General features: G+C 50.7%; 12 protein-coding genes across 12 annotated transcripts in view; 6 read left to right on the top strand and 6 right to left on the bottom strand.

Annotated features, from left to right (window-relative positions):
* The window catches only part of ASPBRDRAFT_121125 (chromatin-remodeling ATPase CHD1), a gene marked incomplete at both ends in the record, with an annotated part of 4,609 nt that extends 553 nt beyond the window's left edge, over positions 1 to 4,056 (bottom strand). The window contains one exon of the mRNA XM_067617401.1: positions 1 to 4,056. This exon is cut by the window's left edge and continues 365 nt beyond it. Coding sequence (XP_067481178.1) covers positions 1 to 4,056 — 4,056 coding nt within the window.
* Positions 4,057 to 8,889: 4,833 nt separating this feature from the next.
* Positions 8,890 to 11,480, bottom strand: ASPBRDRAFT_194827 (snoRNA-splicing protein PRP40; the record flags this gene model as incomplete). The annotated part of the gene is made up of 4 exons (XM_067620795.1): positions 8,890 to 9,930; positions 9,983 to 11,039; positions 11,101 to 11,255; positions 11,340 to 11,480. 4 exons carry the CDS (start codon positions 11,478 to 11,480, stop codon positions 8,890 to 8,892), a joined length of 2,394 nt encoding a protein of 797 aa, XP_067481177.1.
* Positions 11,481 to 11,678: 198 nt separating this feature from the next.
* ASPBRDRAFT_74163 (TRAPP trafficking subunit Trs65 domain-containing protein) lies at positions 11,679 to 13,925 on the top strand. The gene is made up of 4 exons (XM_067629244.1): positions 11,679 to 11,972; positions 12,035 to 12,304; positions 12,355 to 13,480; positions 13,536 to 13,925. Exons 1-4 carry the CDS (start codon positions 11,798 to 11,800, stop codon positions 13,717 to 13,719), a joined length of 1,755 nt encoding a protein of 584 aa, XP_067481176.1. The 5' UTR covers positions 11,679 to 11,797; the 3' UTR covers positions 13,720 to 13,925.
* A 559-nt stretch (positions 13,926 to 14,484) lies between these two features.
* Positions 14,485 to 15,653, top strand: ASPBRDRAFT_121405 (Mpv17/PMP22 family protein; the record flags this gene model as incomplete). The annotated part of the gene is made up of 6 exons (XM_067617427.1): positions 14,485 to 14,550; positions 14,697 to 14,787; positions 14,852 to 14,877; positions 14,949 to 15,291; positions 15,353 to 15,519; positions 15,576 to 15,653. The coding sequence occupies 6 exons, from the start codon at positions 14,485 to 14,487 to the stop codon at positions 15,651 to 15,653; spliced, it is 771 nt and encodes a 256-aa protein (XP_067481175.1).
* An 830-nt stretch (positions 15,654 to 16,483) lies between these two features.
* On the top strand, positions 16,484 to 17,915 carry pgkA (phosphoglycerate kinase pgkA; the record flags this gene model as incomplete). The annotated part of the gene is made up of 3 exons (XM_067617443.1): positions 16,484 to 16,549; positions 16,649 to 17,069; positions 17,149 to 17,915. 3 exons carry the CDS (start codon positions 16,484 to 16,486, stop codon positions 17,913 to 17,915), a joined length of 1,254 nt encoding a protein of 417 aa, XP_067481174.1.
* A 718-nt stretch (positions 17,916 to 18,633) lies between these two features.
* On the bottom strand, positions 18,634 to 19,152 carry ASPBRDRAFT_194824 (proteasome regulatory particle lid subunit SEM1; the record flags this gene model as incomplete). Its single annotated transcript, XM_067620794.1, has 3 exons — positions 18,634 to 18,667; positions 18,780 to 18,894; positions 19,038 to 19,152. The coding sequence occupies 3 exons, from the start codon at positions 19,150 to 19,152 to the stop codon at positions 18,634 to 18,636; spliced, it is 264 nt and encodes an 87-aa protein (XP_067481173.1).
* Positions 19,153 to 20,121: 969 nt separating this feature from the next.
* Positions 20,122 to 22,820, top strand: ASPBRDRAFT_64554 (TTC39/IML2 family protein). The gene is made up of 5 exons (XM_067628482.1): positions 20,122 to 20,171; positions 20,249 to 20,433; positions 20,531 to 20,597; positions 20,659 to 21,656; positions 21,712 to 22,820. Exons 3-5 carry the CDS (start codon positions 20,588 to 20,590, stop codon positions 22,549 to 22,551), a joined length of 1,848 nt encoding a protein of 615 aa, XP_067481172.1. The 5' UTR covers positions 20,122 to 20,171; positions 20,249 to 20,433; positions 20,531 to 20,587; the 3' UTR covers positions 22,552 to 22,820.
* Positions 22,821 to 23,191: 371 nt separating this feature from the next.
* On the top strand, positions 23,192 to 25,708 carry ASPBRDRAFT_174874 (MFS transporter). Its single transcript, XM_067619788.1, has 4 exons — positions 23,192 to 23,855; positions 23,929 to 23,950; positions 24,016 to 24,107; positions 24,160 to 25,708. Exons 1-4 carry the CDS (start codon positions 23,510 to 23,512, stop codon positions 25,344 to 25,346), a joined length of 1,647 nt encoding a protein of 548 aa, XP_067481171.1. The 5' UTR covers positions 23,192 to 23,509; the 3' UTR covers positions 25,347 to 25,708.
* Positions 25,709 to 26,100: 392 nt separating this feature from the next.
* nrps1 (nonribosomal peptide synthase Pes1) lies at positions 26,101 to 45,716 on the bottom strand. Its single transcript, XM_067624628.1, has 8 exons — positions 45,134 to 45,716; positions 44,563 to 44,979; positions 44,165 to 44,467; positions 31,773 to 44,112; positions 31,337 to 31,716; positions 30,619 to 31,279; positions 28,952 to 30,567; positions 26,101 to 28,903 (listed from the first exon to the last, which is right to left on the bottom strand). The coding sequence occupies exons 1-8, from the start codon at positions 45,635 to 45,637 to the stop codon at positions 26,294 to 26,296; spliced, it is 18,831 nt and encodes a 6,276-aa protein (XP_067481170.1). The 5' UTR covers positions 45,638 to 45,716; the 3' UTR covers positions 26,101 to 26,293.
* Positions 45,717 to 51,401: 5,685 nt separating this feature from the next.
* Positions 51,402 to 57,135, top strand: abcB (putative ABC multidrug transporter). The gene is made up of 15 exons (XM_067624627.1): positions 51,402 to 51,798; positions 51,967 to 52,504; positions 52,564 to 52,790; positions 52,848 to 53,127; positions 53,192 to 53,425; positions 53,476 to 54,266; positions 54,321 to 54,483; positions 54,540 to 54,896; positions 54,951 to 55,074; positions 55,132 to 55,203; positions 55,252 to 55,367; positions 55,434 to 56,052; positions 56,116 to 56,196; positions 56,252 to 56,626; positions 56,690 to 57,135. Exons 1-15 carry the CDS (start codon positions 51,583 to 51,585, stop codon positions 56,928 to 56,930), a joined length of 4,434 nt encoding a protein of 1,477 aa, XP_067481169.1. The 5' UTR covers positions 51,402 to 51,582; the 3' UTR covers positions 56,931 to 57,135.
* An 814-nt stretch (positions 57,136 to 57,949) lies between these two features.
* ASPBRDRAFT_174868 (nucleoporin Nup120/160) lies at positions 57,950 to 62,452 on the bottom strand. The gene is made up of 3 exons (XM_067619787.1): positions 61,710 to 62,452; positions 59,487 to 61,628; positions 57,950 to 59,434 (listed from the first exon to the last, which is right to left on the bottom strand). Exons 1-3 carry the CDS (start codon positions 62,347 to 62,349, stop codon positions 58,188 to 58,190), a joined length of 4,029 nt encoding a protein of 1,342 aa, XP_067481168.1. The 5' UTR covers positions 62,350 to 62,452; the 3' UTR covers positions 57,950 to 58,187.
* Positions 62,453 to 64,661: 2,209 nt separating this feature from the next.
* Positions 64,662 to 65,610, bottom strand: ASPBRDRAFT_64545 (uncharacterized protein; the record flags this gene model as incomplete). Its single annotated transcript, XM_067628480.1, has 4 exons — positions 64,662 to 64,840; positions 64,893 to 65,448; positions 65,496 to 65,513; positions 65,566 to 65,610. The coding sequence occupies 4 exons, from the start codon at positions 65,608 to 65,610 to the stop codon at positions 64,662 to 64,664; spliced, it is 798 nt and encodes a 265-aa protein (XP_067481167.1).
* Between the last annotated feature and the right edge of the window lie 1,102 nt (positions 65,611 to 66,712).

The raw sequence follows: 66,712 nt of genomic DNA, 5'->3' as shown, positions 1-66,712 counted from the left end.
CCGATGCCTCGAACGTTCTGTTTCCCGGTGGCCTCTGCGAGAAAGGGACGGTGCTGGCGAAGCTGAGACGCTGTTGCTGGCATGCGTACGGGAACCTTTCCGGTTGTTCCGGTGATGGTTCTCGACGGCTCTCTTCGCGCTGACACTAGAGCCATTGGTGGCTTTGTCACGAAGGACCGATAACAAATAGTCTGCGCGACGAACAAGGTGAACGGCTCCTGGGGATTTCGTTGTCTTGTCCTCAGCATTCATGCGCTCGTTTTTCCTCTCGACACGGTGCTCTTCAAGGAAGAACTTATCGCCAAGGCCAAGGTCGGTGTCGTCTCGGATTTGCGTCCAGGCGCCATATCCATGACGTGCAATACCGATACACAGCATCCCGTCTTCGCGCGCACCCCATGGACACGTATAGTCCGCGGCTTTGGTGGCTTCCGGTATCCGGAAGTTCTTGAAGTCAGGCACCGCGGCCGTTGCCTCCTTCAAGATGCGCATTTCCGTCGGGCGTTCCACAATAGTGTATGCATTGAGACGCTTGACTCCATGGAGGTCGAACAAGACCGCCTTCTTCTCTTTCTTCGTCGGCACCTTACCGGCGTGCTCAAGCGCCTCGAGTTTCTCTATGTCTTCCCGCACCAAAGTGGCAGCCTTGTCGGTTATTTCACGGAGCGCAGCCTTGACTGTCTCTCTATCACGGTCAAGAAGACGTGCCTCACGGACGACATCCTCCTCACGTTCTCCCATATCGCCAAAACGAAGGTAGGCACGCAGAAGGTGGCGGTATTCTTTCTCCACAAGCGGTCGTTTCGGATCCGACTGAGCGTTTGAATCGGAATCATCGCCACCCTCCATGCTAACCTGTGCTCTCGCTAATCTCTTGGCTTTGCGTTCTTCGCGGGTATCCCGTTCGTCACCCGGTGCATTGCGCTTGCGAGGTCGGTTTTGCTCGATTACTTCGGCAAGATACCGTTCGTCGGCTTTCTTCTTTTCCTCTGCCTTGATCTCCTCCAGCTGTTCTTTGGGAATAATGTCATCCCAACTGAGGTCGTCAACCTTGATGTCAACGTATTCGAAGGCTCGAAGGAACTCTTCGCCACCGTCGGCTTGAATCTCCTCAGCCTGTTCGGTCTGATGAAGTTCCGCATTTGCGAGGACTGAGTCGATGTCAAGCTGTTCAAGCTTCTCCTGGTTACCAGTCTGCTCGAACATTCTCTGGCCACGACGCTTGAGAATACGCGAAATATCCTCTGTTGAATTCGGTTCGCTGACCGAGATCCCACTACGAGCCATCTTGTTCTGAATCTCTGACGCCTCCTTGTCAGTAACACCGCGTTGGATTGTAATGAACTCGAGTAGAAGCTTGTTTCGGGCTCTTTCGATCACTTCTTCCTCCACAGTATCCTTTGACACCAGACGATACACACTAACCGGTCTCGTTTGTCCAATACGGTGCGCTCTGGCCATAGCTTGAAGATCGGCCTGGGGATTCCAGTCCGAATCAAACAAGACTACAGTATCTGCTGTCATAAGGTTGATACCAAGACCACCGGCTCGGGTAGACAGAATGAAAGCAAAGTCATTGCTTCCGGGAGCGTTGTAATGTTCAATGGCCAAACGACGTGCTGCCGCAGGGATGGTACCATCTAGTCGCTGGTATGTGTAGCCACGGAACTCCATATAATCACCAAGGATGTCAAGCATTTTGACCATTTGACTAAAGATCAACACACGGTGACCGTCGCGTTTCAGCTTGGCAAGAAGCTGATCCAAGAGCATCATTTTACCACTGCTGGTGATCATTGCCCTGAGAACATCCTCCCGGCGGGTACTACCTTCCAGAATCCTAGCTTCGGCATTGGGGAACATGAATGGATGATTACTTGCTTTCTTCAGCTCCATCATGATGTTCAAAAGTGATTGTTTCTGACCTCTGGCTCCATCATTGAGAGCAGCGTAATTCTTGGTGAGGATGTTCTTGTAGTACTCCAGTTGGACGTCGGAAAGCTCGACACGAATGATCTTCTCGGTCTTGGGAGGGAGGTCAGACTCCACCTTCGACTTAGTTCGCCGCAGCATGAAGGGTTGAATAGCTTTCGTGAGCTCCGCAAGCTTGTGAGAGGCCGCTTCCGCGTTGAGGTCCATGTCGGCGTCAATATCAACCAGGCCCGGGTTCAGGAAATCCAAAAGGGCAGAGAGCTCCGCGAGGTTGTTTTGAATGGGGGTTCCTGTAATGAGAAGTCTAGCCGGAGACCTGAATTCCAGCAGCTTCAAATACAGCTGAGACTCGCGATTCTTCAACCGATGTGCCTCATCCACGGCCATAAACTGCCACTTGAACTGGCTCAGGAAGGTCGAGTCCAGTAGAACATACTCATAGGTGGTAAGGAGTACATTGAACTTGGGCCGCCGAGGGTTCCCGTCTACCATGAGTTCATGTTCGCGCAGAACCGTGCGCGCAGCCTCGTTGCCATTGTAGACAACATAGTTGAGGTCAGGGGTCCAGTAGTCGAAAGTCTCGGCCCAGGATGGCATCGTCGACAGTGGGACGACGACCACAAAAGGCCCTTGCTGGCGGCGCACATGGCGTAGCCAGTTGATGAACGCAACAGTCTGGACGGTCTTACCCAGCCCCATCTCGTCGGCCAGCACGACGTTGCGATTCTTCACCCAGTTGAAGGCCATGAAATTGACACCTTTCACTTGAAACTCCTTGAGCTGGCCATTCTGCAGGAAGCTCGGGGTGCTTTTGATTGTCTCGAAAGATTTTCGCGTGGCTGGGTTGGTTTCGGACTTGTCTGACACCGGGGGGCGAGAGGAACGATCTAGAAAGCGGTCTATCTCGCGCTGAGCAATATTACTAACGAGCTCTTCACTCTCCCATGTACAAGAGTCGTAGAACAGGCGCTTCCATTTGACGAAGTACTCTGTCCCTTCGTCGCCTTCGCGCATTCCGATAACTCGCTCGACTTGTTTGTAATCCTCAATAGCGTCTACATCCCTCTCGCGATCGAGGTTCCATTTTTCCCGATCCTCGGGGGCAACATCCTCGTCATTCTTGAGGCGGACGTCTTCGGACAGGGTTTTGCGTATATAATTGTCAAGGCGGCGGGTACTACGACAGTTGGCAAGACTCTCGGCCGTTTCCCATGTGGCATGGTAGTGAGATTTGCCTTGCCATTTGATGTAAAACTCAAAGTCGTGGCGGCCGAGGTCGAGGCTACTTGGGTCCACGCCATCCTTGACACGATGATTGAGCACAATATCGACGGCTGGGCGATCATCCTCCACGGTGTTCACCCAATAGTTCTGCGTCATTTCATCTGGGTCATCCTCGAACATGGAATCATCATCATCTTCATTGTAATTCGAGACCCGAGAGGCATTCCTCGTTGAGAAACGAACCTCGGGGTGCGAAGGTGCATCGTTTGATGAGGCTTGAAGGAGCCGCCGTCGCCTCGCCTTACTTGTGCGAGCGCGGGGGCCTCCGTACTCATCGCTGTCCGTGTCTTCGGAGAACGACGATTGGGTTGCAGAGCGGGAAGGACGTTTCGAGGAGGGTTGTGAGGCTGCGGCGCGTCGACGCTTAGCACGGGGTGCTACAGCGTCCGAGTCTGAGTCCGAGTCTGATTCGACGATTTGACGCGTCGTACGGGCTCTTGCGCTTCGGCGAAGGCCATATAGATCGGGGTTCTGTCGGATATAGTCTGATTCATTGACCGACGACGATTTCCGTTTCGTGCCACGCCTGGTTTCTGATGATGAAGAGTTTTCAGAGCCAGATGCACTGCTCTGATCCTCGTCATTTTCCATCCCAAAAGCATCCTCATCTCCCTCCGCGTCTGGGGAGCCGGCATTATAGGACTCGTCTGCGGCGTCTTCCTCGGGGGAGGATGATGATTCGCGTGCGGCATGGTTTGCAAAGGAGTCGGACAGGTGGCTTCCACTCTCACTGACTGCAAGCTCATCTCTGCTGCTTGCGGCATCGGAGGCAGGTGATGCGGGGTACCCATTCATCAAGGCCATTGTGGCCGATGGCTCGGAGGTAGATGGGATCACCATGCTAGTAGCTATTGATGATGAGAGACATCAGCATTGAAGCCCGGTACGAGCCCGGAGAGGGATGGAAGGCACGGCATAGTGTAAAACAGATTTACGCGACTCAGTTTTCACTAGAATCGAACAAAATAGGTAGGTGAACAAGGTAGGAGATGGAGGTATGATGGATGGGCATGTTTTTGATGGCGGGCTGGATGAAACGCGACGGAGAGTGGTAGGGGAGAGATGGGGGAATAGGGGCAAATCCAAAGGCAAATTCAGATACAGGAGAAGAAAGCCAGCCAGACCTTGACCAGGAGGAACCCGAGAACCCCTCAACACACCAGATGTAGGGGATATCTGGAGTTCTTCGGTGGGTCGAGACCGTGGAGAAGTACCCCGGCCGACAGTGCCAGGACACGTCTAGGAAAAAGCTAGGAAAGACAAATTTAATACTTACATTCCATAGCTTGGTGACCCCTAATCAGGGAAAAACGAAGAAATAAATGGTGACAAAGTTGAAGGGAAAAGGTGGGGGGAGAGGGGAGGATGGAATGGTGGAGGCAGCAAAGGAACGATGGGAGGCCGCTGAGAATATGATGAGGGAGTAGGAAGAGTGTTGTACGTTCGGCTGGAGGTGGACGATTCGCCGTGAAGGGATTGGCTTCCCGCCTGATCCCTCAGGCTGCAATCACCCGCCATGCTCTGTGCGGTTTAGCGCACCGCAAGCGAGCCTTCAAGCGGCCTAGCGCGTTTTGACTGTCACGTGTGCCTCGGACATGGATTTATTCGTCTTCCGAGCAGAATCAGTCAATTTGAGCGGCCAGCCAATCAGCACAGCCAGAAATAATGCAGCCCGGAAATATTTGCGGCCTGAGGCATCTACAGTTGCCCACAATGCCCGGCATAGTTTTCTCTCCAGAGAGCCCCTCCTCATCGGGGTTCTCCAGCAACGTTTCTACCTCGCTCTCTCCTCGGTGCTGCCTGTGCAGAGATCTGGCGCGTTCGCATTCTGCCAGTCCAACCGCCGCCGTGTGATCGGCTTCATCCAGCACAGATCACCCCTCAAGCAATCTTACTGCTTCTTTTCAGCAGCTGCTCTTTGTCCCCCACTACATCGGTTTCGCGCATTCGACTTGATCTGAACATCAGCCATCATGTCTGAAAAGCTTACCCGGTATGGCTCGAGTCCGCCTTATTTGTCTCTTTCAATCACACCAGCTAACGGATTTTGGTATTTAGTGTTGCTATTGTCAACAGTGACAAAGTGAGTTTCCTATACCCCGCGGCATATGCTGCCAACAACCATTTGTCGACGCTCCAACATATACTGAGACATCTTGCTTGGCTGGTAATAGTGCAAACCCAAGGTACGCAAATATTCCTATATACTGCTTTATTCGCGTCCTCCAGACCTATCATCTAACGCTCCACTGTTTCTCTTCTAGAAATGTCGCCAAGAATGTAAGAAGTCTTGCCCCGTCGTCCGTACGGGTAAGCTGTGTATCGAGGTCACTCCCGAGTCCAAGATTGCCTTCATCTCCGAGCGTCTCTGTATCGGTTGCGGTATCTGTCCCAAGAAATGCCCCTTCGGTGCCATTCACATCATCAACCTGCCGACCAACTTGGAGACCCAAGTCACCCACCGTTACTCCGCCAACAGCTTCAAGCTTCACCGTCTTCCCATGCCCCGTCCCGGACAGGTGCTTGGTCTCGTCGGTACCAACGGTATTGGAAAGAGTACTGCGTTGAAGATTCTCAGTGGCAAGCTCAAGCCCAACCTTGGACGTTTTGACAACCCCCCCGACTGGGAAGAAATTCTCAAGTACTTCCGTGGTTCTGAACTGCAGAGTACGTATATATCCTATCGCGGAGTTGGGATATACAGACTTCTAACTGTATACAGACTACTTCACCAAGGTTCTGGAGGACGATCTCAAGGCTGTTGTGAAGCCTCAATATGTCGATCAGATTCCCAGAGCTGTCAAGGGCCCTGTCAAGAACGTTGGAGCCCTCATCAAGGCCCGCACTCAGTTGGACAACCTGGATCACATTCTCGACACTCTTGGTATGGCACATGTGCAAATATGATTTGTGGTAACACTGCTAATGACGTATGCAGAGTTGAGACAGGTCCAAGACCGTGACATCGATCATCTTTCCGGTGGAGAGCTCCAGCGTTTCGCCATTGGTCTGGTTTGCGTTCAGAAGGCTGACGTGTAAGAACATCATCGAGAATTATCTGGATGCGCGCAACAGCTAACAAGGTTTACAGCTACATGTTTGACGAGCCTTCCTCCTATCTCGATGTTAAGCAGCGTCTCGCCGCCGCTCGCTCCATCAGAGAGCTTCTCCGCCCTGACGATTATGTCATTGTTGTCGAGCACGATTTGTCTGTTCTTGATTACCTGTCTGACTTCGTCTGTGTGCTTTACGGTAGACCCGCCCTTTACGGTGTGGTTACTCTGCCTGCTTCCGTCCGTGAAGGTATCAACATCTTCTTGGATGGTCACATCCCTACCGAGAACTTGCGATTCCGTGAGGAATCTCTTACTTTCCGTCTTGCCGAGTCCGGTGATGACTTCCTGGTTGACAAGGCCCGTGCATTCTCCTACCCCAGCATGGAGAAGACTCTCGGCAACTTCCATTTGAAGATTGATGCTGGAAGTTTCACCGACTCTGAGATTATCGTCATGATGGGTGAGAACGGAACCGGAAAGACCACCTTCTGTAAGATGCTTGCTGGTGCTGAGAAGCCCGACGGTAACAGGAGCGTTCCTCGCCTGAACATCTCCATGAAGCCTCAGAAGATCACCCCCAAGTTCCAGGGTACCGTCCGTCAGCTGTTCTTCAAGCGTATCAAGGCCGCGTTCCTGTCGCCTCAGTTCCAGACTGATGTCTACAAGCCCCTCAAGATTGATGACTTCATTGACCAGGAAGTCCAGAACCTGTCTGGTGGTGAATTGCAGCGTGTTGCTATTGTTCTGGCTCTGGGAATTCCCGCCGATATCTACCTCATTGACGAGCCTAGTGCTTACCTGGACTCCGAGCAGCGTATCGTGGCCTCCAGGGTCATCAAGCGTTTCATCATGCACACCAAGAAGACCGCTTTCATCGTCGAGCACGATTTCATTATGGCCACTTACCTCGCCGATCGTGTCATTGTGTTCGACGGTCAGCCCTCCGTTGATGCTCACGCCAATACTCCCGAGTCTCTGGTCACTGGTTGCAACACCTTCTTGAAGAACCTGGATGTCACTTTCCGTCGTGACCCCAACAGTTACCGCCCTCGTATCAACAAGTACCAGTCCCAGATGGACCAGGAGCAGAAGTTGAGCGGCAACTACGTAAGTCTACAATCTTCGCACCCTAACACCGTTACGGTTCAGCCGTGGTGGTATCATCTGTTCTATCTGAATCATACTAACTTGCATTCTTCCACAGTTCTTCTTGGAAGGAGAGAATTGAAAAGGTTGTTCCGGGCAAGTATGACCGCGTGCCTCACCAACGTGACGGCCGCGACTCGGACCAGCGGCGTCGCTATCGTCGTTGGGGCTACCTTCGGGTAGTGGCGTTTTTCGGCGTTACAAAGGCCTCTGCAGCTCAGAGAAGGCGGCGCCGCTGCCGTGGCGTGCGCCTTCCCGATGATGTGGATGGTGCATTGGAGGAGGATGACGAAGAGGGAGCGGACGACTTGTTCGGCTAGGTAGGAGCAGTGGTTTTACCTGTTCCAGTTAATCCTCTCTGGCCCCCCTTGTCGTCGCTCATGGTCGTCCCTCCCCAGCGCCATCCACGCCTGCATAGTTCAATATAGTCCTCTTCACGATGGTTCGGAGTGAAGACACATGAGATTAGTCTCTTAGATTATGTTTGGGTATACGGATTTCCTGGATGGCGCAGTCATGTCGGAGTTACAATGTTTGTCAAAAAGAGTTCGAGGTTATTCACGACATGGATGGATCACCGACTAAAGGGTATCGGTGAGGGGAAAGATTAGCTGGTTATGGTCAAGCTAGGTGACCACTGTCCAAAAGATTCCTTTTTTTGAACATATTGCATTACGCGAGTCATTCACTTCGTATATAGTTATCACTTGCTTTTCTCTATCCAGACATGGAATCTGTATAACGTCCCATAAGTAGAGGGACGGAGTAGATTACCTCCGAAAATGTCCGTCATCACTTTCTCCCGCCCGACGATACTGAACGCGACCATCGTATCCTTTGCAGAGAATCCATTTATGTCATAGATATCGAAAGTCTAGTTACCACCCTGAAAACTTATCAGGTACTGAAATACGTAATGAAACTGACAGATAATCCAGCATTATCATCTGACATCCGGGCACTAGTGTTAACCCACCGTCGGCAACTAAGGGGTTAATATCTTTCAACATTAACCCCCCAAAAAGGTAATGGAGGAAGCTTATCAAGTAATAATCTAAAAGTCTATACGAGGCATCTATGTGATTTTGGAACAGCTACTGTATCATACTACTAGCGAGTGGGTGGTGGTGCTAGGAAGTGATACTACTAGACGGGCTATATATATTCTGGCAGTAGTATTCTGGCAGGACGCCATGATGAATTTAGCTGTTACTAAGTTCTAGTATTCCAAGACAGACTGTAGCAGAGAAAAATTATCTTTAGGTATCGTATTTGTATTTTCACATGTCAAGAAATGCATATATCAATCGTGTGGCCGCTAGACATACAAAGTCGATATAGTACTGGGGTAGCAAGGCTGAGAGACGCGTCCACCAGACCCTACCCTACCAGCGTAGAGTCAGTCTGCGTCCATTGGCAATTTAGTACCTATGGAACGTCTATCGGTACGGGTAGTAGTGTGTGAATCTACTTAATCTTCTTCAATCTCCCCTTCTTCACTGCCGGAGTGGACGGCCTTTTCTTCCTTCTTTCCATCATCGGTCGCCGCTGGAGTCCGCTCGCGACGGTCTCGGTCTCGCTTGGCACCCCGGCTGCGTTCGCGCTCCCGACTATCACGTCGGTACCGCTTCGCAGAGCGACTGGCAACACTTTCCGTGTCACTGTCGCGCCTGCGCCTACGATCATTGCTGGTGGTGCTTCGAGTATCGGCACCATAATCCAGTTCATCCCGACCTCCGCGGGGATCACCGCGTGTGCGATAGAGGCGTTCGCGCTCTTCCTCGCGCTCGCGACGCTCACGTTCGTAGTGGGTAAGAGGGCGTGCGCTGCGATCCCGATCCCAGTCGCGATCGCGGTCCCTCTCCCGCTCGCGCTCACGGTAACGGTCCCTGTCACGATCGCGTTCTTCCCGTCTCTCGCGGACGGGCGATAGGCCGCTGGCCTTCCGGTAGGAGCGTTCACGGTCTGCTTGGGCTTTACGGCGATCTGCCTCGTAGGCATCTGGTTCTGGGGTTCGGCTAAGACGGCTAGATGTTCCCCTTCTTTCACCTCTATAGGATTGCCCGCTGCGATGATCACGATCACGGTCGTGGTGATCACGGCGACTCCCACGATCTCTGTCGCGGGTCTCGCGGTCTCGCTCCGCGTCCTCCTCTTTCTCCTTCAGACGGCGGATGACCTTGTCAAAGGCGGCCTGACGGAGCTCATCGGTCTCCAGAGACTTGTACTCGTCGAATCTTTCGATTCGTGGCCGCACCTGTTCCCAAGTATCAGTTGCGCGAACAGGGGGATCGAGGCGTTTGATCCGGGAACGCAATGAATCTATAGCACGGCGCTGATGGCGGTCTGCAGCATGCTTCTCTTCCTCGCTTCGTCGGACGGCCTTCTCCTGGATACGCTGGAAAATCAGTTGGAGTATCTCTGGATCAATGTTGGCCGTGCGGCGATCACCAGATACAGCAGCGTTGAACTCCTCCAGGGTGGTCTTTGGTGTAACCTCGAAATGATTGTCCTGAGTACAGGTTAGTGATAGTAAAAGAGGCATGGGGCTTGATCACACTCACATCGAGTACATCCAAGACGTCATTACGCGGGCCACGCAACGACCGTTCTTCTTCTTCAACCATATCCCAAAACAAATCCAGGGGAGAGGACCCGGAGTTACCCAGGATACCGACGTACCGAGGATCTTCGTGGATCAAGGGGTAGATGTTCATCCACTTGCTTCCAGCTTTGATTTTACCCTGAGATCTCAGCTCCTTTAGAAGCTCGATAAACTGCTCACGGGCATGTCGCTCTTTCCTCGCCTTTGCGGCCTTTTGTTGCTGACGCGCATCATTGAAGGCCCGCTCAAGGGACTTGATGTGATTCTCGAATGCAGTCAAGATATCGGACTTGCTCAGGGTCCTAAACTTATCGTCGCTTTGGACTTTGTCATTCGACTGGATAATCGCCTGTGCTTCAGACCAGCGTGTGTATGGTTCCAAGTTCAGGGACTTCAAGATAGTCACCAGCTCATCCATAGCGGCTTTACGCTTGACTGCTTCCTCCTCGATGTGCCCCTTCTTGAGCTCAACAATGTACTCCTCGAAGAGCTGGCGCCTCTCATTCTCATCATCCGTAGACCTAAAGATGGTTTCGCCCTCGATGATCGGTCGGATGGTCTTCCAGCGACTGTAATGTTTAATCTCAGGATGGCGCTTCAGCATGGTATTAAAATCTGCTCTGAGCTTAGCGAATCTTTCTTTCGCCCGATCCTTTTCCTGCATGCGAACCTCGACCGCATATTTTTCAAAAGCTGCCTTGCGGTCTCTGGGGTCTTTGAGGGCACGATACTGAGGATCCTTGATGGTTTCACGCATGGTCTGTTCCCAGCTCCAATCGGGTTGTACGTTGTGGCGCTTCAACATTTTCATGAACGCGTTCTCTGCCTCTTCGAGAGAGCCGTATTCCGGTTCGGCTTGCTGTGTGCCTAGGATAGGAGCCGCGGCGATACCATTGGTATCCATCGAACCATATCCTCCACGTCGGTCGCCATAGCCTCGGTCATAGTCGTCGCGATCACGCTGTTGTGGGTAAGAAGAGAACGAGCTAACACCACCTGCAACGAAAGTCGGAGCCCTATGCATATATACGTCAGTCTCAAGAATGCACTGAGAGGCAGGTTTGGCTATGATCTTACGCCACTGGAGGAGCCTGAGGCGCTGGAGCCTGTGCCAGAGCAGTTTTGTAAACATCTGGCATCTCCCAAGTGCTTTGCTTGGTTTCGGTGTTGTACCAGTATTTCCGACCACCCTCAGCAGTATATTCCTTCCACGGCTGGTTTGCCAAGGCACGCTATACGAGGATTAACACAAGAATCAGCATCTAGTACAATAGTAAATGGCAATGCCATAAAGAGAAAGGCATGAGGATACATACCTCAACAGGCGTCATCAGCTCGACGGGCTTCGTCCACTGCGTCGCCTTCGTCTGTACATTGTAATAGTAAACTCGACCATCAGAGTTTCGCGCCTCCTGCCAAAGGGAGGGCGCGCCAGCCGGACCGTTCATGGGATTCATATCGGAGTTGCAGAAGCTGCCGGGGACAGATACTGCTATTGCGACGATGAGAGAAGGTCGGAAAAAGCAGCGTTCGAAGAAGCTCGCCGGGGTTCCTGCGCTAAGGGTGTTTGCCGTGTTTGCAGCGCCCCGGGGTCATGGTACTATCGAACACCTCCACCCGGCGCGCTTGGGTCCCTGGCTGCTCTTAAATTAAATGCGCATCGAGGGGTTTCCGTCTGTTGCTTTCTTCTGATTACCCAGGTGTCGGTTGCCTGTGCGCGTGCTATCTTTTTACTCCGCTACGAGAAGAAGAGCATGCGGCTGTTGCTCTCGCCATGCCGAGTCTCGACATCCCCGGGGAATTCCTCAGACATGCTGTTCTAGACACAGTTGTCCCGCATGCTTCAGATGCCGACCTTGAGGCAGCTCTGACGTCTGCTTTAGAAAAAGGCGCAGAGGATCTCACTTCTGTGTTGTCGCTAATACCGCAGCGTTCTCTTCTGTTTTTTGGTACGCTACGACCTGCTGGCCTGATCGAGCTCTATCTCTTACTCATATGTAGCGTGATACAGATGAGTTCTGCACCGTTCGCGTTGTCCTACGACTATCCAATTGCTCCCCACCTAGCCTGAAACAGTATCTTCCGCACCTCGAGGTTCGACTCGATGCCTTTGCAATTGATCCCGCCGAGACAGTTGCGGAGAACCCGACCCCGACTCGGGACCTTATATTTTCAGGGGTCATAGATTCACAGGAGCCATTGGTAGTGGTGAATGAGTTTGAGGGAGACACAGGTGGGGGCAACCACGTATATGTGATCTGGAGTATCAAGGCATTCTTGAGTAAGGATTCTGTTCATTTTCAGGCATTTTGTGGTGCTGATAAACTTCAGAGCGCCCTCGCATACGCATTCAGCACCCTTCCCTCCTCTTCATCGCCTCCGCTAGTCTCAACCCATCTGAAACCCGACAGCAAGAGTCACGGGGAGACGACTACCTCCCGCCTCTAATACCCGCGTCCACAAATGTTCTACAGCCGCTGTCGAGTGATAAATCCTTGGATCAAAAGGATCCATTCCTCCCCGCATCTAGGCTTCTGCGAGTTGTACCAGCGAAATACAGTGAAGACCCCATATACAACGTCCAGCAGCATTCTGGCCACCCCATACGCATAGTCCCTGCTGCCAGTGCAAGGATACGTTATTCTCGGCTGAATGCCTATAGTGGACGGCCTACTACTGTTGCAAGCCTCGATTTTGAGGTGACACCATTTCTCAATTGCGATGTCACCTTTGACAAGGCAGAGCTTAGCATGTCCGATGGGACGATAGAAACTCTCTCAGATGCGCCGGGGCTGCTACCGCCCATCCGTTGCCAGCCACGAGATGACATCACCCTTGTATATAAGTTAACGCCCGACTATGCACCCGACCCAAATCCATCAACGACTGTCATGGTCAGTGTTCTGGATATCTCGCTTGAAGCAATTATCCACCTGTCGGACAATTGCAACCCGCGGATCTTGATGCAATGGAGGACCAACGTTGATTTCTCCATGGTCCTCAATCCAACTTTTGGTGGACCTAGCCAGGCTTTACAACGAACCAACCGCCCTGCGAGTCTTCCAATGACACCCAACCAAAGCAATGCCGCAGCGGGGGCCGCCACACCCAATCGAAGCTCCCTGAGAGAGCGGGCATACTCAACAGCAGGCCTTGGTGTATCCGTTTCATTTAGTGGCCCTCCACATGTCGAAGTAGGAAAGCCTTTTGCTTGGAGTATCTTCATCGTGAACCGATCGTCCGGTTCCCGCAAATTCTCAATAGTTGCAATCCCACGCCGGAAGAAGCTGGACCCACGGGGGCATACCGTGCGACCCTCTTCTTCATCTGCGACGAGCCGTAAAGATGCTCAGGTCGCGGAAGCTGTAACGGATGATAACATTGTTCATGCACTCCAAAAAAGTGTAGTTGGCCAGGAAGCAGAACTCATCTCTCTGAGTACTGACGTTCGGGCTGGGTGAGTAGCCCCTTCGCTTTTTCCTTTCTCTTTGCCCTAGCTGATCGTATATTAGTCCCCTTTTGCCTGGCACATGTTTTTCAACGGAACTAAAACTGCTTCCCTTGGCGGTTGGGGCACTTCGTCTGGAAGCTGTCCGTCTGGTGGATGTAAATACGAACGAGATGATTGATATTAAGGATCTCCCGGACATCCATTCCTTTGATAGGAAAGGTAAACCGAGTGAGGTGATCGGTTGAGAGAAGATGTGGGTTATTATTATGATAGACAGCTTGAATGCTGGCTAGCTACGATGCATGTTCATGGTCTTGGCTATCTTCACGATTATAGGAGTGATAGCATGATTAGCGGGTGATGACAAGGAAATAAACCTTTGACAAGACTTATTATCAGACGCATGTGTATTTTATCAATAAAGTATTTGAACTCTATGTACTGAGCTTCGGGTTTCCCCAGACAGTGCTACTAGTAGTATAGTAGATAGTATGAGATCTACCGGGACTCGGGAGAGTAAGGTGGAAATAGACGCAAAAGCGGCAATGCAGACCCTCCGCCTTAAAAGCGGCGAGCGGGCGGAGATGGGCGGGTGATCACGCGAGCGGATTGGTTCAAGGGGCGGGGAGAAGTTCGAGTCCCCCCCCAGCAAGATGACATGACCTCGATCTTGCATCTTCGCTGCCTCAGAGTACCGTTCCTCTTGTTCTATTTAACGGGGGCTTGAATCGCTGGTCGACCTAAACCCAAATCTAACCTGCTTCTCTTCCTGTTGTACACAGTACGCCGTCTCATCGACACCTAACGAGACCACCTTCACTGACGACGGGTCCCAGGAGTCGTCGGGGGCTTATTCGCCTGCCTCGCCCTTGTTTCGCCTGTGCGCGCTTTCCGACAGTCCTTTGCGTCATAGTACTCGCCCCGAGCCCGCCAACCCGGGATTTCCAAGCCGTCGCCTTCGATCCCTTTCCATCTTTGCCAATCACTATCGTCTATCATCGTCCTTCGTCATGTTCTCCACTGGTCGTCGAAGAATACTCGATGGACTCAATCGGAGGTACATCTACGGCCGTCTGGTATGTGAAACTTTTGGTCTCAATTCCATCTTATCTTACCCAAGGGGGTTTCTACATTTTTCGTAAACCGATTTGAAAAAGTGTAATTTGGTTTCTATGAGGGAACACATCACTGACTTCACTTCCCCTATCTCCCTCTTTTCTAGCCATTGCTTCACGCCATAATCTTTCTCATCGAAATGGCGGCTGCAATGCGACTTGCCGCTAAGTTCAACTCTTACTATGCGGAGAAACCAGGTAAGGCTCTCACGCACCCTTGCTAAGCGCCCCCAGGAGTTGACTGACTTTGCCTCATCTTCAGTCTTAACCACCATGGTTACCAATGCGGTAAGAGTTTTTCTCGAGTGAAATCATCCGTCAGTGACATATGATCGACTGATGTTGAACGACATGGGTAGATCCTTGGTGGGATCGCAGATACGGTCGCACAGTTGATCACGGCTTTCAAGGCCCATGGAGGACGCAGGCCCTCTGGTAGTAATGATCTCATCTCGATTGAGATCCACGACCTCGACAAGGAGAAGCCGCCTGCTCTTGGAGAGCTGGGACATGCTAGACATATGCCGCCACCCTTCGACTTCGAGCGCCTGACTCGCTTCATGTCATACGGTTTCTTCATGGCCCCAGTCCAGTTCCATTGGTTCGGTTTCTTGTCTAGGGCGTTCCCCCTTACCAAGAAGAACCCGTCGATTCCCGCGCTGAAGAGAGTATGCGTGGATCAGCTGATGTTCGCTCCTTTTGGTATGTCATACCTTCGGAAGCATGGAGGAAGCTGTTTCTGTTTGCTAAACGGTATCACCAGGTCTGGCGTGTTTCTTCTCCTTCATGACGGTCGCAGAGGGAGGAGGCAGGAGGGCATTGACTCGCAAGTTCCAGGACGTTTACCTGCCCACCCTTAAGGCCAACTTTGTCCTTTGGCCCGCTGTTCAGATCCTGAACTTCCGTGCCGTACCTATCCAGTTCCAGATTGTGAGTTCTATTGCGAAAGGTCTCGTGTGTACTATTTCACTGATATATCATTCCAGCCCTTTGTGTCCTCCGTCGGTATCGCCTGGACCGCGTATCTGTCGTTGACCAATTCTGCGGAGGACGAGCAAATGTAGAAGCGGGCCCATACTTTAGGCTTCCCACAAGGTTCTCAGTCGTTTCTTCTCTGATTTGTCTGCTATTATTCCTTCCCCTGCGTCGTTTTATGCTTACTGGGCGCTGTAAATGATCTTCGGGGGTTCTGTTATTCTTCCTCTCATGGGTGGTGTATAGGTCATCTTCGTCCAGCACTGTGGTTACACCGGAGTCAATTGCACTGATCGATAAACCAAGTCGACAAAAGGAATACACCATTGTTGTTTATTTTCGGGATTGAACCAACCGAGCACGAGTGATGAATGTCTCCTGTAGGCGGGGGGTTTTCCCCACGAGCGAACCGGCTTCCATAGACGAGAAATATCGGAACGATTGCTTGATAGATCCACCCCCGGACGCAGCAGGAACCTCCCGAGTCCCATGAGTCCCATCGCAGCCATGATCCGAGGCTAAAGGGCTCCGAACAGGGCTTAACAGGCATAATGTTCACCCCTGAGGCCCCGGACCCTTCCGTCATCGATTGACGGTCGCTGACATCAGTCCCGCATCAGCCCGAGGCGCCCACGATTTCGACTTCTCTCACCGGCTGCCCCACCAGCAGCAGCTCATACCACTTTTTACCCCGCCGCCGAACCGAACAGAGTCGTAGCTTCTAGTGACTGAGTGACCAGACTCGCTCACCGCGGACCTATTAAGTAGGCATTTTTCCCAATCCCCTTGTCCCCCCCGTGGTGCTACTAATACTACGCCTTCCCCCCTCCAATTCTCCCCCTCCTCTCCTTTTTGTCACCCCACTACTCTCTCTCCCATCCTCTGACCCCGTCCGACTGTCGTAGAACCGTCGTTCACCATGTCTCTCACCAACAAGCTCGCTATCACCGATGTCGACCTCAAGGACAAGCGTGTCCTGATCCGGGTATGTTTGTTGTTGCCCCGGAAACCCCAACCAATTCATCCATCACCATCGTGAAGTTTAGGATGAGCATCAATGCTAACTAGTCTACTCAATGGACAGGTCGACTTCAACGTCCCCCTCAATGACAAGAAGGAGATCACCAACAACCAGCGTATCGTCGGTGCTCTGCCTACCATCAAGTACGCCATCGAGAATGGTGCCAAGGCCGTTGTCCTCATGTCCCACCTGGGCCGCCCTGACGGCAAGAAGAACGACAAGTACAGCCTGAAGCCCGTTGTTGCCGAGCTCGAGAAGCTGCTTGGCCGCAGCGTTGTCTTCACCGAGGACTGTGTCGGCCCGGAGGCTGAGGAGGCCGTCAACAAGGCCACTGGTGGCCAGATTGTTCTCCTTGAGAACCTGCGTTTCCACGCTGAGGAGGAGGGCAGCTCCAAGGATGCCGAGGGCAAGAAGGTCAAGGCCGACAAGGAGAAGGTCGCTGAGTTCCGCAAGGGCCTGACTGCTCTTGGTGACGTCTACATCAGTAAGCCCTCCTTATTCTGGATTCTCCATCTTGGAAGGCCAGTGTTTTATGAGCTCTGTACTGACATTCCACATCACAGACGATGCTTTCGGCACTGCCCACCGTGCTCACTCTTCCATGGTCGGTGTTGACCTTCCTCAGAAGGCTTCCGGTTTCCTTGTGAAGAAGGAGCTTGAGTACTTCGCCAAGGCTCTCGAGAGCCCTCAGCGCCCCTTCCTTGCCATCCTGGGTGGTGCCAAGGTCTCTGACAAGATCCAGCTCATTGACAACCTGCTGCCTAAGGTCAACAGCCTGATTATCACTGGTGCCATGGCATTCACTTTCAAGAAGACCCTGGAGAACGTCAAGATCGGAAACAGTCTCTTCGATGAGGCTGGCAGCAAGATCGTTGGTGAGGTCGTCGAGAAGGCCAAGAAGCACAACGTCAAGATCGTTCTGCCCGTCGACTACGTTACTGCCGACAAGTTCGCTGCCGATGCCAAGACCGGCACTGCTACCGACGAGGAGGGTATTCCCGACGGCTACATGGGTCTGGATGTTGGCGAGAAGAGTGTTGAGCTCTACAAGCAGACCATTGCTGAGGCCAAGACCATCCTCTGGAACGGTCCCCCCGGTGTCTTCGAGTTGGAGCCCTTCGCCAACGGCACCAAGAAGACCCTCGATGCCGTCGTCTCCGCTGCTCAGTCCGGCTCTATTGTCATCATTGGAGGTGGTGACACCGCCACCGTCGCCGCCAAGTACGGTGTCGAGGACAAGCTCAGCCACGTCTCCACCGGTGGTGGTGCCTCTCTGGAGCTGCTGGAGGGCAAGGAGCTGCCCGGTGTTGCTGCCCTGTCGAGTAAGTAAATTTGAACAGACTATTATCACACTGAAAATATGCGGAAATGCTGCCTGAAAAATATCCGTCCATGTTTCTTGGGAGGAGGATGAGGCTGTGGTTGAGCTTCCATGCTCTGGACTAGTGGACAGGCGGCTTGTGTGGTACCTGTCAGCCTTCCCGGCGCCCCTTCAAGACAGGGGACAACTTTACGAATGTAATGTACAAAGAATGATAATTAATCTTAACAAATACGCGTTTGTTTACATCTTCAAGAGAGGTTCTGATGATGCAATCTCATGACTAGTGACGGGTCCGAAGCTGTGAGTCGGGTTTCATCACTTGTGAGTTGAGATGGGGGGTAAGCACAAGCTGATGGTCGGTGGGCTTGAGATTCTTCCAGTAATGGGTGTGTAAATAATCGTAGAAAGTACAGAGTACATAACGTGCCATACGGCACATACACCGCTTCCAGCAATTTGCTAGCCTGCTACCAGATCTCCCCACCGTAGAGACGAATCCTCCACGACTGCACATCTGGGCTAACCACTGGTCCGGCACCGCCAAAGCAGGCGAACTCTTTACTCAAACCAAAGCTATCTAGCTCCGACATTGTTCATCGTTCCACTACCGAGCCGCGTGAGGAGTGAAAGCTGCACGTGTAATTCAGTTGATTTATGCTTCGTGGAATTTGCGTGTGTGTTCATTTCAATTAAACCGACAACCCGTCAATCAACATAATCTATATTAGTTAGACGCTCCGACCTTCTTCAGTTCCTCTCTGTAGTTTTTTAAGCAAACATGTTAGTCCATCTGAGCTTTACAGTCGGTGTAGATCAATCGGGACATAATTATGCCCATAAGTCTGATTTGTTGGTTCGGGAAAAACGTACTTCAATTGCTTCGAGAAGTCCTCGGCCGCATCGTCATCATCCCAGCTCTCCTCCCACAAATGAGCGCTTGTGCCGTTGGCAGCGGATCCTTGTTCGGTTTCTTCCTGGGGCCAGTCTGCAAGTAAAAGCTCCGAGGTCAGCGCAGTCCGTCATCCTTGATAATTATTTCGTGCCGGCTATCTGGAACGGAGCGGAGCTCCCTCCCTCTTCTGCATGATAGGGAAGACCAGCGGTCTGTGTGGTTCGTTTATGGCTAACCTTCGACGGGAAAGTCCTCAAACTCGTCGTCTTCTTCCAGCACGGGGGGCTTCTGTTGTTGTGGCTGTTGGGTAGGCTCGGCCTTGGTGTCCTGGGTCGCGGTGGGATTCGACATGATGGGTGGGAGTGGGAGGAGGGGAGGGGAGCGGACAGGTGGCTTTAGGGAGGATGAAAGGAGGGGTCGTACGAAGGTGACGAAGAGGGAGGGGAAAGAAGAAGAGGTGAGGGATGAGAAATGACAGATCAGAAGACGTGAAAGTGGCGGTGGTGGGTGATGTTGGTTGTTGGCAAGGTAATGGAATGTGAGAGAGAGAGAGAGTCGCGGCGGCGGCGGAGACGCCTAGGCGATGGCGTCGGTTCAGCTTTGGCTGGGCGGCACTACAATCAGACTCACTAGTTAACTACTGGTCCGCAGTCAGTCAAATCGACCTGACGTCGTCAAGCTTTATTGATCTCGGGCTGCTTCTTCCCCCCTTCCAGTCTTGCCGGACATACCGGAGATGACCACAGCTCCATTCCCTCCAACTTTTCCACCCTCCCATTCGTGAGACATTTAAACAGTTCCATCTCCTCCCGATGCGCTAATTCAACGGTTCGTGATCTCTGACTGCCTTGTTCGTGAGCAACCCCCGGCACTTCCCAGCCAGTTGCTCCGCCTCGCCGCCGCAAGTGGACCGTGGGTTCGACGCTATTATTGTGTCTGGTACCCCGTTGCTTATAATCCCCAGGCCATCCAGCCTAGCCCTTGGGTCGGAGTCGCCTCTTTTTTTCTTACCTTGACTATTGTTATTTATTCTCTCTGCCCCCCACCTCTCTCTCTCTCTCTCTCTCTCTCTCTTTTTCTTGGGTTATGTTCCCGGAGTCTCGCTACGTTCTTGGTGCGTATCGAATGGGAGATTCGATAATCTTCCCATTCCGTCTACGTCTCGCTTTGGGCTTCGGAGCCCTTCGGTTCTTGGTTAATTGATCGCCATACGTCTCGTGCACAACTTCCTATTTAGTTTCATTCTCCTCTTCCAAGCCTGAATAACCGGGCTTTCCTTCTCTTCAATATGTTTCGCGTAGGCTCGTGGCTCTATGGCAAGAAGCCGGCCTCCACCCAGTCCCTGGACTCTTTGTCCGAACTGCGAGATCGTGAGTGAGCACAGAGGCCTTCTCAGCGCCGTCTATTTTGCGAAAGACGCTGACAATCAATTCTTTGGGACTCAAAGTTGAGGATGCTATGAGGGGTATGTCCAATTTTCCATGCGTCATCGAACCCCCGCTCTTCCGGGATCAGTGCTAAAGGCGCTATGCTGACTGACGGGTTGGGCAACCAGCTGCCACTCTAATCCTCAACGACGATGTGGACGGCGCCGAAGATGGTCTTTCCGAAGGAACCTCGTCGTTTCATAATGTGCGTATGCCTTTGGTTTGGACAAGTACCTGCCGATCTTCGAAGTCACTAGCTCTGTAGTGCCTCTGCTGATCTACAACTCGTGCCTGGTATATAGCTTGGCAGAGGTGTCGTTGCGTTCATTCGGGCCACACTGGGATTCGAACAGGAGATCATGCGTCAGGGTGTGTAACCAGTGTGACCAGTGTCCTGTTAGAGGTCTACCCGATCACTAATGTTCTATAGCCTCGGAGCGACTCAATGCCGCGGAGACGAGTGCCGCCAACGACCAGCATCGCGCGCAACATAACTCTCATGCGCCCAATACGTACCACTCACAAATATATGCTCCCGGAACGGAATTTGCGCTTTGCCAGGCCATGGCGCAGCTCATGAGCGCCGTCGTCGGCGTCCTGAACGAAAGCCTTACGGAAAGTATCAAAGGTTTCTATAGGCTCAGAAAGGCCTACATCACCCTAGACGCTATCCTCAAGATGGAGCAAAAGTTCATCATGCAGGCGCGGAACTCCGGAAACAGTACCTCTACGGAGAGTCTGACGCGGGGCTCTGGGCAGGGAGCGGGAACCAAGTCTGTTCCTGCATCTCCAATTGAACCAAGCGACCTGAAAAAAGAGCTCTCGGACCTCTCAATCTCCGCGGACTCCGAAGCATCAGGCCCTTCTGATATGCTGAGCCATGATCCTGATTCGGACATTTTCAAGAACCAGATCGACGTGTTCGTCCACTCTGGTGCCAACTTCTGCTTCGGAATTCTTCTGCTCCTGATCTCGATGGTCCCGCCCGCGTTCAGTAAGCTTCTGGGAATCATTGGCTTCCACGGGGACAAGGAGCGCGGATTAAGGATGCTTTGGCAAGCCAGTAAATTCCACAACCTGATTGGCGCCCTCGCTGCTTTCTCCATTCTCGGCTATTCGAACGGCTTTGTTCGGTACTGCGACATCATGCCCGATCCCGTCCCTGGCGATGACGTGCAGGGCTACCCCCAGGAACGGTTAGAGGCCTTGCTGGCCCTGATGCGGAAACGGTTCCCGAAGAGTCAGTTGTGGTTGCTGGAGGAGTCACGGATGAACGGAGCAAACAAGAAATTGGATGTTGCTTTGGAGCTGCTCTGCGGGGAAGACCGCAGTCCGCTCAAGCAGGTCGAGGCGCTACGGGTTTTCGAACGGAGTCTGAACGCTATGTATCTCCACAGATACGAGCTTTGCGCAGAGTCTTTCCTGGAGGTATGTTGTCTTTGGTTCACGTACAAAGTTTACATCATCAAACTAACCATTTCAGTGCGTTGAACTCAACTCATGGTCTCGATCACTCTATTACTATATTGCAGGTTCGGCTCATCTCAGCTTATATCGAAACGTTGCTGGAACAGATGCGACCGCGGCCGCCAAACATGCCGAGAAGGCCGTGGAGTACTTCCGGAAGGCGCCGCCATTGGCTGGAAAGAAAAAGTTCATGGCGCGACAGCTGCCGTTTGACGTCTTTGTTTCTCGCAAGATCGCCAAGTGGGAGGCCCGCGCCAAGGAGTGGAAGGTACCCCTGGTGGATGCTGTGGGGGTGGATCCGATTGAAGAGATGATCTTCTTCTGGAACGGACATAGCCGAATGACGCAGGAACAGCTGGAAGAATCCATGACGAAGCTGGCGTGGTCTGAAAGCGATGCCAATAAAACATGGTCACGCGAGGGTCCGGAAGAGAAGGCCATCTTGCAGCTCCTCCGCGCAGCCGTCTTCCGCGCCATGCGCCGACACGATGAGGCGAAAGAGATCATCCGCACGAGCATCTTCAGCCAGGACAAGTCCCAGTTCACTGGACATCTCAAGGATGACTGGATCTACCCGGTGGCACACTTTGAGATGGCGGCTAATCTGTGGATGGAGCGCCCGACGTACAGTGCTGTCCACGGAGGACCGCAGTCATTGAGTGAGAAACCAGCTACTGGAAGCACCGAGAACGAGACGGAGCTTGAGCGTCGGCAAGTGCGCGAATGCAAAGAGCACCTGGAGAAGGCGGCCAAGTGGGAGAGTTATGAACTAGACGCGCGAGTTGGGCTCAAAGTGACGGCCGCGCTGGAGGCCGTTGAGAAGTGGGAGAGTGCACATGCGACGACATCCGCATGAGGATGGATGATTGATGTATTATGACGCTGTACATTTACCGCCAGCATTGGAACATTACGATAAGAACTTAAAGGGATAGACGGAGCAATCGATGCATGTTTGCTGTTTGTTACAGGGGACCGACACCACGTAGGAGGACAATTATAGACATAACGGCCCGCCCTTATCTCTTGCCCTGTCTAGACCATAGTAGACCTCTCTTAACTCTTTGACCGACAGTTAGACTTTCCAGCGGTGGCGACGATCTCCGTGGGTCGGATAAGTATCCGGACTGTCACGTACCCCATCGGATGCATCCGTCCCTGACAAGTGACCCTCATCACGGCCTTCCGCCTGTCTTGGCGGGTAGAATTGTCCTGTCAGGCCGTGATACGTGCAGAATGTGACTCATGGTGAGCGTAGGGCGATTCGAAGGCCTGATCTATCCAGGAATTGACGTCGATCCGGCCGACAGTTCTACCGGCTGGCCGAATCAGCGTGCGGCAGATGCAAAGAAACCCGTGTTGGATGGCCGCTATCGGACGTCCGATGCTATGACGACTGGTCCCGGGTAAAACGGCTTCGGGCTTCGGTTCCACGCCAAAGGAATGTGCCTTAAAGATACTGGCATATCCTGCCATGGGAAGGCGATTTGAATCATCGCCTCCACTTGCTGAATCATTCTCAGGTACCTGTTTAAACGGGTGGTGATTCTAATAATTTAGTTGAATTTCTATCGCATGCTTGGGGCTCGGCAATTATCTTATCCCACCTCTACTTGCTTTCGGAGATCCCGGGGATTTTTTTTATCTTCGGAGATTGAACGAACTTACGGGGACATTTTTTTTTCTTTAATTGATTCGGTCCTCCTCTGATATCATTATCTCTCCTCTCTCATATGCATAGTGGCTTACCGGGTTTTTAAACCGCCATTTTTAAACGCCGGCGAAATAATCAATTGGATATAGTCCTTATCAAGATGTCGCGACGTGAGCACTCACGCTCCTCGCTCTCGTCCGAGGATGTCGAATCCTCCGAAGACCACAGCGCATATGTTCACCAGGACGATCCGACTGCATTGGAGAAACAATCTACCGCGGCATCGGGCATGTCGGCACTTGAGAATCGTGCGCATTCGGTGATCTCGCGCATTCGCAGTCGCGAACCGGGTCAAACTGCCCGCTTCACGCATCCGCTGTCGCATACTAAAACCTCCGAGGACGTCATTGTCGACTTTGATGGGCCGGATGATCCGTATAGGCCGATGAACTGGGGGTTTCGCAAGAAGGCGGTTACGACGATATTGTATGGATTGACTACAATGGGTACGTGCGATGCTGTTATAGTCTCTCTTTCTCTCTTATAAGGCGATATACTAACAGTGAGTGCGTTCGATAGGTGCCACTTGGGCTAGTTCGATGTATGCTTGCTTTTATTACCGCGGATAACTACTTGATCTATATTTCAGTTATTGACGAAGTGCAGTTTCTCTACGGGCACAAGCCAAATCGACGCGGAGTTTCATGTGGGTGAGGAGGTCGGTACATTGGGTACAACGCTGCTGTTGTTCGGTTTTGGTAGGTCTTGATCCTATCGCTCGACCTTTGCGCATATAGTTGACATGGTTAGGTCTCGGTCCCCTTGTATGGGCGCCCCTATCCGAGGTCTACGGACGTAAACCTGCTGTGCTTGCGCCGTACTTCATCGCCGCCATCTTCTCGTTCGCTACCGCAACCGCCAAGGACCTCCAGACCGTCATGCTGACTCGGTTCTTCTGCGGATTCTTTGGCTCCGCGCCTGTTACCAACACCGGTGGTGTCCTGAGTGACATCTGGACCGCGGAACAGCGAGGCGCCGCTATTGTCGGTTACGCCATGGCTGTGGTCGGAGGACCGGTGCTGGGTCCGATTGTCGGAGGTGCCATCTGCCAGAGCTACCTCGGCTGGCGCTGGACCGAATACATCACCGGCATTATGATGATGTTCTTCCTCGCCATGGACCTCATCTTCCTCGACGAGAGCTACCCGGCGGTTCTCCTCGTCTACAAGGCGCAACGCCTCCGCTTCGAAACGGGCAACTGGGCTCTCCACGCCCGCCACGAAGAATGGGACGTCACCTTCAAGGAACTCGGCAACAAGTACCTCATCCGACCCTTCGCCCTCCTCAGCACCCCCATCTGCTTCCTCGTCGCCATCTATGCCTCCTTCGTCTACGGCATCCTCTACCTCAGTCTCGCCTCCTTCCCAATCGAATTCCAAGAAGTCCGCGGCTGGAACCAAGTCGTCGGCGCCCTGCCCTTCCTCGCCTACCTCGTCGGTATCCTCTTCGGCGCCTGCATCAACCTCCTAAACCAGAAATTCTACATCTCCCGCTTCAAAGCCAACAACAACTTCCCTGTCCCCGAAGCCCGCCTGCCCCCCATGATGCTCGGCTCCATCGTCTTCGCCGCCGGCCTCTTCATCTTCGCCTGGACCAGTGATCCCCACATCCACTGGATCGCTCCCATCATCGGCGCCGTCTGCATGGGCTTCGGCTTCTTCACTATCTTCCAAGCCGCCCTGAACTACCTGATCGACACCTTCCAGAAAGTCTCCGCGAGCGCTGTCGCAGCGAACACATTCCTCAGAAGTTTGTTCGCGGGCTGCTTCCCTCTCTTCGCTAACATCATGTTCCATCGTCTGGGCGTCGACTGGGCTGCCAGTGTCTTGGGATTTGTTGCTGTCGCGTTGATCCCCATTCCTTATCTGTTTTATATCTTTGGAAAGCGCATCAGAGCCAAGGGGAAGTGGTCTCGCGCTTCGGTTTACGGGTACTGATTTCCTACCCTTTCTCCTTCTTGTGGCTCAGAAACGTCGTCTCTTCCCTATTCTATACCCATTGCGTTCCATCATATATACCCCCACCCCCACATTCATCCTGGATCATTAACAAGTCTTCCCATAAATTGAGGTGAAGGCAGGGCCAGGCTTCAAAAGTTTAGTTCTGTGTCAGATTGTTCTCGAGATACCTCTCTGGTTTTGTTTGTTACGTTTTGATTTGGTTTGATTTGATTCTTATTTGGCATGATTACGCATAGCACGGCCGGGGTTACTGATAGACAGGATCTAACTAGTACGGGATTATCAATGATTAATGTCTAGGCTTAGTTATATAGAAGAAATGGAAACTGATCAAGCACTCTTTTTTCTCTCTCCATGCATGCTAATAGATCCGTCCAATCATAGTAAGCCTATGTCGCTGGTTTGTTCTTTTCGTATAGCGGCGAATGAACTATGTAATGTGATACCGGGTATTTTGCAGCAGTATGGTATGAATATCTATCTGAAGTGGCTTATTTCGCGGGTGCGTGCAGTAAATAACCCTAAGTGTCTTTGTCGATTAAAATTTTCATGATTGTAAGAGTGCGTATTCCTTGGAGATGATAATGGCGGGGAGCGGTTATGGTTTTTGTTAGTGTCTATGTGCCTACTATCATTCGCCCACCTGGAAGACTGACATGTTATGACCAGTTAGAAGGATTAGAGATATGGTTGGGAGAAAGTTATTCGATGGAGTAATATGAGCTTCAATAACAAGATATCTAGATCATCAACATAGATACGACCCCAAAAAGATAGTCAACATCAAATCCAACAGATAAACATGAAAACCAAAAGGAATGTATGTTCGGCACAGTCATATGTGATACAGAAAAGAACAAAAATAGTACATGTTAGAAATCGAAAGAATGCGTTTTATGTATCCCCCAAAAGAATGTAAAGCCTCACTTTCGGGCTGCTACAGCCCCCCATCTAGTAAATCTCTTGGCAAGTGTCATCGCCTTGCCTAGCGAGCTCCAGCTGTTGCTCTTTGTCATAGTCATTCTCATATCCTTGGCCGATTCTTCAGCCATGGTCACTGCCATGCTGCCATTCAATTCCGGCTTGTGGTGCATCGCCATCACGGCCATCATTCCCAAGAAAGTATGGTGCTCGAGAAGGTCTTCCAAGCGGACGCTGAAGCCCTCTTCTCCCAGGATCCAGACCAGCTGAGCAACATTCATGATGTCTCCGCCGAGATCGAAGAAAGATGCGTCGAGTTGGTATTGTGTATTGTCAGTCCGACGAGGTAGGACCTGCTGCCAGGACCGGGTCAGGATATCTGAGTGGATCACAATCTCCGACATCTTCTGGCTGTTCAGGTTCGACGAGAGGAAGGGCATATCAGATGCTCTGGGTGCCTCACAAATGACCTGGCTAGGAAGGGAGCGGATGGTGGCAGGAGAGGCAAGCGGGACGCTGGGGTTGGCGATCAGGCTCTGTACAGTCTCGCAAACCATATTTAAGGCTTTAGCAATGAAGGTTGCTGGAATGGGTCCCTTAAGCGAATACCCGATCGAGACGTCGAGCTTCTCTTGACCGCAAGACTTGGAAGCCAGCGTGAGGTCGGTAAAGTTGTCCAGGACACCAACGCCTCCCATCCGGTATGAATTGCCGTCTAGATGCATCTGTCCCTCATACTCAACATTCTGATGGAACACGGAGGTGGTGAAGTATGTAGAGTCGGGCCAGTCGGTGCAGTTCCGGATGATCTCCCTAAATCCTAGCGACTCATAGGGCATGTTGGCGATCTGTTGGTCTTGAAGATAACGGAATAGGTCAAGACCAGTCCAATGCTCCCTGAATTTGACCCTGATGGGAAGAATGTTGAGGCAGGGTCCAACAGTGGTCTCAATACCAGGCACACTGGCGTTACGGCCGTTGACTGTAAGCCCGAAAACCACGTCAGACTGGGCAGTCAGCTTCGCCAAAGTCACTGCCCACGCGGACTGCATAACGGTCGCGAGGGTGACATTCCCTATGGCGGTTGAGGGGATCATGATGGTTTTCTTCTGCTCCGCAAAAGCACCAATATGCATAAAGGTATTAGGCTGCGTGCGCCGAATGATATCGGTCATCTTGGAGCCCTTGAGGATCGTTGACCAGTGGTGGTAGTGTGCCGGGGTGATGTTTCCAGGAAGCATCCGCATATAGTTCGAAAACGAGAAGACTGGAGGTAGGGTGCTGCCCTCATATCCCAGCTTGATGGCGTTCATGATTTTCGGCAGACAAACGCCGTCGAATTGGGCGTGCGACATCCTGATCAAGATGCGGTGCTGGTCGCTCTTCTTTTTCTTGACAATGTAGAACTGCACATACTGCTCACCTTGGCGTGGGTCCTGTTCGCGGTCCCGTTTCTGTAAGCTGTCGGTGTACTCATCCAGACTCTGCTCCGTCTCATGCACGAAAATGTCCGGTCGGATCTTTCTCAACACCACCTGGAAGAACTGCCCGCGGTGGCAGACAAAGACAGTCCGAAGAATATCAAAAGCATCGACCACTCTCAAGAAGCTCTCCCTCATCCGCCGGAGGTCCAAAGGACCACTGCCATCAAGGAAGAAATAGTTTAGCATCCATCTCGATCCGAAGAGCGTTGCAGCAATCGACATGGACTGGAAGTCCGTGACAGGGAGAACATCAGCAATTCCTCCTTTGAACACCCCTATCTTCGGGCATATGACATCAAGCAGAGACATGGCGTCGAGCTGCATTGGTCGTAGAACGGAGATATCCTGTGGTGGGGTAGCATCTGGAAGAGCATCGTCAACCTCCAGAAGCTTTTCAATGTTGTTTGCGCACTGGGTATCAGCGTTCGAGGTCGGACTGCTGCTCGGAGTAATCGTAGCCAGCATGTCCTCAAAGATCGGATTGTTGAACACATCCGCCACCGTCATTTGCAGGCCCTCCTCTCGTGCAGCGCTGACCATTTTCATCGCTGTAATACTATCACCGCCTAGCTTGAAAAAGCTACTCCGGTATTGGATAGTATCCGAAGATAGCCCTAATGTCGACTTCCACAGGTCCCAAAGACGCCTATCATTTTCACTTGAGCTTCTGCCATCGTCGGTCAAGGACGGTGTTGAATTTGCAAGCTCCTTCTCGTCTACTATAGGGTCCTCCTGGAATGAAGCCTCGACCATCTTGAGATGAAGGGAATCATTCGAGTATTTCTTCTGACTCTTAGAAAGGGGTATGGCGAGCTTGCCTTCCTTCAGCATCTGGCCGATGATCTCATTCACGCGGTCATCAATTAGCTTCTGTAGGACCTGGCTGTCAATCAACTGGTCCAAAATAATGGGCTCCCTGTTGGTGTGCTGTGAATGGTTCCGCGGTAGCTTGTTGAGGAGGTTCAAGCTTGACACCAGCCTGGATGGTTCCTCGATGAAGCATGTAAAGACCTGGGTAACAGCTTCCGCTAGTTCCTTCGCTTGCGCCTCGGTCACTGCGTTGCTCCAGTACCTGAGCAAAACTCCTTCCTTACCCTTGGTGGTCTCCACGTTCACGGTTACAGGATACTATATCAAATATTAGCTTGCGTCTAGCTGGAGACCGCAGAAACTCACCTCAGTCGGGTCATGGGCCTTTTTGGCTTCAAATTCGAGCGGCAACTTTCCGGTACCCTTGTTGGCAGAGCGATTCTGAATGGAGAGGGTGGAGTTGAAGAGCGTCTGTCCATGCATTCCAAGCTCATGCTGAATCTGGGCCAGAGAGCAGTGTTGATGCGGCACATTCTTGACAAAGTCATCCTGTACCTTCTTGGCAATCTCAAGTAGAGTATGACCAGGAGAGAACTTGACTCTGCAGCACAACATGTTGATGAAGATACCCACTGCATCCTGGATTCCAGTTACAGGGGAGTCACGGCCAGCAGAGGGATATCCGAAGCAGACGTCATCGGATCCTGTACAATTCTGGAGTACAATTGCCCAGGCACAAAGGGTCAAATTAGCCAGTGTGACGGAGTTTTCCTCGCAGAATTTTTGCAATTCAGGGAAGCGTTCGAAAGATATCATGCGCTCGCCGAGCTGGTGGCTACCGCCCTTCTTGGAAGAGAGCAGCAGGTGACAGGGTCGTACGCCAGAAAGATACTTTACCCAGTGTGCCACAGCTTCTCCCTGGGATTGTTCCCTGATGTACTTGATATAGTCACTGAAAAGTGGACCGGCTCCGGCAGAAAGCTGATCGCTGTATGCAAGCGCGAGATCTCTGAGAAGTAGGTCAACCGAACCACCATCGATAATGGCATGGTTCATCTCAATCTTGAACAGAACCCGCCCAGAGGCTGTTTTGCATAGGGTCATCTGGTGGGGGAGCTTCATCGACCGCTCAGCATTGATATCGCGTAGCTTGATTTCTTCAAGTGTGCCCATAGCATCCGATTCAGGACATTGGAACTCAATAACCTCATCATCGAGTGACTTGACCACTACCTGGTCGAAAGATCCGCCTTTGTAATTGCTGTCAATGAAGACAGATCGTAAGACGGGGTGCCTGCTGACTACCACGGACCATGCTTTTCGGAGCTTGCTGACATCCACCTTGCCCTCGGAAGGGTGCACTTCGAAGACAACATGAAACAGGTATTCCTCCGGGTCTCGGAGCTGACTGAGAAGAATACCTTCTTGTACTGGGGAGCAGGGATAAACCTCCTCAACCTGACCCCAGCTGTCGATTCCAATTTTAGGGAATGTTCTCTTGACCATACTGTTCAGACCGTCGTAAGTGATGGGGAGCAAGGGACAATCACTGAGTGTTGGCTCAGGCGTGAAGCTTTCGAAACGAGACATATGCTCTAGCACTTGTTTGCACTCAGATATCCAGCCCTTGATCCGATGTTCTTTCTGCATGTGCTTATTGTATGTGAACGACAGTTGAAGCTTGTCTTTGATGATGAGCGCCGAGATCTCGAAGAGAGCAAACCGGGGTGTCTTTGAGCCCATGTCACCCGCCATCTCGAAGGTTTCGGCATTGAAGGCTTCACCATAATGTTGGAAAAGTGAGTCATCGCGCTCCAGCTGTTGCAGCTGGCCGAGATAGTTGAACAGAATTTCAAGTGGGATAGAGAAGTTATCACCATCTTTACCTTCCGGATGAAGCAGGCTTTCCGCGAAGTAGGACCGGCTCTTACTGCTAAGATGACGCCTTGTGTCTTTGACACGCTTCAAGGTGTCCAGTAAATCTATTGCGGTCAGAACATAGCTCCACTAATAAGGTCAAAGTTTCCGCTCACCTGATCCATCGCCGACATGCAGAGGACACATAGTTGTGAACCAGCCCACCGTTCTCGAGAGATCAATAGAGCTGTCCCACGCCTCACGACCGTGGCCCTCGTTGTAAATAGTGGGCATTTCCCTATCAGTAAACGTGCGACGGAAAGAGTGAATGACGGCCGACAGTATGACTTCAATGGCCTCAGTACGAAGAATCTTGTGGCAGGCGGCGAGAATTTGTGTCGTGGCTGCGGCATCCAGTGTGAACCCTTCCATCTTGACGTCCCCATAGAGATTCTGGGACTGCTCCATGCCCCAATAGCTCAAGTCAGGTGGCTGAATCGAGAAAGGCAGCTGGAACCTGCCAGTTTGTTTCTTGCTCTCCTCAAGTTGAAGATTACACCAAGCTTGGAATGACAGGGGCTTTTCGGTGGACAATGGTCCAGCCTCGAGGAAATCTTGAATGTCCTGTAGGATAATACGCCAGGATACCATGTCGACACACAAGTGACTGGCCACCAGGAAAAGAATTGTTGTACCGCCGCGTACTTGGAACAAGTCCGCAGCAACGATAGGCCCATGCTGAACATCTAGAGACCGTTGACTTTCGGCGATCTTGGGGAGAATCGCATTTTCACTTTCGACCATATGATGGCGGAAGCGATATGAGGCATCGACGTCCTAAACCAGTAAGCTTCCAGTTTCCGAATGAGTCAATGAGAGAGAGAATAGACATACATCGCCAATCTTCTGCTTCCACCTTCCATCGCGAGACTTGAACAATCGAGCTCGAAACATGGAGTGCTGTTCAACAACAGCCTTGATGGCACTTTGCATTCTCTTTGGCTCGACCTTACGAGTAACGCGGACTGTCATGCTTTGATTAAAGCGAGAAGTATCCCGGAAACTTGTTGCTGTTTGAACGAACAATCGCTGAATCGGGGATAGTTCAAAGTACTCATGAGGCTTCTCCTCTCTTCTCACTGATTTGACGCTTGTCTGAGCAGCCAGAGCAAGCTCCTTTATCGACTTCGACTGAAGCACATTGTGGAGAGTCAATGTGATTCCATGTTTACGCGCGCGAGAAATCACTGCCATTCCAGTGATGCTGTCACCTCCTGCACCGCAAAGTCAGCGATATTCCACTTTCCATTACCAGTCTGGCCTTGCTTACCTAGGCTAACAAATGACCGATCCAAGTCCACCTTGTGAGATGGTAGGTTGAGAACCTGTGAAAAGACTTCCTGAAGGAGCTTGACAGAGGTCTCTTGGTCGTCTTCTTTTTCTTCTTCTTGCTCGACATCCCCACGCTTTATGTTGTCGTAATCCTCCATAATGCGATCATAAGTAGTATCATCAACATTCTCCAGCCAAGCTGTGATTCGCTTCCTGTCTAGCTTGCCTGACACGAGCATCGGGAGCTGCTTGATCAGAGCCCAAGCCTGTGGGATCATGTAGATTGGTAGCTGTGTCTCCAAGCTCTTCTGGATAGCAACGAGCTCCTGGTAGGCTGACCGCGTAGATCCAGCCCGATCAATGAGCTCACATACATTGTCTGAGATGATGCTTCTCTCCGAGGTCACAGAGTTTAGTGACATAACAGCGACAAGCCGTTGCTTGAGAGGTCCTGTCGTTGGCAATAGAACCACAGCGTGTCGGACGCGTGGATCCTCGTACAGTCGGTGCTCAATTTCTCCAAGCTCCATACGCTGGCCGTGAAGCTTGACTTGATGATCCTTGCGGCCAATGTATTGGATGGACCCGTCAGAGTTGTATCTGACGAGATCTCCAGTCTTGTATATTCTTCTCGGCGAAGGGAAGGCACTGGGGAAGGCTCTAGTCCACTCCGGCTCATCCACAAAAGCCTCTGCTGTCTTCTTGGGGTTTTTGAGATATTCCCTGGCAAGTGCGGGGCCTTCCAGCGCGAGCTCACCAACGGCCCCAAGGGGAGTCAATTTATTGTGGTCATCAGCATCGACGACCCAGGTCAATGTGCAAGGAATGCCATGACCGATACAAGCAGGATCCGGGTTGGCAGCAACATCCGTATTAATCACCGCGAAGATGGTAGTCTCAGTTGGGCCATACCCATTCATCAAGTTGACCCGATGTGCCCATTTAGTGATCACTTCACGCGACATCTTCTCTCCGCCACATACAAGATCCTTCAGAGACGGAACGGATGACGGCTCAATGATACTGGCTATGGATGGAGTCAGGAATGACCAAGAGACATTCATCCGACGAATGGCACCAGCAACATCATTCAACCGTTCATCTTCGCTTGGGATGCACACGCAACCGCCGTGCATCAAGGTTACAAGCGTTTCCATGACAGCAGCATCGAAGGTAAGAGAGGCGAACTGGAAAGCTCGTGAATTCTCGTTAAGGTGTACCATGGGCCCGAAGGCCATGCCGCTGCTGGCAAGTGCCTTGTGGTTGATGATAATACCCTTAGCACGACCAGTACTGCCAGAGGTGAAGATAGCGAATGCAACGTTTTCGGGTGTAGCGCTGTTATTGGCCTTGGTAGTTGTCGCTTTAAGGGCACAATATGCCTTGATCGTCTCTCTGCTAACGGGTATGATTGCTTTCACAGAGCCAGAGTACCGGTTTTGATACTTGGGAGAACAGAGAACAACTCGTGCTTCGACCTCAGAGAGAATCTCTTTGTGTCTTGACGTGGGATGAGCAGGGTCAAGGGGGACATATGCTCCACCTGCAATGAGGACACCAAGTATCGTGACTATAGCCCACATAGACTTGTCCATACAGATCGGAATCACAGTCTCCGGACCGACACCACGAGTTTTCAAGTAGGCCGCAAAAGAAGAAGCAAGTTGGTAAAGCTCCTGGTAAGTCAATTGACCATCCCAAGAGCAGACGGCTTGAGCCTGAGGTCTTAGGGATGCTTTCTCCTCAATGATATGATGGACACATCTGTCTATGCAAGTTAGGCTTCTCTCATTCCAGGCTGCAATCTCTTCCTTATCCCGAGGGCTGGATATCTCTAGCTCTCCGATTTTCCTGGAATCTTCATTGGAGATTGATAACAGTTGACCCAGAACGAAGGTAAACTGTTCTATGAGCATCTTAGCCTGCCAACTGTCGAAAACAAGCTCGTCGTGATGAAGGGTTACAGCCACCTGCGAGTCGCCAACCTTGCATTCGACAACAATTGGGTGGGTGAAGAATTCCCCTTCAGTCAGGTTATTCTTCTGCTCCCAGATACTTGTGTTCGAATTGGCATGTTCTGATTGAATGACCAGAAGATTTTGGGATTCACAGGCAAGGGCGGTATCGCTGCTTAACTTGCGGATTCTCTGGAGCCCAGAATGTTGATGCGGCAGCATCATTGTGGTCAACTGGCGCACATTGTCGAGGTACTGGATGATCGAGAGCCCGTTGTCGACAGCCATCCGTATAGGCACCGTAGTCAAAAGAGGTCCTGCAACCTCCATAGCGCCAGGCATATCAATATTCCTACCCATAAGGGTTTCTGCGAAGCAAACATCACCGGATCCAGTGTGGACAGAGACAATTAGCGCCCATGCAGCTCGTATCATTTCGGGAACAGTTAACTTAGGTCCACTCGGTGCACGAGAGATCTCGAGTGAGCTGCAATGCCGATTGCCGATGCGAATGGCATCAGGTGACGGCTTGTTTTGGGGGAAGGGAGAAGATGACAGGGCTGCGAGGTGCGTCTTCCAGAATTGGTCCGAAGAGTGCTCCTCTTGCTGGACCAGATGATTGATAAAGAGCTTGTAAGGAAGCGTCGAGCTGGGCTTCGATCCAGTGTATATCTCCTCAACTCTTTGAAGAATCTGTGAGATACTCCATCCATCATATAGAGCGTGATGTATAGTCCAAACGAACCAGCGGGAGGGCCCGGACTCGACAATGGCATATCCAGTAAGCAAGCCCCCGTTGTTCTGGGCTAAGTCAATACTGTCGTTTGTAAGGTCATCCAACTCCGTCGCCAGTTCCCAGGAAATAGGGACTTCAGTAATTACAGCCTGGACGAAGTTGGCGGACTCGGTGTGTACTATCCGAGTCCGTAGAATATCCATTTCATCAACCACCTTTTGCCATGCCGATTTGAATTTCTCCAGGTCAGCTCCCTCCGCGAGTTGGAACACAGGTCGAGCGACATAGGCTCCGGGTTGCTTGATAGAAAGTGTGAGCAAGCCCTCTTGCACCGGACTGCAGGGGTAGATGTCCGCGATTCGCTCCGTAGACACACCACATTGACCAGAGACTTCCTCTAGGATATCCTCATGTGGAATAGAGTCAGGCAGCATACTGAATGGGGGCACTATCGGTAGGCCAGATTTTACCTCTCCCGCTCCGCATTTCTTTGCCATGTCTCTGAAGATAGGTGTTCGGTATATGTCGGCCACTGCAAGCGAAATCTCCTGGGATGCCGCGGCTACGACTAGTTTCATAGCAGAAAACGAGTCGCCACCCAAGCCGAAGAAGTTGTCTTCGGCACTGATAGAGCCGGGGGCAAGGTTAAGAACTTCCTCCCATAACGTCTTGAGAATGCCCTCGGTTCCTTCCGTTCCCACGTCGGAGGATTCTTCTGTGCCAACATTGAAGATAACATATGGCCTCAAGCTTTCCTTGGTAAATGTATCGACCATCGCTCGAAGCGCTTTGCGATCAGTTTTGCCAGTGCTTCCAAGCGGCAGGCGCCGCACGGGGAAGTAAAGCTTGGGCACCATAGCTAGTGGCAATGAGGCGCTTAGGTAGCCGTGTAGTTTCTTGACCATGTCAACTACTGACTCCGACATTGGAAGAATCAATTCGTCATTTTCCGCCTCATTCATTTGATGCTTGTCAACGGTGAAGAAGGCTGCCAAGCATTTCGATATGGTTTTGGCCTCTGGGGTAACAACCTCGACGGCGACCTGAGTGTCTTCCGACATATTGTTAATGCATTGTTGCTCAACTTCTTCAAGTTCGATGCGCACACCATTCAGTTTCACTTGTGTATCAATTCGAGAAATGAAAGCAATCGAGCCGTCGGAGTTGTAGCGCACCAAATCTCCTGTACGATACATCCGTTCTTTGCGCCTCAATATATGCTGTAGCCCTTCACGCTGAGTCCACTCCGGGTTCTGAATGAAGACAGCTTTGGTTTTTTCGTCATTATTGAGGTATCCACGAGCAACAGTGCAACCCTCAAGAACGAGCTCTCCCGGAGCACCGATAGGCACAAGACGATTGTGATCTTGGGGGTCAACAATCCATGTTCTGCCACAGAAAGCGGTTCCAATAGAGCCATAGTCGTCAGTGAGGCGTACTCCTGTCTGGTCGTACTTTGTGCTTGCCGTAAACGCAATAGTAGCCTCGGACGGACCGTACGCGTTGGCGACACACCTGCCAGTCCATCGCTCGAAATGGCTTGCTGTCATCTTTTCTCCTCCGGAGATTATTGTTCGTAGTGAAGGAACAGCATTAGGGTCCATGGTATTGACGATAGATGGAGTACAACTCATGAAGTTGGCGTTCATCCTTCTGATAGCTCCAGAAAGATTATTCAAGCGCTCATCCTCGCTAGGGATACAAACGCAGCCACCAACTGCGAGGACGACAATAATTTCCAATATGCTGACGTCAAATGTATAGCTTGAGAATTGCAGAGCGCGAGTCTCTGAGTTGATGAAGAGGGCCTTGGAAAGCTCTGTGCAGGCTAGGGTGAGTCCAACATGCTCAAGTACTGTCACCTTGGGTTTCCCTGTAGTTCCGGATGTGAATATGGCGTAGGCCGCGTTATCTGCGGACACCGTCACCCCTTGCACTGGTGCAGTAGAAGATGGATGGTGAAGTTGTTGAAGTGCGCTGTCGCTAACGACAAGTGCGCGACCACAGAGGCTGGAGGCTTTCTTGTAGTGAGTCTCAGAACAGAGAATAACCTGAGCGCCAAGATCATCGACCATGCCTTGTAGGCGGACTTCTGGATGAGTGGGATCCAAAGAAGCAAATGCTCCTCCAGCTTTCAAAACGGCTACTTGCGCAACGACTGCCCATGCCGATTTTTCGAAACACAACGCAACAAAGACCTCGGGCTTAACCCCTAATAATATCAATTGGTTTGCTAGGAGGGTCGACAAGCGGTCAAGTTGTGCGTGTGTGAAGTCGCCATCCCACGAACAAATCGCAGGAGCCGAAGCACGATCCAAAGCTTGCTGTTGGATGAGTTCATGTGCGCATAGCACTGGACGGACTGGCAACTCCGAGTTCCATTCGGATATTTTCTGGCAGGAAAGCTCACTCACAAAATCAATCTCGCCCACCGAGGGATTTGAAAGAGGAGACTGGAGTAACTGTTCCAAAACATTTTTGAAACAATCGAGGACACCTTCCATGTCAACTTCTGAGAAGTTCTTCGTTTGATAGCCGAACCTAACGGCTCCTGATGATCCTGCTAGAGTGGCGTTGACGGTAATCAGATACTTGCTCGGTTCAAGACCAGCAAGAACAGCCACAGTCGAGGCGTCACTTGATTGTTCTGAACAAGTGAAAACGGTATTGAAAATGTCGCTGTCACCATATTCAAGCTCTTGCTGGACTTCGACCCACGGCAACTGATGCTGCAGCATCTGATTTAGTCCATGCAGTCGCTGCCTCAAAATCTCCGCAACCTTAAGCTCTTCCTTCAAGCTCATTCTACAAGGGAATGTACCCGAAACAGCTGTCTTGTCTGCAACACCAGGCTTGGCGGATCTGTTGCTCGTACCTGAGATGTGATATCCGAAGCACACATCTTCTAGGCCTGTGTAGCATCGCAGAACCAACCCCCAAACAAGCTGAAGAAGGGAGCTTTTGCTGACACGTGCGCTCTCACAAAAAATATGCAGATTCTCTGTGTTCTCGAGTATTAGTTGGGTCTCAACATAGGTATCCTGCGCTGCATTTGCACGTAGTGTTGGGAAAAGACAAGCTTCAACATCCTCCAAGTAGTTTCTCCAGTAGGCAACATCATGGCGGAAGGAACAAAAGTCCATGTTGTCTCTAGACAAGATACCGATTGTCTTGCTCATACTAGATTCTGAGTTAAGGATTTCAACACAATCGAAGAATTGGGCAGCCAGTCGTTCAGTCTGGGCAGCTGTTAGAGTGCTATCATCGTAACTAATCACGAGTTTAAGCGCGGCATCTTCAAGGACGCAATCAATCAACAAAGGGTAATGGGGAAGATTGATGTCTTGCTGTTGCGTGGATAGTGGCCTTGGCCCATGGCCACGATTGTCCGTTATAGAGATCAAGTTCTTGAAATCACAGGCGCGCGCCGTATCAGCATTCAAGTTCTGAATATGACTTAGTCCAGCCCATTGGTAGGGCTTAGCTGACTCCAGTTGAATCTTCACCTTGCTTATTAGCTCAGCGACGGTCCAAGCATCGTCGAATTGGAAGCGTCTGGGAACGATAGTCGCGGTCTCTGCATGATTTCCCTGACGCTCAGTAAAGACTGATTCGGCATCTGACAACCACTCCCCAAAAACGACATCATGGAAACTGGTGTAGCCACGAATAGTAAGAGCCCATGCAGAGAGGATAGCGCATCTTGTACTCTCAGTCATTGACCTGAGAGTATCACACCAGACCATTGGCATGGTCTGTGTTGCTTGCCTGATAACTGACGTGCTCCGCAGAGACGAAGAGCTACCGGATGACGGGAATACAGGCGAAACTACCAATCTATCCAGCTGCCTCTTCCAGAATTTGTCAAAGCTTTTGATGTCATATTTAGACAACAAACTTTCTGGCAAGTCTCGAGCTGCAGTTCTCAGCAACCGGCGGTCCAGCTTACCGAACGAATTCAGCGGTATGCTAGACGTCGGGAAATAAATACTTGGGACTTCACTCGCTGGTAAGGAGCTCGACAGCTTTGTATACAGCCTGAGCATTGAGTCGTACAGCTCAGGTGTCAATTGTGCAATAGGCTTGTAGTGATCTTCGGAACTTGCCGAGCCAGTGGTGTCATCGGAGAAGAAGACGGCAAGAGACGGCTCGCGAGGATTATCATTGCCCTTGCTGATCTCCTCAACGGCATACCGGCCATTGAAAATTGAGAGAGATGCGATTTGCTCTTCGACGTGGATGGCCGCCATCTGTCGCTGCCAATGCAATCCCCTATCCTTCTTACCAATGTAAACCAGGGTGCCGTCGGAGTTGTAGCGAGCAAGATCTCCAGTCTTGAACAATCGATAGGAAGGCTTCCGGGCGTCTATATTCTTGTCGCTGCCTTCTGCGGACTGGGGTTCGTGAACGGGTCTCCACAAGGGATCTTCGACGAAATATTGCTGCGTGAGTTCTTCGTCTTGATAGTAACCACGAGAAAGACTAGGACTTTCTATCAACAGTTCACCGACACAGCCTATCGGAACCAGAACATTGTGATCGGAGGGATTTACGAGCCAGGATTTGCATCCAGAACCTGTCCCAATAATTGGCAATTCGTCGCGCTGGTCAAGCTTCGAGGATCGGATACAAGAGGATGAGCACTCTGGCGTACCATAGAAGGCATGCACTTGGACTCCCTCAGGCAAGGTGGCAAGAAGTTTCTTAGTCGGATGTTCACCCCATAAAGCAAGGACTTCCAATTCCAGATCATCTGTGAAACTTAAAGTCATCGCTGTTGAGGGTGTGATGCTGATGCAGTTCGCCTGCATTGTCTTGATGGCTTTTGGCAGGTCTGTCAAGCCTTCATCGGAAGAAATACAGATAGTACCACCACACAGAAGTGTGCCGAAGACTTCCTGTAGAAACATATCAGAAGTATAGGGAGCGGTTTGAAGCATCTTAGTTCGTGCAGTTAGTCCAAGACCTGATGCGAACATGGTCGCCCGAGTTGTCATTGCACGATGGTCAAGCCTAATACGCTTGGGACTCTGAGCGCTGAACACGATATATCCGTCGCTATCTGGTTGAACCGGCGAGCATGAAACTGCATCGCTCTCTGGGAGATATCCAAATAGGGAGCTCTCCACCGAGATTGCATATGGGACGGCCCCTTCAAGTGTTTGCACTTGACTTGGAGATGCCAGAGCAACCTGTATCTCGTTGTCGAGGAGCCAAACCTCGAAGGGTTGTGGTAGTCGGGCTCGGTCCACCGGGACACAGACACCACCTGTCTTCATAACTGCCAAAATGGCCACAATTTGCCAGGAGGATCTAACGAGGTCAAGTGGCACGATTGTTCCGGGGCCCACCCCCAGGGTTGTCAAGTACGTTGCGAGTAGCGATGACATTTCATTGAGCTTAGCATAGGTGAGATTCCCATCCCAAGCGGAAACTGCAATGGCATGAGGTTGGGACTTCGAGGCCTCATCGAGTATTGTATGCACGCATTTGTTGACTGACTCTGGAATACCGCTGTTCCAAAGCGTCAAACTATGTCTCTTCGCGTCGCTAAAGTTGTCAATCGAATGGGCGTCATCCTCAAAGTGGTGGACGATATTCTCCACCGATCTGAGGAATGTATTCGCGACATTCTCTGCTTGTCCGTCCGACAGGTGATCTGTCCAGTAGTTAAGGTCGATACGTGCGTCGTCCTCTGTAGCTTCGACATTGACAAAGATGGGTGACTCTGCAGGGTCATGGATTGTTCCCACTTCTGAGAATTGTATCTCTTCGCTCGACAAAGCATTCTGGTTGGGAAGCTTTCGGTATGAGATACCACTGTTAGCCAATGAGGCCGGTAGTTCCAGAGCTTGTTGGATCTCGGTGAGGGAGATATGTCTGTGCGGCAAGTTCTCCAGATTATCTTGTTGAACCTTTGCAAGAATCTCCTTCAGCGAAGCTCCTTTAGGGAATTGTATCCGACAGGTCAAAGTATTGATGACAGGTCCAACAACAGACTCGATGCCTTCCACGGAGACATCTCTTAGTGATGCAAGATACGTGAAGGAAATGTCATCCGATTCACAAAAGGAGCGAACTGTTAGCCCCCATGCAGCACTAAAGGCAGTCGGTAGAGTCAGGCCATTTCTATCGCAGATGTTCCGAAGCTCTTTGAATGGCACACCACCCAGTCTTTTGGTGCGGAGTTGTCTTTCAGCGCCTTTCCCGTCATTGAGCACGGGGAAATGGCACGGTCGAGCTTCAGACAAGTAATTGCGCCAGTAGTCGAGACTTGAGTCTCGAGGGACCTCACGAAGATAGCGTATATACTCGTTGAACTTCGGCTTAGCGTCCTCGAGCTTTCCTTGATACGCTAACTGCAGATCCCGGAGGATGATGGAGATTGATGCGCCATCCATGGCGACGTGGCTTAGCTCTAGTCGACAAAACAACTTCCCAGAATCAGTCTGGCAGATCGTGAGCCGATGAGGTGGCACATTTTCATCGTAGCTCATCGGTTGCTGTCTGTCAAAAGTAGGGAGCACTTCGCTTTCATTGGCACACGTGAGGTAAGTCGGGCGCGAACCAAAGGTCTTGAGCACTACTTGACAGTGAAGGTCGCGGCTGCTCAACCCTTCCAAGAATATAGTCCGTAGCATCGCATGGCGATCAACGACTTTCTGCCAAGCGAATGTCAAGCGGTTGATATCGGGCGTGCTTCCTGGTCCGGATATCTCGAATGTGTCATGTACGGCGTAGAGTGAGCTATCGCGAGAGCGACTGAGTAGAATGCCCTGCTGCATTCTGGAGCAAGGATAGATGTCCTCCACGTTGGCAAGACCATCAATCCCCGCATCTGGTAGCTTTTTCGATACCAAAGCATCCAGTTCTGTATATGTTAGTGTTAACATGGGAAAACTGCTCAGGGTTGGTCTCGATGGAAGAGTCTGTAGGCGTTCGGCCAGGGATGCCAGTAATGTTCCGCAACAATTCACCCAGTCACGGATACCTCCCTGGTGCTGCATGTTCCTATTGAACGAAAAGATAAAGCGAAGTTGACCCTGCACAACCATCGCAGATATCTCGAATAGTGCAAAGCGAGGAGTTTCTTCACCAAAGTCAGCCGCTGCGCCTCCGCGGCCTGTTTCTCCCGCCATTTGGTCCATGAGCTGAAAGAGCCCATCCTTTCTCTGCAGGTCACGATGCTGGCCCACGTAGTTGAAAGACATCTCCATGGGGCTATGGTGCCGGCAAGTCCCATCTGCGCGTGGAACCAACATACGACGAGCGAAATCATGTCGACCATTATCCGGAACACAGCGTCGCAAGTCCTTGACACGTACAACCGTATCAGTTGGATCTTTTGCAGGAAGCTCCGACAGAAGAATGGGATACAATGTGGTAAACCAGCCAATAGTGCGAGAGATATCTATTGATGAGTCCCAGACTTCTCGCCCATGCCCCTCATTGTATATGACTGGCAATGATCGGTCTTTGAATGTTTCGCCGAACGAATGTAGCAATGCTGCCAGAAAAAGATCAATTGGCTCTGTTTGAAGACTTTCGTGGCACCCGGTCAGGATGCGGCGAGTAACGTCACTATCAAGATCAAACGTTTCACAATCCACATCGCCATAGGTGGTTCGGTGGTTTTCTAATCCCCAGTATGCAAAATCGGGCGCTGGAACTTCAGGCAAACACATGGCCCGTTCTGCTGTCGCTTCTTGGCAACGATTTGCTTGGATTTGGCACCAGTTCTGAAACGGAAGGGAGCCGTTCTGCGATATCGGTTGATTAGGGTTCATCAGTAGGTCTTCCAAGTCTTCCAATATAATCCTCCACGAAACAATGTCGACTACCATGTGATGGGCGACTAATGACAGCAGACGGGTATTGTCATTTTCATAGAAGATGTCGACTGCAAGTACGGGGCCAACGAAGGCATCGATGCATGACTGGCTGTTTGCGATGGCATGGTCGACCTCACTTCGGCTGCTATTGCTGTGAGACTGCCAGCGATAAGATCCTGCTACATCTTCAGTGATTTGTTGCCGCATTTTCCCCTCGACATCCGACTTGACCAGGCGGGAACGGAGCATTGAGTGACGCTTAATGATGGTCTCAATTGCGCGCCGCATATCATGCTCATCAATGTGCCGGTTAAGGCGCGTGAGGATGCTCTGGTTGAAGTGTCCTTGGCCTTCGTTCCGGACCATGAAGTGAAGCTTCTGGATTGGTGACAGGTCGAACGGCTCATCGATCTGTTCTTCATACACAACAGACTGATCGATCCGTTTTACCCGCGTAGCCAGCTCCTTGATTGACTTGCTATGAAGCACCTCTTGTACTGTCAAGCCCATTCCTTGTTTCTTGCAATACCCGAGGCAGGTTATAGCAGCAATCGAATCTCCACCTAGGCTCAAAAAGCCTTCGTCAAGGGCAATTTGACTTCGGGGGATATTGAGAACCCGGCTCCAGATCGAAGTGAGTTTGTCCTCGGTAGCACTGGAAGGAAGCGCTCCTTTATCCGCAGACAAAGACGTGTCGCTTGTAGCTTGAACATACGGATCTCGCTCCATATCTCCGATCCATTTTGCGGTCGCCTTTCTGTCCAGCTTCCCCGACGGAAGCAACGGCAATGCCTCCACGCATAGCCAAACGGAGGGTATCATGTAAGTTGGTAGCTTAGCTGATAGTCTCTCGCGAACTTCTGCCACGATAGACGTCCTCTCTGCTGTATTGAGAAGTCTGAGCGGTGCTGCTTTTGATTCCGATTGAGATTCGAAGTGAACAGATAGGGATATGACCGCCACTAATTTGCCTGCAGAGAATCCCGACTTTGAAAGAAAAGCTAGACAGTGTTTGACAATCGAATCGGCAGCCAGCTGATTCTCTATCTCACCCAGCTCAAGTCTCTGTCCGTGAAATTTCACCTGCGTGTCCTTTCTTCCTATATACGTCAGTGAGCCATAGTCGGAGTTGTATCTTACAAGATCACCCGTCTTATACACTCTCCGTTTATCGTCTTTATCGTCAATCATTCCGTCCCTTCTCATCCAAGCCGGATTATGGATGAACGCTTCGCTTGTCTTCTGAGGATTGTTGAGATAGCATCGAGCGAGCGTCGGCCCCTCAAGCAGCAATTCACCCGGACAACCCACGGGTACTAATTGGTCATGATCGCTCGGGTCTACAACCCAGCAGCGTACGCCCACGGGAAGGCCAATATCCCGACAATCGGAGGACGGTGTAACTTTGTCGTTAACAACGGCGGCGACAGAACTTTCTGTCGGGCCATAGGCGTTGATGAGGTGGAGGGCGGACGACCATGTTACCAGCTGACCTTGCGACATCGCCTCTCCAGCAAGTATCAAGGTTTCAAGACCTGGAACTTGCGAAGAATCAACGAACTCAACGAAGGAAGGGGTCAAGATGGCATGATTGACGTTCATCTCGTTGATGACCTTGACTATGTCACTCAAGCGCTCTTCTTCACTTGGAATACAGACACAGCCGCCTTGCAACAGAGTAGTCAAGATCTCGACAAGACTGGCATCGAATGTGTGCGCCGCGAACTGCAAGACACGCGAAGTCGAAAACATATGGTGCGGTCCAGCATGGGCAGCGGCACCGGATACATAGGCTCTGTGCTCTAGCATAGTACCCTAAACGCGGGCCGTTAATGTGGATCCGGGGGAATGTCTGGGGATAGCGCACCTTTGGTTCTCCTGTTGATCCAGAAGTGAAAATCACGTAGGCTGCATTGTGCCCCTGTACATCTGGCAATTGGGGGATTTCTTCAACTGGAAGGGAGATCCCGTCTATGGTGGACTGATCCAGTGGTATGATCATCTCCGCCACCCCGGTCAAACCTCTTATCCGATCTCTAGAGCAAAGCATGACCTTGGCTTTTACAGCGCGCACCAGCGATTGCAAACGAGAGGTTGGATGTGTCGGATCAAGGGGGACGAAAGCACCGCCAGCTTTCAGAACGCCCAGCATTGCCACTACATTCCATTTCTATGAAAATCGATCAGCTCCAAATACCAAATCCGCCCGAGAATTGCTTGATAGATTGGCCCGGAAAGACGTCTCTATTTTGATGGTTGACTTACTGATTTGTTGAAACACAGAGCGACACATGTTTCAGGACCGACTCCGTGTGCGTGAAGGTGATAAGCAACTTGAGATGACAGAATATCCAAATCTCGGTAGGTCAAGCTTCCATCCCACGCACAAACTGCTTCACTTTCGGGGCGGGACAAGACCTGTTCATGAATGACCTCGTGTATACAGCGGTCATGTGCCTCAGGGATGGTAGAGTTGAATTTGCAGACTCTGGACCAATCTCGATCCGAGAAATGGTTCAGGTCCCTCGCGGCGGTATCTTCTGCCGAGAGTACGCGTGAAAGTATCTGCTCGAAGTAGTCGGCGACGCTCTTCATATGCTCAGTGGACATGTCATTGTTCCACCATTCGAAGAAGATACCGACATCCTTCTGCAGCACTTTGACGTGCAGTCTAACGCGACACTAAAGAGGGGTCAGCCAGTTCGGGCTGAAAGGCCAAGATTGCCTGCAGCGGTGGGCTGATAGAGCGCACACGAGCGAAGATGAGAGGCGGGGGAAGGGAAGATGGAGTCAAGGGAAAGCAAGAGAAGGTCAGAAAACGAGAAAAATCACCCACCTTTTCGGGCAAGGGTATTGCCAAGGCCGGTTGCACAGGAGGGGCTCTGGAGTCTTCCGTAACACTGCGACAGTTGCGCAGCATTAGAAGTGTATTGCACAGGGTATAACTGTGGCAATTCGAGCTTGAACTTGCGCATTTTTCAGCGTCGTTCTGCTTTTTCGTGTTGCGCAGAATAGCATGGACGGAGTCGTCCTCGGTGATGGTCAGATTAAAAGTTAAGGGAATATTATTATGAGTATCGAAAGAAGGAACAGTGTCGCGGGCACCGGCATTAACCCCAATCGGTTGGTAACCAAAGCAGATGTCCTCTAGGCCGGTATAACGATGAAGGAGCAAGGCCCAAGAGGCCTTGAGTAAAGAATCTAACTCGGATTGGTCCCAAGCGGCTAGCAACTGGAGAGTCTGCGAAGGACTCGTCCTGATCCTCAACGAAGCAGGCCGCCTTGGCCCATGAGCTCTCGTGCCAAACTTGGGCAAGCAACAAGAGGCAGGTTGGGCCATGATGTAGATGGGAAGTATCTGAAGGTATCTCTCTGAGGATTGGGGAATGGGACACCTAGAGGTGAAGGGGGAGGGAGTGGATGGGTTATCCTAGAAATCTCCAACCCTCGTACATTATGCTACTTTTAAATTGGAACCAGATCTGTGACCATGGAGCCACCATTATCATGGGGCCCCCCAAATCCTCTCGGGCCCAAAATAGATCATTAGAGAGACATCGGCGCGGAATTCCCTCAGAAGCATTTCCAACTGCTTACGAGCATCAAAATACGAAAATGACAGCGGCCAATGACTGGGTCGGGAAGTAGTGCAATGAATGGTGCGGATATTGGCCACCACGCTAATACAGTATACTCCGTTTACCCTTGCTTAGGCGAAGCTGAAGAGGCAACAGGGAAGAGACTCCATGGCTTACAAACTTCTGCAGGGCGCTTGGATCCCAAAAGCTAATGGCTCGAAACCATCCGACTCGGGTTGCCCACTTCGTAGACTAGTAGAGAATGGTCCAGGGGTGGGTAAACAGCAAGAAGCGCAAAGGGACAAAGGACCAAAGAAGACAAAAAGAAATGAAGGCGAGAGAAAAAAAAATTCTGAATGAATCCTGGGCAGGCCAAATGAAAATCAAGGAAGGGAACCGGCCTTGACACGCTGAACAATACAATACAAGCCCAAGACATGACGTTAGTTAGTGCACAAAGTTGGGGCGCATAACGAGGCGTATCCAGCGTTGGGTGCATTATGTCGGCGTTCAACCATCCCGGAGGTTCGAGGTCGGTCTCGAATGCATGACAACATTCGATTAGGAACTCTGTCTGTTAGAAAGGCGCTGCATTGGCATTCAGCTCCACTACGTGCCGGAATTGATGGTACAGAACTGACAGACTGCATGCTGACCAGTGGTGATACTTGCGGGAATAAATCGGCGAAGTGAAAAGACTCAGCTGTCTTAGTCTCGACGTTGGGACCAAGTCACCTGGAGGTATACCTACCTGGGTAATTGCACGTAAAGCGGCTATAACATTAGGTATACTCAGAAGGCCATCGGAGAACTGTCGGAACGGTAAGGAGCGAGTAGGAAGCCCCGAATCTCAGACGCTGTAGGCATTACTAGGGAAAATAGATCCAGCTTGCTACTTACTGGGGGGAAAAGTGGACACGGAGGGAGGTGGACGATAAAGTCGCTACAGTTGCTACCCACCGGGTACAAAAGTTCCAGTTCCTGATCGGGAAGCCATTTCTTGGATTTAATTGGGGCTTTCACGGCTCCTTACCCTAAAGCCGGCTCTAGTTCATAAAATGCCTTGTTATGAGTATGGATCTCATGTCCAACTGAAACTCGTATACGTTCCCCCCACAACCAGGGGCTAGTATTCCTTCTTAAAGTGGAAAGAGAGGGGAAAATAATATTATCCTCCGGACTCGGAAGGGGGATTAAAAGGAATACCCAAAAAAAAAAAAAAAAAAAAAGGAAAGCGGAGGAGTCACATGCTATGTACTTTCTTTCGTCATTTTTCTTTTCACACACATTCAAAAACTGAAGAGTCAAGCCATTCATGCTAGTTAATAGTTACAGCGCACTCTCATTCTGCATAATGTTCATGGCTATGCACTCCGCAAAGTGTAATGAATAATCTGGATCAGGTACACCCAGATAGAGCGGGTGTCATGGCGGCAACGATGTATTAAAGTTATTAACAGCGGAGTTTACCGTTTCCCCTTTCAGGTAGTAAAGACGGTCAGACCGTCGCAGCAAAGCCAGTAGCATCCTACCACTAAACATTCCCCCATGAAGTGCATCGGAGTATGAAGTAGTAAGATAACTAGAATACTAGTTAGCTATCTTAGCTAACTAAATCGCATGAGTAAGCTATTAGCATAAAGTGACTTCTTCGTATGCAAATTCAAACCCGACCGATCGCTACAACGAAAAGGAAGATAGCTCCAAATGCAAGATGACGAATTCTTCGACACCCAGAACCGAACCAAACAAAGATTGAAAAAGGAGAGTCCTTAGTTGGTGATGCTAGTTGCTATCGCAAGCTTCCTCCTGGGCTGGCTCGTAAGTATGTACTATTGACGGCGATATTCTCACCAACGGCATTGCATCAATGCTGCATTGAACACGAGAGTTCAGCCCTTGCATTCCTCCGTCGTGGCAACTTGACGTGTACAGATACTTGTGGCTATTCAAGGATCACTATTTCCGCATAAACTTCCTCGCTAGTCGCTACATAGAGTTATGGTTTGTTGGTGTGAAGATCGGTGAAATTGAGTTCCATAAATTCATCTTGTACGGAGGGAATCCTCGATTTGCCATTGGGTTGCCAATGTTTAATGTGAACCCAGCAGGTACCTTGAACTCTCCCATTGGCCACTCAACGGCCTTGATCGGGCTGGATCGTTTCCGACCGTCGCGGCGATTAGTAGTTATTATAACGAGAGATCAGAACCTTCCTAGCATAACTAGCACACACCACCAAGAGTCTATGCGAGCTAAAAAAAATCAATAACCATGCAAGGATGGCAGGGAGCTAAAGAGACGAATTCGGCGCTTCGGATAATTGAGGCCATAGGAAGATGAGGATAGAGTCGCTAGCACTGCATACTAGCTGTTATATGGATTAGCTGCATATCACAATTCCCACAGCATCGCCGCTCGTAAAAATTCTTTTCTCTTTCCTCGTTTGTCTTTACTTTTTCTTTCTTTTTTATTTTTGTGTGTGTGTCGGAGACCGATCATCCAGGCTTGACAGGCGCAACTTGGATCAATAGGGGAAAAGCAGGAAAAGCAAGGAAAATCGGGCCATGAGGTCAGGAACGGGCGGGTAGGGACGGAGGTCGATCTTTACTCGGTCCGGGAAATATCAATCACATCGATCGATCGCGCTCAGGGAGCAAAAGGGCAAAAAAAAAAAAAAGCTTCCATAGCTCCCGGAGAATAAAGTGCGGCATGTCCTATAAGAAACGTCAAGATACTGTTGGTCGATTGATCCTGCCGCAACATCAAAATACCACTCCCTTGAATTTAGAATATCCCGTATGACAAGTTATATCAGGCACAATGCTCCGTGGTCCCTAGAGAATTGTCGAAATACGGGACATCCATTTTGCCGAGGGGGAAATGGATACAACGGGTATCTACGGAGTACGGTAAGTGACATAGGAAACAAGTCCATGATGGGGGGGGGGAAGAAATTGCAGGAAAAGGAAAAGCATTTTGTGTCATGCGTCGATGTCTTGGTTGACAGTTCACTACTGCAGGCTAGAGAAAAAAGGAAGCATAGAGAGAGAGAGAGAGAGAGAGAGAAAGGTTGGCCCCGGCCCGGCGTCTAGGCTTTGGGTTCCAGCCTATGATCTAAAAATCGCGTTGATGACAGGATCTGCGCCGAGCGGAGAAAGAGAGGCCAAGTCGTGTGGATTTTCCTCTAGGCAAGTCGGGGATAGGGGCTATCTACTTAGCAACGGGAGTTAACTGTTAAGATGTGGTCCGTAGCGAGCAGCGACGACGGGAGTAACCATCTAGTACCGATGGGGTATAGAGTCTCTTGCCCAACAGGCATCCGAAGCATCCTGCTGCTTTGTGGTTAGTCTTAGTTCAGAAGGGCCTAAGGAACGCTCAAGTCCTGCCAGGCTGCTGCCAGGCGGGTCACGGCAGCCGGAAGCCTTCCGCAGCACTAAAGACTAGTATCTCATACTGTAAGTGGGAGTGGCCAACCGCCCAAGCCAATTCCATCTCCACCTCCGCTACTAACGAAAGCAAATATCCAAGCTTGAGGCCGTGTGTAGGCAACTTAATAACACACTTAATGGTGGGTATGCAGCCAACTTTCAGCCACTAAATCCTTCTCAAAAATGCAAGGAATACTTGCCGATTGTCCATCTACTAGTACAACAGTACTCACCCACTGCTGTCCCAACCTTTGAGCGCCGCTCCCTCATTCGAGTTCTAGTTCCTGGGCATCTGCCTACATTCGACGTACTTACGTTCTCCCGTACCCACTCTCACACACACACATACACACACATCGACGAAGCAGGTACCAGAAGTCTGCCACTCAAGGTGCTGAGTGTCAACAATCATCTGGCTCAATTGCTATCCCGCTTGTGGCAACCATCTCAGCCGTCCTACCTTAGGCCCTTAGCCACTGCTACGCTGAGTGCTTCTACGTACATAAAGGGTAGATACAACGTTACACTTCGCTTGTAACTAGCCTGATGATTGGGAGCCTTTTGCCTCCGGAGATGATCGTATTTATTGACCGATTAGAATAAGGTGTCTTGCCACCAGGATCCTGATTTCGTGATACTAGACATAAGTTACTCAATAGTCAGTTGACTGCGGTACCTCCCCATGCACCCAATGTCAGACTCCTTGTAGGTAAGCGCCAGTTCACCTAGGACTTGTATCTAAAGCTAAGGGTAAAGGGGAACGATATCTCTGATTTGATTATGATTTGCATCGGAATTACCATCGAGTGGAGTGACATGGCTGAGATTTCAAGTTTAGCCGTTCCCTTGCTTTCCCTGGTAGTGAATTTCGAAGAATCGTCCTTTTATGATGACGTCTACATCCTTTTCGCATTTGGCAGGATCAACACGAAGGGGTTTGCAAGGCAAACTCTATCTGGTAATCTCGGTTGCACCCAGGTATCGCATCCCACTGCGGGGGGAGCTGGGCTGGAAGCTTTATGAGGAATAAGTCTCAATACTCCAGACTTTAGCGGTCAGTGGCCACCTTCGGTGTCAGTCGGGATTCGAATTACTTCTGCCAGTCTGTGTACGGCACGAAAATGAGCTGCCAGACCGCTCACTAGTAGCTCAAGTGCCCTTTTTCAGTGGGCTGGCTTGCTCTGGAGCAGGGAACTACCTCTGAATCCTAGTACAGAAGTTCCTATTTGTGATTTGGTCCGCTCGTGGCTTTTCAGCCCACGTCTAACGGATGGAAACAAAGGCGTGAGAACAATGGCCGGGAAGGTAGGCGATTCCCTTAGCGAGCTTGGCCATCGGGCTCAGTCAGTCTTCGGACGGATGGGATTGTTAGCATCGAAAACAGTGGGGGCGAACTACGAACTGGGCTTGATTTTTTCGTGTACCTGATGAACTTGAGGAGCGCCTCTCATCAGCCCGATGGGCTATGTACTCCGTAGGCTCGAACCGAACTCGTGTTGGCCGGTCATGGTCCCATGAACAGAAAAGTCATCGTTACATTACATGCGAGGGCAAGGAGGATTGATAGCCTATAACGCTTGCTGGGGCAAGAAAAGCAACGCTGCGAAGAGGACCGGGGGAAAAAGCAAACATGCACTTGAGCAGGAATTGGGTGGAACGGGCCGAATCATCTTGCTCGAAAAAGCTCACTTTCCTTAACCATCCATGGGTGCGCTGGTGCAGAGCCCAAGGTGGATCTCCAGCCGAGCGCCCTGGGGACTCTGCAACGTAGCTAATCGCCATCGGCAAGTACTTAGTTACAAGTGGAGTGTGGTAGGGATTACTAAGTATTATTTAAAATTAAAATAGACCAAAAAAACGAGTCCCGATCAAGTAATAGAAACGGATAAGTTTGGGCGTAATAAAAAAAAATATAGTTAAAAATAAAAACAATACAAGGGGAAGACTGAGACACAGTATTAGAAATAGCATATTGATTATATCATTGTATGCGAGGACAATTGGCCTAGCACTGCCCCTGATCATGAGGCCCTATCGATTAGTATTAGGTACTCAGAATTGTCAGGAAACTAAATGGGCAGATCCCTGGAGAGTTGGTAGTCTAGGCTTCGCAAGGCAAAAAGCAGAAGGTCGCAAGTCAACATCAGTAAGACTCGCTGAACCATAAAACCTAACATTCGACAGTGATTCCCTGTCGCTCCCGAAGCATATCGTTGCATCCCACTTTGGACATCTACCTCCCGCGGTTGTAAATGGAATTCCGGGTGTAGATAGTCATGGCAGCACTCCTCTCCTGCCAGCAGGCGGACAACACGCTACATATTCCCCCGTCATATTGTCGGAGCGGCTTCGATTTCTCGCTGCTCTTCGAGGAGTTAATCTTGGGGGTATTACCTTTGGGTGTTGTTCTGTTGTTGGTACCCTTTCGAGTCGGTCACTTACTAGGAAGACCGCGCAAAGTTGTGGCTTCTTGGCTGGCATGGGCGAAGACAGTATGTATCCGTTTTCTTCTCTCAAACTGCCTTCTTGCCAAAACGAGCGCATCCATCAACCTACTTCAATAGGCAGGCGCGACTTTATCTGAATTGGTGGCACCCGTGACTTAGCAATCACCCCCGCAATCCTATCGCTGACCATTGTACTCCCGACATCTCTTACAGGTATCATGGATCGCATTAAGCATCTTAAATTTGGTTCTGACGGTCCTATGGGCCCTTCCATCTGCGACGCGAACGGAAGCGTCAATTGCTGCCAATGCTGTCACGACCGTGGGAGTCCTTCTACTCTGTCTTTTCTCTTATGCAGAACACAATCTCTCTGTTAAACCATCTTTTCTTCTCAACGTTTACCTTGGCGCAACTCTGCTATTTGACATAGCGAAAACGCGAACGCTTTGGTTGCGGCATCCTGAGGAAATCAACAGAACTATCGCGATTATCACCTCCGTGGTTGCTGGGCTCAAATTCCTCCTGCTCCTCCTCGAAGCGAAGGAAAAGCGATCCGTCCTCAGACCGGAGTATAAGAACTACCCGCCCGAAGCCCTCGCGGGAATCTACAACAGGTCTTTCTTCTGGTGGCTGAATTCTCTGTTCCGTCGTGGGTTCTCGAAGGTCCTGGGAGTCGACGATCTGTTTGCCCTCGACAAGCAGTTGGAATCCAAGAGACTGCACCGTATTTTGAAAGGTGTGGTGGCTAAGGGTAAGATCTTCTATACACCTATGGATGATTCGAGATCAATTGGCGTTAACAATTTACAGACAAGGAAAAGGATGGAAGCTCGCTGTTAGTCGCTTGCTTGAAGGCGTTCAAATGGCCAATCTTGGCCGTGATTCCGCCACGAATCATGCTGGCTGCCCTCAATATTTGCCAACCCCTTTTGCTAGAAAGGTCTCTCTCATTCTCCGAGCAGCCTGTAAACAAGAGCACAGACAACATTGGCTATGGCTTGATTGGCGCTTATATACTCGTTTATACTGGGCTAGGTGTAAGTGAGCTCATTCCGTCTTCTCTACTTCAAGTAATTGACGCGGCGTGATATCAGGTAACTATGGGCCAATATCAACATCTGACATATCGATCTATCACCATGGTCAGAGGCGCAGTTGTTTCCATGATCTATGAGAAAGCGTGCACCTTGAGTACAAAAGACGCGGATCCTGCTTCTTCTGTCACATTGATGAGCGCAGACGTTGAGAGGATTGTGCAAGGTTGGCAGACTATGCATGATATCTGGGGTAACGCCCTCGAGATCGGTCTGGCCATCTACCTTCTCGAAAGACAATTGGGCTTATCTTGCGTCGTCCCTGTTGGTGTGGCTGTTGGTAAGGCTTCCCTTTTTGTCTTCTTGGAACTCATAGAGCCTGACTTGTTCTTCTTTCCATTTAGTGGCGTTAGTCGGTTCGCTTATAGCAATGTCTTTCGTTATGTCAAGACAAGCTAGGTGGCTCGAGGCTATTGAGAAGCGCATCTCATCAACATCATCTATGCTTGGTTCTATGAAAGGCATCAAGATGCTTGGTCTTCAATCAGCGCTTTTTACAAGCGTTCATAATCTACGACTAGACGAGTTGAGCATCTCTAGGAAATTCCGGAAGCTTTTGGTCTGGAATATGGCTCTTGGTAGGTTTACACCCCACTATGGGTTGAATGGTCTAACCATACGCTTTTAGCATGGATGACACGCATATTTGCGCCTATTTTTGCCTTCGGGGCTTTTGTTGGAATCTCTCACGATCGAGGAAATGATGCTGCTTTGACGACCTCTGTTGTCTACACCTCGTTGTCTCTATTTTCGCTCTTGTCAGACCCTCTCCTGTCTCTCGTTATGGCTCTTATGAATTTTGCTGGGTCAGTTGGGTCATTCAAGAGAATTCAAGAATTCCTCGAACAAAAAGAGCACATTGATCCCAGATACAAGTCGACAGGGCCTTCATCCTATGCGCTTGACGAAAAATCTCAATTGGCTCTTATCAAGGATACAGAGGTTAGCATAACTGAGTCAAGATCAACTTCTTTCCCGTCGTCAAAGGAGAGCCTGCCTTCTTCGGTTCGAGATGTCGTTACTATTCAAAACGGTGCTTTTGGATGGGATGAGACTAAGGAGCCGTTGCTGAAAGATCTGACCATGTCGATTCCGCAAGGTGGTTTCACTCTACTCATCGGTCCCTCTGGTTGCGGAAAATCTACACTACTCAAATCCTTCCTTGGAGAAGTGCCTTGTCTCGATGGAAACATCCAACTTTCCCTGGATAGTCTTAGCTTCTGCGAGCAGTCTCCTTGGCACATGAACGGGACCATCCGTGATTGCATTGTTGCCATGTCTGCCTTTGAGAGCCAGTGGTATAATTCAGTCATATACGCCTGTGCTTTGGTTGAGGATTTTGAACAGTTACCCCGGGGTGACCAGACGGTGATCGGGAGCAAGGGTGTTGCTCTTAGTGGTGGTCAAAGTCAACGTATTGTAAGTGCCGGGCTGCATTCAGATCTGTAGGTCGACAGGTACTGATATCAGTAGGCATTAGCCAGAGCGGTCTATGCTCGCAGAAATCTTATCATTCTAGATGACGTGTTCAGCAGCCTCGATGCCACGACTGAAGATCATATCTTCCACCACCTGATTGGGAACCACGGTCTCCTGCGTTCCATAGATTCAACGATCATATTCGCATCTTCTTCAGGTAATTCAAGGCTCGTTCCCGGTCTTGCAGCGTCGGTAATGCTAATTGATCCATAGTGAAACGCGCTCCTTATGCAGACCACATTGTCGTACTGGACAAGAACGGACATGTGATAGAGCAAGGAAGCTTCAAGGCCCTTGACGCAACTGGCGGTTATGTTTCCAGTTTTGCTCTTGGTCTCCCTGAATGGCGTTATAAAGCAGATTTGTTTCCTGCATCAGGTGTTCAAATCGAAATAGTAGAAAAGCCGAAACTTGCAGAAACTGAGTCTCAGCCTGGAGTCAAAACAGAAACCCAAGGAAAAGGCGGGGACTTGTCAATTTACCTATACTACGTTAAGGCCATTGGTTGGATTCCTACCATGATCTTTCTTGTGGCCATAGCGAGCTTTGTCTTCTGCATATCTTTTCCAAGTACGAACCATGAAAGATTATCCAGTCATAAAGTTATCAACTGACTTGACGCAGGCATCTGGGTAAAATGGTGGGCCAGTTCGAATGAGGCGGAACCTGGCAAGCACACAGGATACTATATCGGCATATATGCTATGCTCGGTGTTATTGGCATGCTCTGTCTCATGATTGGTTGTTGGTCAGTTATTCAATCACCTAACAGCCCTGGCCGAAGCTTGAGCTAATTCGTATGTAGGCAAATGGTGATTACTATGGTGCCGAAATCTGGAGAGGTCTTCCACCGGAAGCTCTTGACTACAGTCCTGAGGTAACTCCCACATTAGCATATGAGAAACGTACACTAACTCATCGATAGTGCGCCAATGCTGTTTTTCTCCAAGACCGATAGCGGTGCTATCCTCAACAGATTCAGTCAAGACTTGCAGCTCATCGACATGGAACTTCCCATTGCTGCTATCAACACATTTGCAAGTAGGTTTTAAGGATGGATTGAAGAATGGTAATTCAGAATTGTCGCTCACTGTCTGTTTTTACTAGCTCTCGCTCTCTGCATAGCTCAGATGATCTTGATAGCGGTTGCGTCAAAATATGCCGCTATCTCATTTCCATTGGTGATTCTCATCGTTTACCTCATACAGAAGATGTATCTCCGGACATCTCGACAACTACGGCTTCTAGACCTGGAAGAGAAGGCGCCACTTTTCTCCCATTTTACAGATTGCCTTAGTGGTCTGGTTACGCTAAGAGCCTTTGGGTGGCAACAGGCCTTGCAAGAGAAGAATGACATGTTGTTGGATCGTTCGCAAAGACCTTTCTACCTTTTATATGCCATCCAACGCTGGCTTACACTCAGCCTGGACATGGTGGTCGCAGGTATTGCAGTTTTGCTAATCGTGCTTGTTGTGGTGTTGAGGGGCTCCATTAGCGCAGGGTACGTTGGAGTGGCATTGCTAAACGTCATCCAGTTCAGCCAAAGCATCAAACTGCTGATCACATTCTGGACGAATCTTGAAACACACATTGGCTCGATTCATCGGGTCAGAGCGTTCACAGAGGATGTGCCCTCAGAGGATCTGCCCACAGAGAATCGTGAGATACCACCTAATTGGCCTGCGAATGGAGAAATCGAGTTCAAGTCCGTGTCCGCAGAGTATAGGTAAGACAGTCCTTGATACCCCACTCACTACATCCCTTCGGAGCTGACCTTTGTCGAACATAGGGCCTCCGAGCCGGTTCTTCAAGACGTGTCCCTGACCATACGGGGTGGTGAAAAGGTGGGGATATGCGGTAGGACTGGAAGGTAAGCAACCTGACCAACATATTGTGCAGCTTAGCCGCTAATACCATTCTATTAGTGGTAAAACATCACTCATAATGAGCATGTTCCGTATGGTGGACATCACTACCGGCCAGATTCTGATTGACGGGCTCGACATAAGCCAATTGCCACGACAGGGAATCCGCTCGCGGATCAATGGAGTTTCTCAGAGTCCCCTTCTCATGAAGGGTAGTGTGAGAGCAAATGCCGATCCGACAGGAAGCTTCTCCGATGAAGCCATTACGCAGGCTCTCAAGAGCGTGGGCCTGCATTCCAAGGTCCAGGAGAAAGGCGGCCTTAGTGTCGACATCGATGATCTCTTCCTATCTCATGGCCAGCAACAGCTCTTCTGTCTCGCACGAGCCATTCTCCGACCAGGAAATATCCTTGTCCTTGACGAGGCCACAAGCAGGTACGCTCGTGCCCTTTCCACCCAGTACCACGCCCATGTTGCTGACCAGGATTTGATGCATAGCGTGGACACCAAAACCGACGAGGTAATGCAACGGATTATCCGCGAGAAGTTTAGCTCCCACACCATTCTCACCGTGGCCCACAAACTTGATACAATCCTTGACTACGACAAGGTTGTCGTCCTAGACATGGGTCGTATAGTGGAGTGCGGAAATCCGCATACCCTGCTCTGCTCCGACAAGTCACACTTTAGTAGGCTTTATGCAAGTTTGGCGATGGATGAACAGGAGGAGTCGCCCTAGGCTTGGTGTGACTGGCTAGCTGACTTGAACCGCGTGGGGCGGCCAGCAGGGAGGTACATATGATAGAAACCATGATGGGTCACAGTCCATAACGGTACATAATAATAACATCTAGGGGGTTTATCTTCAATGAAAATATTAGGCTCGATCTATCCGAGCGGGTAATTTAATTAGAGTTTCCCATCCATGCGAACATGTGCGAAATCCAGATTTGATCTTGAAACGGCATTTCCTTCACCAATTCCCGAGTTCTTGGAAAGGAGCGGGGAGCGGATGGGCCCGATCCCTTAACTAAAATGTTAGCGTGTCGTGTCCCACACACCACGTATCTACGTAGTAGGCAATAGATAGGCATGCATGGATTCTGGATGCCTCTCCAGTCTCCACGGCAAGGAACAGGGAAGAAATCAAGGAACTCGACCCAAACTAATCCTCACCGGTATAATCACCCGGCATATGATGATTGTTCATGACAAACTACGGAGTAGACCCGGACTTACGTGGACCCATCCAGTGTAAGTTTATTTACCTTTACACAATTACACCCTAGAAGTCTCAAGGAAAATCCAGATACTAGTTAAGTAGCGATGTTCAGGATTGACTGTCACTGTAGTCTAGATGACTTCCCCACCTAACTAAGCTAACATACGTAGTCGAGAGACCTCCCCTCCAAGTTCCAACAAACACCCCATCAAGGTATAGGAAACTAATTATATCTAGTCCAGAAACAGAATAGATCTGATTTCGCCATCCTACGTACTACTACGTATCTTACTAGCACGCCACAAGAGCCATGGATACTCTAGTTACAGCATCTATACCATACACGATCCTTTTCAGCAAGCCAGTCAGCTAGCCAGCCAGCCAGCCGCCTCAGATCGATCGATCGAACAGGCAGCATGGCGCAATTGGGAAAGGGGGTAAAAAACAAGGAAATTATCCGGGATCGGAAATTATAAACTTACTAACTATTCTGGGGTAGGTCATGGAGTAAAATAATTATATTTATAATAATAATAGCAGGATTTAAGAGGACCGGGATTATGACGGACGATGTAACCGACTCGACTCGATTCGACTTCACTAGACTAGACGGGACTAGGCTAGTGTGACAAGGCAACTAACTAACTGACTAGAATTCCTTCAACTCCGATATTTAATGTGCAGTAGTAGTCAAGACTGGATGGGATGGAATGAATTGAATGGACGGAAAATAAGAAAAGGAAGTGAAAATAGCTTTAACTGAAAGTAGCAAATCTACGCGAGAAGCATCGTATCATCATGATCCTGCTGGCCACCACCGGCGGGATCATCGTCATCGAGGATTCCAAATTCCCAATCGCCACGTTCGATCCGGCTGACGCGATCCAGCTCGGTCTGGAACTCGCGACGCAGGTGGTCCAGCGTTACGATCACTCGACGGTGAGGGATTGTGATGGTGGCGGCGGATGTGATGGAGGATTTGCTATCGCGACGGCTGGAGGGACGGATGGCGGTTGGGCTGGCGCTGAGGCGACGGTGTTGGTTCTGGTTGTGGTGGGATGAGGAGCTGTATGGAGTGGGAGAGGCCGGGCCACCAGTGATGGTGGTGGTCGTGGTGGCTTCGGCGTCTTCCATGAAGACGTTTCCGTCGTCGTCGGCGGGGGCGAGGCTGCTACGACGGCGGTCGGTGAACGGGTTGGTGGAGGACGAGGAGGGTCCGTCTCTATCCACGAGGATGTAGGATTCGCTCTTGTCAACGCAGGCGAGGAGGTTGATGAGGGAGAGGAGCTCGTGGCGAATTTCCTTGCTCTCCGGGTCGTCTTCCTCGATGGGTCTGTTGTCGTCGGTCTCTCGCGCCCGGCTGAGGACCAGATGGGTTGAGTGGTCTCTGGCGTGGCGGAGGCGCTGGACGTTGCGGTAGGCGATCTCTGCTGCGCCGCGGTAGTCGCCCCGGGCGATGCGGTATGCTTGCAGGATTCGCTGATAGTCAGGGGTGCTGTCGGCCCATTTACTCTCCGTGTCGAGGTAGGAGCTGAAGGAGGTCTGCTTCCGAGCAAGCGAGGCCAGGATATCGTCTACGTGGGAGGCGATGTTGGGGATGAGCGTTGTTGGGAAATGGAGGATCTTCTGTAGTCCAGCGGTGCCGGGTCCTGAGGCGGCCAGGATGCCGGTGATGAGGGAACTCAGGGCGGACTTCTGCAGTGCGCGATCCTTGTATCTGGCCAGCGCGGAGTAGGCCTGATCAAACTGGCAGTTCTGCAGAGAAGCATAGAACAGGCGTGAGAGGAGGTCGGCCCGTAAGCTGGCATATTCGGGGTCTTTCTCGCTTCCGTGCTCACTGGAAAGCGCCTGTAGCGCGAGGCTGGCGAAGTCGGCGACATGGGAGAACGAGCGGGCATGTTCGAATACGGTCAAGATGTGTTGGAAGTACTTCGGAAGACCGTTGTGAAAGCAGTCCACGGAAACGATATCTAGGAGGGTCGACGACATCTCGTGCAGGTTACCCAATGGTTTTCCGCATGCTGTGCAAGGTCAGACAGAGAATCACAAAGGATAGGTGAGTCAAATACTTACAGAGTAGATAGGCAGCTTTGCGGAAATACAAAGCCGCAGTATCATATTCGCACATGGCAACGTACAGCCTACCCTTGACATAAGTCGCCCAGGATGTGCTTGCTTGGAAGCGGAGGAAGTCCCATGCAAGGTCGATGTTGTTCTTGGCGATGAGGTCGCATTGAATGTAGACAAGAGCATTGGGATAAGCGACCTCGCCTTGACGAGTCACCCAGGAGAGAATATCCCGGATACCAAGAGATATCGTGTAGCTCTGGGGCAGGCCGACGGCTTGACGCGGCTTGATATCGCTGGCAAACAGATCCTCGAGGATAGTCGCTACCCTCTCACCACCCTTCTTTGTTGGCGTTTCCTTGACTGAAAACGAGGTGACGGGCATGTCATCAGTCGCCTTCGCCGGTCTGTCGGAGCACTTGCGGGAGTTCGAACTCAACCAAGACATCATCTCGTATTCTCTAAGGAGGGTTATGATGGTGACAAACAAGTCTGCGGCGTCGAATGTCGAGTCTTCCTCTTGCTGAACCTCACCATCAATGAAAAGAATCATGAACAGGAGGTCTGTGAGAGTCTTTCGCGTAAAGGAGATCGTCTCCTGGACACCGTTGACAATAACCTTGACACCGAAATGAGTGTTGACGAGGTCAGAGTCCTTGCCAGGGAAGCCCAGAGGAATCGTGTCCACAAGGGTGTAGAAGACTTCATTCTGCAAGCTGAAGATATTCAAGCGCTCGTTGACAGCGGCGACCAGGCCATCATATGTCTTATTGGAGATTCGTTCTCCAAAATCACATCGCTCGCGGAACGCATCCATCCTATCCTGTACAGATGTGGAGGGTTCAGTGAACAGCTCAGCTTCAAGCGCGACCTTGCATGCCACTTCAAGGTCAGCAGCGAAGCTCCTCCGGAAGCTAGAGGCAACGTTCAAAAGGTGAGAGGCATCCTCGAACAGGCTGCCGATCTCTGAATCCAAATTCCGGTGCCTCCAGCGATCAACAATCTTAGGCGCCTCCGCGCGAAGCTCTGGGCCGGAATTATGTAAAATAAGCTCGGTCGAGCTACATTCACGAATCACAGCACAGCTGTCGGAAAGGACCATCCACGGTGTCTCATGATAGGTGTCATATGCAAGAGACACTGGCTCGAATCTTCTCTTGTTGACATCATCCGCGATTTGCCAGAATTGGCGCCATTTTGAGTCCGTATCTGTTCGATACCGGGTGAAGTCCATCCCATCATCGGCGTACTTGCGCAGAGCGACAGTAGCAGCAACCGTAGAGCAGAGCCTTTCCGCAAGAGGGGCATTTCTCTTCAGTGTGCTGGGCGATGACAGAGGCCTGAGTGCCTCCTGGTAGATAGAGAGAGCAGTCTCAAGAACCTCCGTCGAGTATTTATTGGGCTGCAAAAGGAACTCGAGCCACTTCTCCGTCGGGTCCACCACATCAGACAAGGCCATAACAGGAGGATATTCCTGGCTGCGGGTATCCATAATCGTAGACGCCCAATTGGACTTCCAATCCGTCACCAGGGTTTCAAAGTTGAAATGCAGCGTGAACAGCTGGTATAAGCTGCTGTTTCTCCACAGAACCCACAGCTCCATGCGCTTTCCTTCCTCTGCAGGCTTGATCTGGAAATCGGCGATACTCCAGAACATGCTCCCGGTCGAGTCGGGATCCAGTGGCTTCAATGCAGCACCCGGGTACAAATCCTCAATAACAAGCGGCGACGTCAGGCCTCCCTTAACAGCCCAGAACTTGAAGAGCCCATCTTCGAATGGTGAATAGGTGACGACGTAATAACGGTACGCACCGTCAAGCGCACGCTCCATATTGAAAACCCTGATGAAGGAGGTCTCAGATGGATTCAGCGAGTACAAAGATTCCTCCGACGGTTGCACCTCACGGTCTAACAGGTCCTTCGTAGCAGCCAATTTGTTGGTAGCAAGGTTCCAAATCTTGAGCGTGTGGTTCAAGCAGACAGCGAATACGTAGGTCTGATCAGTTGTAGTGGCGATAGCATTTGGTGCACTCAGCTCGAGGGTGCGCCCTCTGTATTTGATCGAAGGCTGCGCATGCCATTTTACCAGTCCACGAATCGACGCGCCCCAAGTTCTCTCGTCAAACGTCAGGGGAGACCAGTGTGAGCCTGAGACGTGTCAAGACAGATTAGCATCGCAGTTATAAGACATGTGGTGGTGTGAAACAAAAACAAAGGAAGTGGAAATACCATCATCGCCAGACTTCCTGGTCAAGCGCAAAAGCGCGCCATTGTCGAGGGAGATGAACAGCTCCAGCGGACTGCTCGCATGTAGACGGTGCGGATACGAGAATGTGAGCGGTGCCGGATTGAAAGTCTTGCACCAGTCGGAGACGTTATCGTCAATGGATGCAGTCCGGCGGAAGAACTCAGGGCGCAGTGTCAGGGTGTGGAGAGTCTTAGAGGCGGTGATCACGAACACGTTCAACGCTTCGTGCTCCTCCAGGTCCGCGAGATCAACTCCCGAAGGGACAATCTCTTCCTCAAATTCCAAGCGCAGTGTTACATTGTATTCGTGGTGCTCAATACCAGCCTTGGTCAGATCCACGCACTGGATCTCCAAGATCTTGCTGTTGTCGACAACCCTCCACAGAAAGGTTCGGGGGTAGACATTGCGTTTGCGGAAATAGATCGAGCCCTGGCTCGCTAAGTATCGTTTGGAGAACTCGTCTTCGTCTTTCGCGATCGGTTCGTCACGGTTGGGGCTTGAGATGACCGAGAATCGCGCGCGGCTTTGCGTACTTCCTTGGGTCGAGATCGGGATGTTGACGACGGTGTTCGGCGAGTACGGCCGGAGGTCGACTCGGGTATCTTTGTAGATTTTAGCCATGACTTGACTAAGGAACAGACCACACTTCACGATCTGGAGTTAATGGTCAGTTCAAGTCTCCATGGCCGATGGAGGTAATTGGAGGGAGATGTCGCTGCACGGCGGAGTTGAAGGGCAGAAGCTGAAGCTCTTTCGGCGCTCCAGAAAAAACAGGTCTTGGCGCCGCCCCCAGCAATAAAGCTGCCACCGCCTTGCTGCATCTCCGCAACTACACCATGGCAATCAAACGTTAAATTCATCTTACGAGAAGTGATATACTAGGTATCAGAATGACCGAGGCTATTATTATGTACGCGTCCTATACATGCAAGAAAAACAATTATAATCATAAACTCGTGGCCTGAGAATCTATCCGCGCCCTTTTCAGTCATTCTCCAAGTCCTTGGGGTTCGGGTCCCCAATACCATCCTCATTGATAGCGAACAGGCAATCGCTCTCAGGGAGACATGGGCTATCGTAGATCTTACAGACACGAGTCTCGCCCCTTCCCTTCTTCAAACTCAGCCGCGTCGTACTTGCATGCGCAATGATATTACCACCGATCGGCTTCTTAGGATCGGGATTGAACATTGCACTCGGGCCACCATCCACCTGGGCAACGACCTGGTTAGTAATGACGACCGCAATACCAAACTCATCAGCGAGGCGCTGCAAGGTACGCATGAACTTTGCGAGATGTGTTTGTCTCGATGACAGTTCACCACGACCGTTGAAGTCTGTCCGGTACAGAGACGTGGCAGAATCAACGACAAGGAGCGAGAAGCGAGTCTCGCACATCATCTGAGAAGCTTGGTTGAGCAACTGAAGTTGATGGTCTGAGTTGTAGGCACGAGCGTATGCCACATTATCCAGCACTTCTTCTCCCACCAGTCCGTATCGCTGTGCAACCGCCAATAGACGCACTGGTCGGAAGGTGCCTTCTGTATCAATGTAGAGACATTTTCCTTCCCCTCCACCCATGTCAAAGGGCAATTGGCAAGTCACAGCGAGCGTATGACATATTTGACTTTTGCCGGTCCTGAATTCTCCAAATATCTCCGTAATAGAGCCTGTCTCAATGCCACCTCCAAGAAGGGTGTCTAACTGTTTAGAGCCTGTCGTAATCGAGATAAGTTCGTTTCGCCTCGCATGCATTTCGGTCGCGGTGGTAAAGCCCATTGGTACAAGCTTCATAGCTGCAGAGCCATAGGTGTCAGACAAGATCTCCGTGCACGATTCCAATGCCACAAGAGAAATACTCACCCTCAACCAGGACTTTCGTGGCTTTCTGTTCCGAAATACCCTTAATTTGTTCCAACAATCGTTTTGGCCTGTAGCAGATTCACATATATGCTTGTTAGCATAACTGGAGAAAGGCAATGGCACGGGTGAATGGCAAAGAATAGACGTACGTATATGCAACCGACTCGACTGTGTTGTATCCAGCATCAACAAACAGCTTGATATCCCTACTTGTCAGGCCCGAAACACCCTGTTGCAGAAAGAATCAGCACATGTACTTCATCTTCCCATCATCACACCACATCATTTGTGCGGATTGTATTGCTCACCTCCAGAGCAGAGAGTGGGGTGGGCGCTCCGGGACCTGGAAGCCCATCGTCGTACTCATTTTGAGTATCGGTGTCGGCTGTCATCTTTCAAGTAGGGTTCAAACTTCCGTAGCGTCAGAATCCAGTGGTTTGGGTGGCTTTACTGCAGAGCAATTTAGAAGAAGGCAATAGGTCGAGCCTAAACGCGCACACACGCGCCTAGATCAGCTGCGGTTTCCGGATGTGGTTCAAATGTAACCACTGGATGGGCTTCGACATACAATTCAGCTTCCGTGGCCAATGAGGCAGAATTGTCCAGGAACCCGTGGTTTTTTATTCTATGGTGGCAAATGCCGTTGTCGCAGCGCGTTCATTCAAGTCATGTTGCGATTGTGGACGCGTCCAGGCAGTCGCGACATCACGTGCCCGGTGGCATCAGATTGTTGCCTCCATGGTGGGCCATTGACTTCGAAGCTTACTTGACAGTTGAGAGTCCTCATATCTACGCTTATGCGATAAAATCAGGTCAAACCCATGTTATTGGACGGCATATGAAATTTGTTACTTGCTCTGTATCACAAGAAAAGAAATACAACCTGTCTCCGTTGCATGTACTGCGCGCTTCCAGGCGTGCAGTTGTTCGCAACATAGTTCACCGTAACCGAATGGCTAAAGAATATCCAACGATTGAGTGATGGGCCTCCCGAAAGTATTGTTGCCATTTTCATGTAGCAAGGTCAACAGCAAAGCTTGCCTGAAAGGATGGCGTAACGACGGGCAAGCTCATGGCACGGGATTCGAAGGGCCTTGCGACCTCGTCAGTGATGGCGTTCTACGGCCTTCGATCGTCTCCTGGTTGATGGTCCTTAGTTGATATATCTCAGCTGGGTTTGTCCGGATGTTCTCATCTATGATCTTGCTGATTCTCCTTCTGAAGCTTTCCGATGAAGTGCGGCGGAGCCCTGTGTAATACTTAGCTTTCTAGTTTCAGGCCAGTGTAGTTCAGGATCTTACCCTCCGGTGTCGATCTTCTCTTGTAGCTGTCGAAGGGCTTCTTGATCCATGAACTTCGCGCACCAAACCACCGAGAGCGACGCTTGTCTGAATCTGGTGAGCATTCCGGTCCGATATCAACGGCGCCATCCAGCTGTAGGGACTGGTTAGTTGGCGAGAGATATATGTATTCTGATTGTCCGTGTTCAATGTCTATGACCTTGGAGGAACTGCACTGGTCATAGAGACTCGGGCTGGGTGCCGGTTGGTATGTCCGCTCAAGACCTTGGATATCTTCTCCTGTCGATGTCGTTAACATTGCCCTGGGTGCCGACGCAATACTTTCAGGTCTACTACCCGAATGAGTGGTGGACTGTCTCGCAGAACGGCAATCCGGTGTCCATATTCCTTCTACTTGAATTCCCTTTTCCAAAGCTCTAGCACCAAACGGTATCTCGCTCGGTTCGGCCAACATGGGCTGCATCTCTGCTTTCTGTCGTGCTTCGGCGGTGGCATACTTCTTTGTCTTTCGTCTGTTGTAGGCTAGGACGATGAAAGAGTACACCAGTACCAATACCTTGACATGTCAGTAGAATGTATGCCAATCTAGTACTGACCTCTTACCAGGAGACCCGAGAGCGCCTGGTAGATAGGTTAGCAATATTCCTCGTTCTTGGTACCATCGGTGTCTTACAAAGCTCAGTTTCTGCCAGAGCGCCCAGCCAACCCAGAAATCCATGGTTCGCTCGGGGTTGTAGAGACTTTTCGAGGGAACACGGCCAGTATAAATCCAGAGAAACAATGATATGAACTATAGACGAAAGGCTTCTCACGAGTGACTGCTGGTGTAGACTGTAGCTGTTCCGGACCGCTTCTGTGAGAAGAGGTTTATGAGGCAGACTTTGCTGCTTTAGTCGTGAGCCTGGTGGGTGATACTAGACAAGGTATGGTGCTAGGAAATTGAGAAGGTGAGAGACGCAGGTTACCGGGCAGGAGAGCAGGTCGCTGGTCCTTCGTTACAGAATTTATAGTTGAGGAAGGTGCAAGTAGGCTGCGGGAAAGAAGGCCATGAGGTGAATACGGCATGGTAGCATATGATGATACCAGCTCAATTGAATAGTGTACTACCTGCCAACACATTGTGTGCTTCTATCAATGGGACTGGGATATTCACCATAAGTGCTTTACATATTCTGTGAGCACTCAAGGTAGGGTGATTTCCATGCCACATGCTCCAAGAGCTAGCCGTCGGCATAACTTGATACTGTAGTAGTCCTACTAAACTTGGCTCGGGGATGGGACGGGCTCGATAGTATATAATGCGGAGCCGGAGTCCAGCCATGACCATCTGCAATGGACACTCAAAAACAACACGCGGATAGTCGACACTACGACTGGCACCATACCACAGTGGTAGGTCTTAGGGGAGAGAAATAAAAGGGAGGAAGGAGGTCTGCCAATCTCTACGACCAGGAAAATAAAAAAGCAAAAAGAAGAGAATAGCAGTTGCCCAGCCAAAGTGCCAATTTCCCTGTAACGGGACGGTGTAATCTGGCGACGCCATCCCGGGGTGGAAATGTCTCTGCAGAATTGCTTCCCTCAAGGGTCACTTCCATTGCTTAGCGCCTCATAGCATCGTGGATTACTCGCACGAGTACAATGACGACCCCGGGATTCGTACCAGGCACCAGTCCCGCTGGCAATTACCTAAGCAAGGTTATTGACTTGGCGGCTGACCTCCCACCGGACTATCCGTGACAGATATTAAATAATTCTATCGCACCTTCATTATCTACTACTCAGAGCTATTAACGTTCACTTAATGTTTACCTCGTTGCAAG

The sequence above is a fragment of the Aspergillus brasiliensis genome (genome assembly GCF_001889945.1).
Source record: "Aspergillus brasiliensis CBS 101740 unplaced genomic scaffold ASPBRscaffold_4, whole genome shotgun sequence".
Lineage (NCBI taxonomy): Eukaryota > Fungi > Ascomycota > Eurotiomycetes > Eurotiales > Aspergillaceae > Aspergillus > Aspergillus brasiliensis.
Note: the sequence above shows the minus strand (reverse complement) of the source record. Positions and strands in the feature narration are given on the sequence as shown.

What these genes read in the sequence shown, in the direction of transcription:
- ASPBRDRAFT_74163 (XM_067629244.1), top strand. Translation starts at nt 11,798, where the DNA reads ATGCCGAGTCTCGACATCCCCGGGGAATTCCTCAGACATGCTGTTCTA. An exon ending in GAGTATCAAGGCATTCTTGA is followed by an intron (nt 12,305 to 12,354) that starts GTAAGGATTCTG and finishes GATAAACTTCAG; the next exon opens with AGCGCCCTCGCATACGCATT. An exon ending in AGTACTGACGTTCGGGCTGG is followed by an intron (nt 13,481 to 13,535) that starts GTGAGTAGCCCC and finishes ATCGTATATTAG; the next exon opens with TCCCCTTTTGCCTGGCACAT.
- ASPBRDRAFT_64554 (XM_067628482.1), top strand. An exon ending in GCGCAGAGTCTTTCCTGGAG is followed by an intron (nt 21,657 to 21,711) that starts GTATGTTGTCTT and finishes TAACCATTTCAG; the next exon opens with TGCGTTGAACTCAACTCATG.
- ASPBRDRAFT_174874 (XM_067619788.1), top strand. Translation starts at nt 23,510, where the DNA reads ATGTCGCGACGTGAGCACTCACGCTCCTCGCTCTCGTCCGAGGATGTC. An exon ending in GTATGGATTGACTACAATGG is followed by an intron (nt 23,856 to 23,928) that starts GTACGTGCGATG and finishes TGCGTTCGATAG; the next exon opens with GTGCCACTTGGGCTAGTTCG. An exon ending in GCCACTTGGGCTAGTTCGAT is followed by an intron (nt 23,951 to 24,015) that starts GTATGCTTGCTT and finishes GACGAAGTGCAG; the next exon opens with TTTCTCTACGGGCACAAGCC.
- nrps1 (XM_067624628.1), bottom strand. Translation starts at nt 45,637, where the DNA reads ATGGCCCAACCTGCCTCTTGTTGCTTGCCCAAGTTTGGCACGAGAGCT. An exon ending in CAATACCCTTGCCCGAAAAG is followed by an intron (nt 44,980 to 45,133) that starts GTGGGTGATTTT and finishes ACCCCTCTTTAG; the next exon opens with TGTCGCGTTAGACTGCACGT. An exon ending in AGGCCCATGACCCGACTGAG is followed by an intron (nt 28,904 to 28,951) that starts GTGAGTTTCTGC and finishes TATTTGATATAG; the next exon opens with TATCCTGTAACCGTGAACGT.
- abcB (XM_067624627.1), top strand. Translation starts at nt 51,583, where the DNA reads ATGGCAGCACTCCTCTCCTGCCAGCAGGCGGACAACACGCTACATATT. An exon ending in CATATTCGCATCTTCTTCAG is followed by an intron (nt 54,484 to 54,539) that starts GTAATTCAAGGC and finishes ATTGATCCATAG; the next exon opens with TGAAACGCGCTCCTTATGCA. An exon ending in CTTGACGAGGCCACAAGCAG is followed by an intron (nt 56,627 to 56,689) that starts GTACGCTCGTGC and finishes TTTGATGCATAG; the next exon opens with CGTGGACACCAAAACCGACG.
- ASPBRDRAFT_174868 (XM_067619787.1), bottom strand. Translation starts at nt 62,349, where the DNA reads ATGGCTAAAATCTACAAAGATACCCGAGTCGACCTCCGGCCGTACTCG. An exon ending in CAGGAAGTCTGGCGATGATG is followed by an intron (nt 61,629 to 61,709) that starts GTATTTCCACTT and finishes GACACGTCTCAG; the next exon opens with GCTCACACTGGTCTCCCCTG. An exon ending in CAAAGCTGCCTATCTACTCT is followed by an intron (nt 59,435 to 59,486) that starts GTAAGTATTTGA and finishes GACCTTGCACAG; the next exon opens with CATGCGGAAAACCATTGGGT.